This window comes from Gossypium arboreum, chromosome 9, assembly GCF_025698485.1.
Source record: "Gossypium arboreum isolate Shixiya-1 chromosome 9, ASM2569848v2, whole genome shotgun sequence".
Taxonomy (NCBI): domain Eukaryota; kingdom Viridiplantae; phylum Streptophyta; class Magnoliopsida; order Malvales; family Malvaceae; genus Gossypium; species Gossypium arboreum.
Genome location: NC_069078.1, coordinates 65,437,738 through 65,509,113, shown reverse-complemented (window position 1 = coordinate 65,509,113; position 71,376 = coordinate 65,437,738). Strand labels below are relative to the sequence as shown.

The 71,376-nt window shown below is 34.4% G+C and overlaps 6 protein-coding genes and 6 non-coding genes across 14 annotated transcripts in view; 4 read left to right on the top strand and 8 right to left on the bottom strand.

The window, feature by feature from the left end:
* Positions 1-19,564: 19,564 nt before the first annotated feature.
* Positions 19,565-29,810, top strand: LOC108454926 (alpha,alpha-trehalose-phosphate synthase [UDP-forming] 1-like). The gene is made up of 19 exons (XM_017753560.2): positions 19,565-22,757; positions 23,567-23,704; positions 23,793-23,951; positions 24,068-24,165; positions 24,277-24,665; positions 25,213-25,327; positions 25,481-25,582; positions 25,712-25,862; positions 26,203-26,291; positions 26,481-26,529; positions 26,636-26,736; positions 26,831-27,018; positions 27,229-27,346; positions 27,481-27,657; positions 27,731-27,853; positions 27,940-28,027; positions 28,116-28,246; positions 28,324-28,422; positions 28,560-29,810. Exons 1-19 carry the CDS (start codon positions 22,676-22,678, stop codon positions 28,914-28,916), a joined length of 2,754 nt encoding a protein of 917 aa, XP_017609049.1. The 5' UTR covers positions 19,565-22,675; the 3' UTR covers positions 28,917-29,810.
* LOC108455485 (pentatricopeptide repeat-containing protein At5g46460, mitochondrial-like) lies at positions 20,482-22,045 on the top strand. Its single transcript, XM_053018605.1, has 6 exons — positions 20,482-20,589; positions 20,673-20,777; positions 20,856-20,920; positions 21,031-21,241; positions 21,538-21,699; positions 21,830-22,045. The coding sequence occupies exons 1-6, from the start codon at positions 20,482-20,484 to the stop codon at positions 22,043-22,045; spliced, it is 867 nt and encodes a 288-aa protein (XP_052874565.1).
* Positions 29,714-30,436, top strand: LOC108455484 (AT-hook motif nuclear-localized protein 17-like). The gene has a single exon (XM_017754036.1). The coding sequence runs from the start codon at positions 29,714-29,716 to the stop codon at positions 30,434-30,436; it is 723 nt and encodes a 240-aa protein (XP_017609525.1).
* A 2,120-nt stretch (positions 30,437-32,556) lies between these two features.
* LOC108454145 (60S ribosomal protein L32-1-like) lies at positions 32,557-35,175 on the bottom strand. 3 transcript variants are annotated; one of them, XM_017752486.2, is made up of 4 exons: positions 35,030-35,175; positions 34,778-34,892; positions 32,930-33,111; positions 32,557-32,832 (listed from the first exon to the last, which is right to left on the bottom strand). In XM_017752486.2, the coding sequence occupies exons 2-4, from the start codon at positions 34,865-34,867 to the stop codon at positions 32,703-32,705; spliced, it is 402 nt and encodes a 133-aa protein (XP_017607975.1). In that variant the 5' UTR covers positions 34,868-34,892; positions 35,030-35,175; the 3' UTR covers positions 32,557-32,702. The 3 variants fall into 3 exon arrangements, with proteins under 3 accessions (XP_017607975.1, XP_017607976.1, XP_052875529.1); XM_017752487.2 differs by having other exon boundaries at positions 34,778-34,889; positions 35,030-35,174; XM_053019569.1 differs by having other exon boundaries at positions 34,778-34,909; positions 35,030-35,120.
* LOC128281329 (small nucleolar RNA F1/F2/snoR5a) lies at positions 33,290-33,441 on the bottom strand. The gene has a single exon (XR_008271541.1). It is a non-coding gene; the product is annotated as a small nucleolar RNA F1/F2/snoR5a (small nucleolar RNA).
* Positions 33,576-33,661, bottom strand: LOC128281321 (small nucleolar RNA Z196/R39/R59 family). Its single transcript, XR_008271533.1, has one exon. It is a non-coding gene; the product is annotated as a small nucleolar RNA Z196/R39/R59 family (small nucleolar RNA).
* LOC128281320 (small nucleolar RNA Z195/SNORD33/SNORD32 family) lies at positions 33,741-33,817 on the bottom strand. Its single transcript, XR_008271532.1, has one exon. It is a non-coding gene; the product is annotated as a small nucleolar RNA Z195/SNORD33/SNORD32 family (small nucleolar RNA).
* LOC128281334 (small nucleolar RNA U31b) lies at positions 33,878-33,963 on the bottom strand. Its single transcript, XR_008271546.1, has one exon. It is a non-coding gene; the product is annotated as a small nucleolar RNA U31b (small nucleolar RNA).
* On the bottom strand, positions 34,113-34,198 carry LOC128281333 (small nucleolar RNA U31b). Its single transcript, XR_008271545.1, has one exon. It is a non-coding gene; the product is annotated as a small nucleolar RNA U31b (small nucleolar RNA).
* Positions 34,397-34,490, bottom strand: LOC128281332 (small nucleolar RNA U31b). Its single transcript, XR_008271544.1, has one exon. It is a non-coding gene; the product is annotated as a small nucleolar RNA U31b (small nucleolar RNA).
* Positions 35,176-67,226: 32,051 nt separating the features above from the next.
* On the top strand, positions 67,227-70,103 carry LOC108457436 (cold-regulated 413 inner membrane protein 2, chloroplastic-like). Its single transcript, XM_017756499.2, has 6 exons — positions 67,227-67,775; positions 67,868-67,987; positions 68,065-68,160; positions 68,685-68,749; positions 69,001-69,070; positions 69,674-70,103. Exons 1-6 carry the CDS (start codon positions 67,615-67,617, stop codon positions 69,837-69,839), a joined length of 678 nt encoding a protein of 225 aa, XP_017611988.1. The 5' UTR covers positions 67,227-67,614; the 3' UTR covers positions 69,840-70,103.
* A 610-nt stretch (positions 70,104-70,713) lies between these two features.
* LOC108457435 (uncharacterized) overlaps positions 70,714-71,376 on the bottom strand; it is a 3,177-nt gene continuing 2,514 nt past the window's right edge. The window contains exon 4 of the mRNA XM_017756498.2: positions 70,714-71,325. Coding sequence (XP_017611987.1) covers positions 71,094-71,325 — 232 coding nt within the window. The 3' untranslated portion in view covers positions 70,714-71,093. The remainder of the gene's footprint in view (positions 71,326-71,376) is intronic.

Sequence of the window (71,376 nt, the reverse complement as noted above, 5' to 3'; positions counted from 1 at the left end):
CATGCCACATCGAAGCGTTCAAAACATTTTATATTGTTGATCCAGAAAAACCTACTTAGTGTTTTAAAAGATAATTTCATTATAGGTTAAAGTGAATGGAAGTCAGGCACCGTAGGAAACCGAAAAGAGGTGGTGAGTCCATCTGACTTAAGTACCAAGCTCCTTTCGGATCCAATCCTAGACATGCATACCGCCATTGCCACACCTTAACGTCATGGATATTTCTAGGAAACTGATTTGATTAAGTCATTTTTAGGAAAGGTGATTAATTTTAGAAAATACTTTCATTGCGGAAGGTTGTTTTTGTCGTGTTATTTTGAAATCAATTGTTGTTTTTGAAAACGCGCCCTAAAGCTATCCAATTTCAACAGTTAAAATAAGTAATACCTATCTTAGTAATACATATTAAAACCATCAAAAATAATTAAGCGGCTTTATTACATTTAAAAACCCAAAACTTCAAACGTAAATAAAAGGATGTCCAGTTCACCAGAAGAAAATCAAACTTTCAGAATGAGTGGCCACTCAAATTCCCTCACGACTCCAAGCCCACTATGGTTGGGGATTTCTGCGTGGATGAAAATAAAAGGGTGAGTTTGGGGAAACTCAAAGTGTAAGGAAAACCCATTCAAAGTCCAAGTCACTCAAGCCTATTGGGCCTAAGCCCATTCAGTAATAATGATGGTATTGGACCAAAGCCCTTTTCAGATTATAATAAACCGGGCCTTAGCCCTTATTCAGATAATGTATGGCCCATAGGCCCATTTCAAAATACATGCAACATCAATAACATATGCAAGCCCATTTGGGAGACTACTCAACCCACCAACCACTACACTCCACCGTACCAGCCATACACTCCATGTGGGAATAGCTCAACCCACCTCGCCTAACACTCCACAGCTTGCGACCTTGTTTGCTCGCTTATCAATAATTGAGGCAAAGCCTCCAAGACGTGGACAAGCCACTTTCAAGACTTCCTCCGTCAATATCCCAATCCCATGCATCGATAATAACAACATGGCATGCAAGAAATAACAACAATCAAACATGCATTTAGGTCAATTTAACCCTAGGGTATTTCAAGAATTTATCTACTAGGGGTAAAATTGTAAATTTTCCACTTTTAAAGGTATTTCAGAATTTATCTATTTTAGGGTTTTTCATGCATATTCCTACTTTTCACGTACTAATGTAATCACGCATCGAGGGTTTTATCAATTGGGCCCGCTGGCCCATCATTCCAATTTTGGCTTATTAAGCCTAAAAATATCGAGGGTACGTAAATCATGCACTTTGCAGTCCAAATTTTGCAGCTTACCAAAAAAATTAATCGATTTACCTCACGAGCATTCGCACACTCGCAAATCTACAAAATACCGATTTTCGAAATTTTGGCTTTTCGACTTTTGCCGATCCAGACTAAGAAAGAGGGTGTTAGTTACACACATGCTTGCGACGATATCGATTGAGATCCACACACGAACCGCCTACAATTGGATTACTAACACGTTAATCTAACTATTCAAATACAAACTACGTATTAACCCCTTACAATATTCAGCCAACCACACCTACAGATCATAGTAAGCTTATAAGAAATCAATAAGCAACTCATTAACAAATTTTTGTCAATGTTTACCACATAATCATAATTTCACTGCAAGCTGTCTGCCGAGCAACAGTCACTAAATCATTTATAACTAGAGCTACGAAACTCCAAATCAAGTGCCGTTAATTTTCCCTGAATATAGACACATATATCTTATATCCATAAAATTTTAAGAATTTTTGGTTTGGCCAATCAATACCAGATTTTTCTTCAAGTTTCCCATGTTTCACTGTTTGACTAATCTGACCACTCTTCATTACGAATCAAATTTCTCGTTGTACAGAATTCAAAATATGTTCTCGTTTATTTCATTTGAAACTAGACTCATTAATATTTAATTACATAATTTATTCAGCTTCTAATTCATCTCCCACAATTTATGGTGATTTTCCAAAGTCACGTTACTGCTGCTGTCCCAAGCAGATTTATTACCAAACACTCTTTCACACATAACTTGCATGCATGTTTTTTTTAAACATGTATATCACCAATCAATCATCACATATCTATGATTTTACTTAAGTATAATCTCCATTTCATCATTTTAAAGCACAACAGATTAGCCGATTTTTCCCCTTAGTATCTAAGCACATGCATGCTCATTTGTTTGGCTCAACTTCACATATCTTCCATTTTTCATCAAAAGAACATGAAACAACAACCATTTCCTTCATTTTAATTCATGACCAAATGCTCACAACACAACCAAAAACCAAAATATGCTTCAAGAGTTAAGGTAGAATCAAGAAGAACTCATGAACATTAAGATAGAAGCAAACTACCATGAACTTACCTTCAATTTTCTTCCCCAAGTGACCGAACATTCAAGAGCTTTCTCCTCTCCTTTCTCTTCTCTAACTTTCAGCTATGATGAATAAAGATGGACAAAACTTTGTTCTTTTCACCCCTTTTTCTTTTAATAAAACTTCATATTTCATCCATTTAATTCTTTAATACAAAAGACATGAAATTCTTATCATGAAACATTTACCTAACTCATTATCATGAAACATTTACCTAACCCATTATCATGGAACATTTACCTAACCTATTATCAATTTGTATCAATTTGTACCATAAATTATGGATATCAAGTGTACATTTTGTCTACAACAACATGATGGCTGGCCACTTCATGTAAAATGGGAGGTTTGTCATGCAAATCCTCCTATTTTGCACTCCTATTTATTTGGTCACTTCAATTTAGCCTATAGTGTTTTTAAACATTTTTACATAGGTCCTATTTTGTAATTTCACTCACAAATGACAAAAATTAAAGCATGAAATTTTGCCAACATTCACAGAATTCCCGAAAATTGGGGCGTTACACCAGATATATTGCAGCTGAGCTGCTAGATAATAGGCGTAAACACCTCTCAAAACACTTCCTCTAATATATATATCATCCCCAACCCAAAACAGATACAGTAAATGCAGAATCAGACTTACAGAATAACCATGCTTACATGCTTAATTACACATAAAGATTTATGAAACAGATCAGTCGGATATGATAATAGCATGCTCAGAACACAATATCAGTCATACAAATCATACAAGTTAAAGTCTAAGTACCCCTTATCGATTCCACGGTAGGCTCACAGTTGTTTGGGATGACCAATGCTGTAACAGCTTGGTTTTAGCTAAATCAGAACAGTGGTTTTAGAACCATAAATCCGATGTCAAAAATTTATTTTTAACATTATTTTATGTGTTTACAGCATGACAGCATGTATGTGTGAAAGTTTCATAAAGAAATTTTACTGTTTGAATAGTTAATTCGATAAAAATGACGTAATCGTGTAAAATAAAAAAGTTGCATACTATTTTTTTAAAGTGCTTAATTACTATGATTTATTAAATTAAAATTCCTTATGATAATATTAGACCATTGGTATTTTTAATGGACGTTAATGGACATGCATTATAAATTTCTATGTTGATTCATTAAGGGTGAAAAACACCATTTTTATGCATATTAGGGTTCGGCACACTCCAAGCTTGATTAAGGTATGATTTTGGCTTGGTTTTTGATGATTTCTATGTTTTTGTAATCGTTGCAGTTCAATCTAGCTAGCCCGTACCTTTAATTTTGAAACTGCTAAAGATTTTGAGAGTTTCCACTATTGAATCTATGTGTTCTTTGATGTTTAATGTTGGAATATGAAGGCTAGATAATAGTTTTACTTGTTCTGTTAAGTGATTTTTGACAAAAATGTCAAAAAGGGATTAAATTATGAAATGTGTAAATTGTATGGTTGAAATGTGAAATAAATGAAAGTTTTGGGCTTCTAGGGACCTATATATAATTCGGCCAAGCATAGGTTTTGTTGAATTGTGTGAATTTTGTGTATTTGTGAAATAGAGACTAAATTGATTAAATGTGAAAGTTTAGGGGCTAAGTGTAAAAATGCCCAAATGTGTATTTTTGGATTAATTGAATGAGTATATGAATATATAAGTTAATTTTAAATTCATATAGCTCAAGAAAGAAAGAATTCGGCTTTAGATATGGGAAAAAGCAAGGTTATAGAATAGTCAACCTGATCCGTCAATTCTGAATACGAGATAAGTTCGTATGTGATGATTTCATTATAATTTTATATTAAATGCTATGATATTGTCTAAAATGTGGTTATGAGGTTTTCGTTAGTGTATGAATTGTAAATACGATCTACGAATACATTTGACGATGGAATCGATAAATCAGAAATCTCAATTGAACCTTAGGAATAGATTTGGATACCCGTGTCATGTTATTAAATGAAAAGTAGAGTTGGCTTCAGGCCATGATATTAGCACTTCGGATGCGAGTTATACCGATTTGGCTTCGGGCCATGATAATAGTTCTTCAGATAAGTTACATTGATTTGGCTACGGGGCCATGGTATGGGTACTTATTGTAAAAACTCCTGAGTATCTGATTTCTATTCCAAATGGTTCAATGGGTAAACAAATGATGTGGTTGAGAAAGAGGTTATTACAAGGTGATAGAGGTATGTACAGAACCTATTTGAGTATTAAATAGTGAAAGTTCGATGAGATTATACTTGATCATGTTTTAAGACATGAGAAAGGTTTGTAGTTAATGTGTAATTGGTTTATTTGCATTTATTCGATGAATTAAGTTATTCACATACGAGCTTACTAAGCTATGAAGCTTACATCGTGTTATTTTTCTATGTTTTACAGTGAAGCGAAGCTAGCTTAGATCTGGGGATCATTAGAGGCTTCATCGCACTATCGAACATCTATTTGGTACTTTTGAGTTGTGTATATATGGTATATGGCATGTATAGGCTAGATGTGATATTTTAGTTGTGTTTATAGCCATGAGATTTGGCTTGTAAATGTATATGTTTTGGTTTGTATATGTAGCCATGAGTGTTGGCTTATTTTGGTATGTTTTGGTATGAATGTAGTTATGGTTTTACAGTTGTTCAAATGATTAATTGATTTGTGGAGTATAAATGCTTGAGTAAGGCCTTGATGAGGTATGATTTTAGATATTGTGTTGGTTATTTATAGGGTAAGTTATGTATGTGTGAATTATGGTAAGTGAACCATATTGTTTGATATTGTTTTGGCATGTATTTGGCTAAGTAAATGGTAGTGATTTGAGATTTGGAATAGATGGATTTATAATGGTATGAATTGTGCATGAATTGGGATTGATTTGGCTGCCTTTTGTGTATGGAAATAGTACATTTTGCCTTGTGTAGGTATATTGAAGTTGGGGTGGCAAATTGGCCTTGCAAATGGCCTATTTTTGTCCACATGGGCAGAGACACGAGCGTGTGTCTCAGTCGAGTGTGACACACGATCATGGTACACGGCCGTGTGTCCCCTGATGATGCTTTAGAAATCAATTCAGTGAGTTACATGGCCTAGACATATAAGCATGTGGTCGGTTGTGTGGCCAAGTTAGTATATCCTTCAGTTTTCACACGGCCTGGCACACGGGCGTTTCTTCGGTCGTGTTATACAAGTCAGTATGTATTCCCTATTTCCACTTGGCTTAAGACACGGGCATGTTTGGAGCCGTGTGAGGCACACAGCCTGTTCACACGGGCGTGTGACCCCTGTATGGTTGAACTTTTTTTATATTTCCAAAATTTTCATATGTTATCGGTTTGGTCCATGAACCACTTCAAAAGTATGTTTAAGGCCTCGTAGACCCATATAAGGGACAATGTGATTGTGTTGAATGATTTATGAGAATGAATGCTTTATGTTTGATAAATGTATTCTATATGTTGTGAATTGATCGGTAATACCTGGTAACCCTACTCTAGCGACGGATACGGGTTAGGGGTGTTACACGTGCAACCCTTGGAAATATTTCAATTACACAGGCTCGCAAACCCATGTGGCTAGCCCGTATGGATTACACGGCCTGGCCGAGATACCACACACCCCTGTGACGTGCCCGTATGGGCCCACACAACCATGTGGCCTACACGTCCAATTTGGCGTAACCCGTGTAGCCCACATAGCCACACCCTGGCCATCACATGGTCGTGTCTTGCGCACGACCTGGCCTTCGTCGATTGCACAGCCTACCACATGTCCTACCACATAGCCGTGTGGCATCGATAGAGGGATTTTTGACTTTCGTCGAATCCTATTTTGCTATGTTTCGGGTACACACCTAGTACTATTTTGTAGTGAAAATACCCCCGAGTTTCTTGAAACCTAAAATTGATCCATTAAAACCCAAATCAGTTACTTAATTCAACACTTAATCGTAATTTTAACGAGATAGACAAACCTTTATCCCTAACAAATCCTTACCTACAACCGAACGATGGCAATCCCATGTACATCAACACCGTTTGGAAGAACTTCAGCCCCTTAGTCCTTCCCTAACATAAAACAACCCCCTTCAATAACAATTTACTAACCAACATAAAAAATCATGTTATCCATACTTACCAGAATACTCGAAGAACACTGACAGAAACAAGACCCTGCGAGCAACACATAAAAGAGACGAAAAAGAATAACGGAGAAGGAGAAACTAGCAAAAAGGGGAAATCGGCAGAGATGTGGAAAAGGAATGGAACGTTAGAATTGGGGATGAAAATCGAAAAAATTCAAAAAGGGAAAAATAAAATTCATATTTGATAACCCCTAAATCCCTTAATTTATCTCCACTATCCCACTACTCAGAATTCTAATTTCATCCAAACTCTCCCACAGAATCAAACAAAAACAAATACCCATGCTCACGCCAGGATTCGAACACAGGACCTCCACACAACACACAAACTCCCTTACCACTCAAACCAGCAGGCCCATTCTAATATGGTACTACAGGCAACTTAATATAAGCCCATTGAATAGAGATAGGGTTTAATTCCAAAAATAACAAAAATTATTGAAGCTGCTTGAACTTGAGACCTCTCACACACACCCAGAACACTTAACCATTAAAGCAGATACACAGTTGTGTCAATTAATTACAGAAACAGAAATATAAGATTTGGGGCGTTAAATCTCTAGTGGCTCGTACATCAAGTTTAGAACCCCCTATTCACACATCTCCTCCTTTATTGTAGTCTAATTCTATATTTTTCCTTTATCAAATTTCACATCTCTGCTTACGATCCCTTTCTTGGTGAAGGGATTATAGATTCTATATCATTTTTTAACACTGGAATATCTAAAAAATATCTTGGGTTACAATCTACTGTCTAATTTGTTTCTTTCCTCTCCTAGAACAACAAAATAGGTGCAACCAAATACTCTTAATTGTGAAACAGAAGGTTTAAAATCATATCGGGCCTCGAATGGTGTCTTCCCTTCAACAGCTTTCATGGGTAGTTTATTTAGCAAGTAAACAACAGTGTTTACTACCTCTGCCCAAAAATCATTTGACAATTTACTTTCAAACAACAAGCAGCGAGCCATACTCATTATAGCTTTATTTTTTCTTTCACTTCCTCAATTCTGTTGTAGAATGTACACATTACTTGATTACTGATGGACATGAGACTCTTCGTAGAATTTTTCAAATTTCTCTAGGGTGTATTCTACTCCGTTATATGATCTTACCATTTTGAGCTTGCACTCACTTTGGTTCTCAACCATGAACTTAAATTTTAAAATTTTAGCTACCTCGGACTTGTTTTTCATAATGTGCACCCAACAGAACCTTGTATTGCCATCAATAAACAACACAAATTTCCTACTTCCATTTAGCGAACTTGTTTTCATGGGTCCGCAAATGTCATATAAACTAAATGTAATTTTTTAGTAGCTCACCATGCTGTGTTTGCAAGAAATGGAGACCTTGCCCATTTTCCAAGCTGACATTACTCAGATGCATCTTTATGATCAACCATATTTGATAAATTTTCAACCAAGTTATTCTTGGACATTTGACTTAAGAATTTGTAGTCAACATGTCATATTCTTCTATGCCATAACTTGGTTTCATCTAGCGAACTAGTATAAGCTACCAAAGTTGCTAAGTTCCAGTTGACAACAAAGCTTCAATAAACCATTTTGTTGAAATGAGCTTGTATCCACTTAGATCAAAGATTAAGCATTTGTTGTCTTTGAATACCACTGAATATTTTTTTTTCTCAAGCAAGTGACCTATACTCAGTAAATTTTTATTCATGTCAAGAACTAAAAGAACACATGTGACAAGTTTAGTACTTGATGGAATTTTAATCAAAACATTTTCTTTTCTACTGCTTCGATGTACTAGTCATTTCCAAATTTCACCTTAAAGTAAAACATTTTTCCAATGCTTTTGAAGGTGCTCGCATCTACATTCATATGGCTTGTACAACCATTGTCAACCAACCAGTTTTTTTTCTTTCCTTATTGGAGGGTTCGCAAGATACTGTGAACTGGGTTTTACAGGAGGGTTCGTAGAATTTCGCAAACTGTGTTTCACATGAGACTGTAAACATTAATACTTCTTGACTTGCTTATGCAGTCTATGTCTGAGTGTTTTGTTGTTGTGTGTTTCCCTTATTCTTGCACATTGTTTCTTCATGGCCTAAACCAACATAATTTCTCAGGATGACTCAGTTTCTTATAGGTGGATTTTTTTCTTTCCATTTTCTTTCTTTAACTTCTCTTTTTTATCTGACTAGCTCTTTTTTTTCTTTTGGACTTGAGGAGCTCGCAGCTTCTCTGTTTCTGGCTTGAAAAGCTCCTTCGACATGCCCTTCTTCTCTGCTTGTCCTTCTTTGTTCTAAAGCATATAGAGCATTGAATAGCTCTGAAAGTGAGATGGTTGATAGCCTCAGATTTTTCTGTGAGGATATCTTTTATTCGTATCTCTTAACAAGTATGGTAATCACCTTTTCAACTACTCAACTATCTGCAAACTGGTCCACTAACAGCCTTATCTGTTTCACTACTACCATGATTCTATCTGAATATTGCTTCACAGTCTCAACTTCCTTAACCTTAAGGTTTTTAAAATCTCGTTTGAGATTTATCATCTACTACTGTCTTGCTTTCTGCAAACCCGGGAACTCTTAAGCTTATCCTAAATTTTTTTAAGAGTATCACATTAAAAACACTGTGTAGGCAAGATATCGTCTTGTGTTTTTTGGCAAATTCCTCGTTGTGTTGTTTTATTTGAGCCAGTGTAGGATTTGGTCTTAATACCGGTCATTCTATTTCAAGTTTAAAGGCTTGGAGATATATTTTCATTTTTACTACTCAAATTTGATAGTTTTGTTCCTAAGAAAATAAAGGTGGTGATATAAAGCTTGTTGAAGACATTTTTATGAAAATTGTTGGGTTTTTGACAAAGATGAATGAAGGTTAATAGAAGCCTGAGCAACAATGCTATATGTTTTCTAGAGAAAAAAAACAGAATCGGGCTTGAAGAGTAAAAATGAAAACAAAGAAAAGAGAGAGTTTTTTTAGGATGAAATTCAATGATTTCATTAACCACTTGAAATAAAGACATTGAGCCATTACATATACCAGTTCATGAGCTGGTCAAAAAAGTCACTAACATCACCTAATCATCACCTACTACAACTAAATACATTAAAACTTGAAAAATGAAACTTGTACACTTTAACAAAGTTGATTTATCAACTCAAACACTACCTAATCACATTAAACACATCACCAACTAAGTTCAAAACTTGCTATTACAACAAGCATATGTGTTGTAGCATGTTTGCATGCACTTCATCTGAAAATATTACAGCAGCTTAATCTTCAACTTCATCCACATGACTTGAGTTGCATGGTCTGCTCCTTAACTACTTCAACACTCTTCCTTGCCTTCATTGCTACAGATTCCAATTTTGGCTCTTAAATCTTCAAATCTTGACACACTAAGGGGCTTAGTCAAAATATTAGCAAGTTGTTCTTCAGAACTACAATGAATCAGCTTCACTTCTCGATATTGTTCCATCTACCTAACAAAGTGAAACTTAATCTTGAAGTACTTTGTTCTTCCATGGAACACTGGATTCTTTGCAATTGCAACAGCAGATTGATTGTCACAATTGATCTCTATTGCTTCCCTTTGGTGTTGATTTAAATCAACCATGATTTTTCTTAGCCAAAAGGCATGCTTAACAGTTCCTACAGCTGCCACATATTCTCCCTCTGCTGTTGATTAAGCAACAACAAATTGTTTCTTTGAGCTCCAACAAAAAAAGCTGAACCAAGGGTAAAAACATACCCTGAGGTACTCTCCATGTCATCTATCGATCCAGCCCAATCACTATCAGCATAACCAACAAGTTTCATACTTCCAACCTTGGTACACTTGATTCCAAAGGTCTGTGTACCTTTGATGTATCTAAGAACCCTTTTTTTTGTAGCTTGTAGATTCTCATTGCAGCAATCCATGAATCTAGATCGCAAATTCATAGCAAACATAATGTCTGGTCTAGTGGCAGTCAGATATAGCAAACAACCTACCAAGATCCTATAGATAGTTTCACTAACCTGCTCAAAGTCACCATAGCTCGATAGTTTCTCTCCAATGGCAACTAGTGTGCTCGTTGCCTTGTAGTTTTGTATGGAGAATTTGCTCAGAATTTTAAAGACAAAAGTCTTCTAACTTATAAAGATTCCATACTATGTTTGAGTCACTTCCACACCAAGGAAGTAAGACATTTGTCCCAAATCAGACATCTCAAACACTTGTTACATTTTGCATTTGAAGTCTGTCAGCATTGATTGATCTTCTCCTGTTACTAGTAAGTCATCAACATATAGAGACACTATCAGTTGCGTTTCACAACCTTGCTTCTTCACATACAAGGTAGGTTCACTGATGCTTGTTTCAAATCCAAAGCTAGCTAGGTAGCCATCGATCCTGCTATACCAAGTTCTTGGCGCCTGTTTCAAGCCATACAAGGCTTTTTTCAGTTTGTACACCTTTTCCTTTTTACCAGCCATTTTAAAACCTGAGGTTGTTCAACATAAATCTCTTCTTCAAGAAGACCGTTGAGGAATGCTGGCTTCACATCTAGCTGATGGATTTTCCATTGCATCTGTGTAGCTAAAGCAATTAGCCATATTATGGTGTCAAGCCTAGCCACTGGTGCAAAGGATTTAAAGTAGTCAATGCCATATTTTTGGCTGAATCCTTTTACAACCAACCTTGCTTTCAGCTTGTTCAAGCTTCCATCAGCATTATGTTTGGCTCGAAACACCCACTTCACTCCAGTGACCTTTTTGTTTGCTAGTCTCTCAACTAGCTGCCAGGTCTGATTTTTCTCAATCATACTGATTTCATCAGCCATTGTCTGTTTCTAGCCTTGTTAAGCTTCAGCCTCTTCAAAGTAGCTTGGTTCAACTACAGCCACTTGAGCTCTTTCATAAATATCAGCCAATGGTCTAGTGCCCCTGACTTGTCCATCATCAATGTCCATTTCAAGACCATTTTGATCAGGTTCAGTCTGATCTATCACAAAATCTCTAGAGACTGCCTCTGGTTCATTCTTCTCCCAATTCAAACTTGATTTCTCATCGAACACTACATCTCTACTCACAAACACTTTGTTGCATGAAGGATCTAGGATTTTGTAGCCCTTCTTCGCACTATTATAGCCCACCAGAATACCAGGTTGAGATTTCTTAGCCAACTTGTCCATTTTGATAGCAGGAACATGTGCATAACAAATGCAGCCAAAGACCCTCAAGTGAGCTAGTGATGGTTTGAACACAAACCAAGCTTTAAATAGAGTTTTCTGAACTAAAGCCTTGGTTGGGAACCTATTTTTGAGGTAAACAGCAGTGTTAACTGCCTCAGCCCACAAGGTTTAGGAAAATTCCTCTTAAACAACAGGTATCTGGCTATATCCATCAGGCTTCTGTTCTTCCTTTCATTACACCATTCTGTTGAGGCATGTAGGTGTTGGTGAGCTGGTGCTTGATGCCAGCTTCATCACAAAAATCCTAAAACTTTACTGAGGTGTACTCAATCCCATTTTCAGACCTCAATATCTTTAGCTTGCAACTTGTTTCTATCTTAGCTGTAGCCTTAAACTTCCAAAACAATTAGGCTAATTCATACCTATGCTTCAATAAGTAGATCCAATAATACCTCGAGTAGTCACTAATGAAAAGGATAAAATACCTACTGCCATTCAAAGACAGTGTCTTCATGGGGCCACACACATCAGTGTGCAAAAGTTGCAGTTTTTCAGAAGCTCTCCAAGCTTTGTTTGAAAGGAATGGAAGTCTGACTTGCTTTCCTAGCTGGCATACTTCACAAGCCTCCTCTTTCTCAACTGAATCAGCAAAGTTTTCAACCAGGTCTTCTTTGGTTAGCTGAGCCATTGATCTGTAGTTAACATGGCCAAGCCTTTTTGCCATGGCTTGGATTCATCTAAAACAGCTGTGTAGACACTATCTAAGTCTTTGTTCCAGTCAACAACAAAGCTTTTGTTAGCCTTGGTTACTAACATGAGTTTGGATCCACTTGGATCACTAATCTGGCATTCATTTCCTTTAAACACCACTGAATAGCCCTTCTCTAGCAACTGAGCTATACTGAGCAGGTTTCTATCAATTTCAGGCACCAATAGGATATTTGAAACAAGTTTGGTATCTGTAAGAGTGCCTATTAGCACATTGGAAACACAAAAATTTACACAATTTTTCTTACCCTTTTTAATTTAAATTCATGTGAATTCGGTTAAATTCTTGTCGAAAAATAATTAATTTTTATAAAATAATTAGAGTGTACTTAAAATATTAACATGTTGAAATTTAGTTAATTTTATAATTATTTTTGATAAATTTTGGTTATTTTCGACAGATTTGTACAAATGGCGAAAAATAGCTCGACAAACACTGCTAGAAGCTCAAAACCGAGAAGCAATTTGAAGTATCGAGGTGAATTAATTTCCAGCCTAAGACTGTCCAATTACGTGTATTAATTCATAATATAATTAATTTTAATTTATACCCAATTTAAATTGGGCTAAATAAATTATTATTAATTAATTATGGAAAAAGTGGTCCAGTTGAACCGAACCGATTGAACTAAATCGGCCAAGGATTGGGCAACCCAAAACCGTCCATACGCTGACCCAAATCAGCTTATTAATTAAGCTTGCAAAGAAGCCCTTGAAGACTTGTCAAAGTTGCATTCAAGCCCCTCCACAATTGGTGGCTTTATGGATTTGCCCCAAGCCATATTTAACAAAGTTGAAGCCATCAACTTTGCCACATAGATGACCGGCCAAGGGGTGGCTCTTTGGCTACTATTTTTAGCAATTTTTTGCTGCCACATTCAGCTATAAAAACCCCCCTTGGCTGATCATTCAAAGTACACCTCAATCCATTCACATCTCTTCTCTTCTCTCTCACTTTCTCCTCTCATTTTCCCTTTCAAAATCCCTTACTCTTGTGCCGATTTCTCCCCTTGGGAAAGCGGTATTCTTCAGACATTTTAGAGTAACAATTGAATTTTCATAGAAGCCTTGATTGGCGAGAACAACGAAGAAGGAAGAACAGAGCAACCTAGTCAAGCCACGAAAAAACACCAAACTTGATTCTTGTTCCCTATTTCTTTAATTTTTGTTGTTGTTATGATAAACATATCTATGAATATTTATGTTGTTGGAATGGTAAATTTAATCAGCTTAGCTTGAATTTAATTCGTGTTGGTTTGATTTCATTTCATCTACTTAAATTATTAAAATTGTGTTTATGTTGTTATAGGCCTCGGTGAAATGCTTGATTAAGTAAAATCATGCCTAAGTTATTCTTGCATTATAATTCTGAGGTAGCTAATGAATTAATTATTTAAACTGATTGAAATTGTAATTAATTGACACAATACTTAATCAGTGCATGTTTATTCTTCTAAGGTAGTTGAAGGTTAAATTAGCAATGTATCTGGCGATACACTTGCCTTGCATAACTTGCAAGCTTTTGTGATTAAATTGTTTCAATGTAAGAATACCTTGTTACCTCACGTAGTCTTTTATATGCTCTTTAGATTTTATTAATCGTTTGAATTGACATAGGGATATGCAAGAGATTAGTTCAATTTAACGAGTATGTATGTGCCATAACATGTTTGCTTATTAAAACATGTTTAATCGGTTGAATTAACATAAGGGATATGTTAAGAGATGAATGGATTTGTGTAGGTGATTATGTTCATAAGTTAGCAAATTACCGAGTTGTAATGAATTTATTCGTAACAGCATAAGCATGAGCTTAATAATTCTAAGTTAAAGAAATGTAATTAAATCAACACAATTATTTCATCTTGATTAAATCATATTTTGAAATCGTGCATTAGAACTTTTATTTTTATTTAGCTTAAAATCTTATTTTTCTTAATCACCCTTTGCAAAAAAAAATATTTTTTTCACCAAAGTGTTTTAAATTGCATTCATATATAATCCTCTTCACAGTCCTTGGGGGTACGATAACTCGACATTTACTTGTCATTTTATTACTTGTTGCGATTGTGTAAACTTTCACATTTCCGTCATTCCACACATCTCATTTGCCTTATGCTTTGATGAAGTGTCCATTTCCAACTTTCACCTTAGTTTTGAAGCTTCTGTCAATTGACTTGAAGATAGAAGCATTAGGAGTCATGTGGTTTGTGCAACCACTGTCAATTAGCCATCCATTAGTAGCTTTCTTTTGGAAGATGAGCAAGAGACTGCAAAAACTTGTTCTTCTTGATCACTGAATTCTTCTGCTACTTGAGCTTTAGCTCTTGACTATTGAGATTTTTTTTGTCTCTACTTACCTTTATTTCTGCAGACTTTCTTAGCATGGCCCATCTTTTTGCAAAATTTGAACTGCACATCAGGCCTAAACCAACAAACTTCACCTGGATGACTTAGCCTTCTGCATGTGGGCAGGGTGGATATCTTCTTGCACCATCTACTCTAGGCTTGTTTGACTAGGTCTTCTTTCCTTTGTAGTCAGAGAAGCTCGAGGCAGGTTTGCTCTTGGCTTGAAAGGTAATTTGTTGATGCTCCTCCAGTCTGCTGGCTCTCCTTTGCTCTTGAGCATAAAGAGTATTGATCATCTCTGTCAATGAGATACTGGTCAGGTCCCTCAAGTCTTCAAGGGATGATATCTTTGCCTCATACCTTTCAGGCAAGGTTGAGATCACCTTCTCCACAATTCTTGCTTCATTGAATTATTCTCCAAGTAGTCTGATGCTGTTCACTACAGCCATAATTTTGTCTAAGTATTGATTTACTGTTTCTTCTTCCTTCATCTTCAAGTTTTCAAAATCCCTTCTCAAATTCAGTAGTTGTTGCTGTCTTGTTCTTTCAGTCCCTTAGAACTCCTCCTTCAGCTTACTAAGCCTGTTTTGGTGACTCACAAGCCATGATTCTTGTGAAAATCACATCAGACACACTGTTTTGGATGCATAACATAGCCTTGTGTCTTTTGATGCTTTCATCTGCATGCTGCCTTATCTGAGCCACTATTGGATTTACTCTTAGAGATGTTGGCTCCACACTGAGTTGACAACCTCTCAAAAATTGAATGCCTGCAAGTAGGTCTTCATTTTAACTACCCATATATGGTAGCCATCTCCATTGAAGACTGGTGGTTCAGCTGATGAAAAACTTGAGGAAGACATGGTTTTAAGGAATGAAAAATCTAATACCAATTGTTGGGTTTTCGACAAAGATGAATGAAGGTTAACAGAAGCTTGAGCAATAATGCTATATGTTTTCTAGAGAAAATAAACAGAACCGGGCTTGAAGAGCAAAAATGAAAACAAAGAAAAGAGAGAGTTTTTTTAGGATTAAATTCAATGATTTTATTAATCACTTGAAATAAAGGCATTGAGCCATTACATATACCAGTTCATGAGCTGGTCAAAAAAGTCACTATCATCACCTAATCATCACCTACTACTACTAAATACATTGAAACTTGAAAAATGAAACTTGTACACTTTAACAAAGTTGATTTATCAACTCAAACACTATCTAATCACATTAAATACATCACCAACTAAGTTCAAAACAAACTAGATTACATGACATCAACTGAACTAAGAAAAACTTGCTATTACAGCAAGCATACGTGTTGTAGCATGTTTGCATGCACTTCATCCAGAAATATTATAGCAGCTTAATCTTCAACTTCATCCATATGACTTGAGCTGCATGGTCTGCTTCTTAGCTACTTCATGTGCTGCATGGAGGCCAACTTCAATATAGACCCTCTAAGTGGGTCTAAATACCAATTGTTGGATTTTTTATGGAGAAAGATTAGCTTATGATCAACTATTTCATTTAAGAAAAAACGGAAACAATGTTTATAAGAACAAGTTAGCTTAAATAAACTAAAAATTATAATAATATAATAAGCTCGTAGTTGTAGGTTTGTCTGAAGGAGCTCGCACCTTTAAATACTCCGTAAGTTTGGTGAGCTCGCATATTTGAAAATCTCAAAGCAGATTTTGAGAGTTCACAATCTTACGATCAGGGTTCGCCAATGTATGGATGTGTTGGGTTTTTTGACAAAGATGAATGGAGGTTAATAGAAGCTTGAGCAACAATGCTATATGTTTGATGGAGAAAATAAACAGAATCAGACTTGGACAGCAAAAATGAAACACAAAGAAAAGAGAGTATTTTAATGAAATTCAATGATTTCATTAACTACCTGAAATAAAAGCATTGAGCCATTACATATACCAGTTCATGAGCTGGTCAAAATGTCACATTACCTAAACATCACCTACTACTACTAAATACATTGAAACTTGAAAAATGAAACTTGTACACTTTAACAAAGCTGATTTATCAGCTCAAACACTACCTAATCACATTAGATACATCACCAACTAAGTTTAAAACAAACTAGATTACATGACATCAACTAAACTAAAAAAAACTTGCTATTACAGCCAGCATACGTGTTGTAGCATGTTTGCATGCACTTCATCTGGAAATATTACAGCAGCTTAATCTTTTTATAGCTGCACGTCTTTCATCCGAAAATATTACAGCAGTTTGATCTTCAACTTCATCCACATGACTTGAGCTGCATGGTCTGCTCCTTAGCTGCTTCATGTGCTGCATGCAGGCCAACTTCAACACTTCTCCTTGGCTTGCATGCTACAGACTCCAATTTTGGCTCTTAAATCTTTAAATCTTGACACACTAAGGGGCTTAGTCAAAATATCAACAAGTTGTTCTTTAGAACTGCAATGAATCAGCTTCACTTCTCGATCTTGTTCCATCTCCTTAACAAAGTGAAACTTAATCTTAAAGTAATTTGTTCTTCCATGGAACACTGGATTCTTTACAATTGCAGCAGCAAATTGATTGTAATGATTGATCTTTGTTGCTTCCCTTTGGGGTTGATTTAAATTATCCATGATTTTCCTTAACCAAATGGCTTGGTTAACAGCTCTTGCAGCTACCACATACTCTGCTTCAACAGTTGACTGAGCAACAACATTTTGCTTTTTCGAACTCCAGCAAAAAATGGCTGAACCAAGAATAAAAATATACCCTGAGGTACTCTTCATATCATCTATCGAACCATCCTAATCACTATCAACATAACCAAGCAACTTTATGCTTTCAGCCTTGGTAAACTTTAAACCAAAATCAGTGTACCTTTGATGTATTTGAGAACTCTTTTTGCAGCTTGCAAGTGTTTCTCATTGCAGCAATACATGAATCTTGATAGCAGACTTACAACAAACATGATGTCTGGTCTAGTGGCAGTTAGATATAGCAAACATCCAACCAAACTCCTATAGGTTGATTCACTAACCTGCTCAAAGTCACCTTTATTTGATAGCTTCTCTCCAACAGCAACTGGTGTGCTTGTTGCTTTACAATTTTACATGGAGAATTTGCTCAGAATCTTTGAAGCAAAAGCCTTCTAACTTAGAAAGATTCCATGATAAGTTTGTGACACTTTCATGCCAATGAAGTAAGTCATTTTTCCCAAATTAGACATTTCAAACATTTGTTCCATCTTGGCTTTAAAATCAGCCAGCATTGTATGATCTCCTCCTGTTACCAGTAGATCATCAACATACAAGTACACAATGAGCTCCGTTTCCTCATCATTCTTCTTTACATACAGGGTAGGCTCACTAATGCTTCTTTAAAACCCAAAGTTAGCTAGGTAGCTGTTAATCCTTGCATACCAGGCTCTTGGTGCTTGTTTCAAGCCATACAAGGCTTTCTTTAGTTTGTACACCTTGTGCTCTTCACCAATAACTTTAAAACCATCAGACTGCTCAACATAGATTTCTTCATCAAGAAAACCATTGACGAATGTTGATTTTACATCAAGATGATGAATTTTCCACTGCATTTGTGCTGCTAAGGCAACTAGCGGCCTTATGGTGTCAAGCCTAGCCACTGGTGCAAAGGTTTCAAAGTAGTCAATGCCATACTTTTGGCTGAACCTTTTTACAACCAGCCTTGCTTTCAGTTTGTTTGAGCTTCCATCAGTATTATGCTTGGCTCGAAACACCCATTTCACCCTAATGACCTTCCTGTTTCCTGGTCTCTCAACTAGCTGTCAGGTTTGATTCTTCTCAATCATACTGATTTTATCAACTATAGCCTGTTTGCAGCCTTGTTGAGCTTCAGCCTCTTCAAAACAGCTTGGTTCAACTGCAGCACCTGAACTCTTTTATAAATCTCAGCCAATGGTCTAGTGCCCCTGACTGGTTCATCATCAATGTCTATTTCAGAACCATTTTGATCAGCTTCAGTCTGATCTGTCACAAGATATTAAGCAGCAGCATCTGGTTCATTCTTGTCCCAATTCCAGGCTGATTTCTCATCGAATACAATATCTCTACTCACAAGTACTTTTTTGGATGAAGGATCCAAGATCCTATAGCCCTTGTTGATACTGCTATAGCCCATTAGGATACCAGGTTGAGCTTTCTTGGCCAACATGTCTCTTTTGACAATAGGAACATGTGCATAACAGATACAGCCAAAGACCCTCAGGTGAGCCAGTGATGGTTTGAACCCAAACCAGGCCTTAAATGGAGTTTTATGAGCTAAAGCTTTGGCTGGGAGCCTATTTTGGAGGTATACAGCAGTGTTAACTACCTCGGCCTATAAGGTTTTGGGCAAATTCTTCTTAAACAACAGGCATCTGGCCATATCCATCAGGCTTCTGTTCTTTCTTTCACTAACACCGTTCTGATGAGGTGTGTAGGTGTTGGTGAGCTGGTTTGTGATGCCTGCTTCATCACAAAAAGATTGAAACTGAGCTAAGGTGTATTTAGTTCCATTATCAAACCTCAGAGTCTTGAGCTTGCATCCTGATTCTGTTTCTGTTGTAGCCTTGAACTTTCAAAACACTGAGGCAACTTCATACTTATGCTGGATGAAGTAAACCCAGCAATGCCTTAAGTAATCATCAATGAATAAGATGAAATATCTACTGCCATTTAAAGACAGTGTCTTCATGAGGCCACGCATATGAGTGTGCATAAGTTGCAGTCTTTTAGAAGCTCTTCAAGCTTTATTTGAAGGGAATGGAAGTCTGACTTGCTTTCCTAATTGGAAAACTTCACAAACTTCTTCTTTCTCAACTGAATTAGCAAAGTTTTCAACCAGGTCTTCTTTAGTTAGCTGAGCCATTGATTTGTAGTTGGCATGACCAAATCTCTTGTGCCATAGCTTGGATTCATCTGAAGCAACTGTGTAGGCACTGTCTAAGCCTTTGTTCCAATCCACAACAAAGCTTTTGTCAGCCATGGTTACTAGCATGAGCTTGGATCCATTTGGATCACTGATTAAGCACTCATTGCCTTTGAACACCATAGAATAGCCCTTTTGTAGCAACTAAGCTATATTGAACAGGTTTCTATCAATTTCAGGCACCATTAAAATAAGTTTAGTACCTATAGGAGTGTCAATAAGCACATCTCCTTTGCTTTCAGCTTTGATGAAATGTCCATTTCCAACCTTCATCCTTGTTTTGAAGCTTCTGTCAATATTTCATGTGCTACATGCAAGCAACTTCAACAGGATAATTACTTTGCAACAGTTTCTAGTAATGAAAACTCACGCACCCCCAATGGTAAACTTTTTACTCTACGATCACCTATAGAACCAAAGATTGGATGACACTGGTGAGGTTTTAAACAAAATCTCATTCTCTGGGGTACATTTATACACCATGATATTCGATGGGTGTGCGCTGAATCATCGGCTTGATGATGCAATTCAACTGTTGGAGAAAATTCCGGTGAGAGATATGGGTTCGTGGAATTCAATGATTTAAAGGTGTTTGAATTGCAGGGATTTAATTCGGCCAAGAAGCTTTTTGATGAAATGCCTGGCCGGAATGTTGTTTCTTGGATGACAATGATAAGCGGGTACTTGCAGTTTCGGGAAATTGAAGTGGCTGAGAGGTGGCTTTTTTAGATGCCTTTGAAGGATGTTGTGGCTTGGAATTCAATGATTTATGGGTATTTGAAGTTTCAGAGAGTTGATGAGGGGGTTAATTTGCTTTTGAAGATGCCACATTGGAATGTAATTTCATGCACTTCAACGATTGACTGATTGATTGGATTATAATGGAAGAACTTATGAAGCTTTATTTTTTTTGTGAAAAGATGGTGGGTTCTGGTGTTAAGCTGAGTTCAAACACGCTTTCTTGCGTGTTGAAAGCTTTTGCAAATGTGATGGCCTTGCATTTGGGTGTTCAAACTAGTAGCCGGGTTAAGTTGGGGTTTTCTTTTGATGAATTCATATGCGCGTAGCTTTGAACTTTTTATGTGAACTGCTAGCAAATGCAGGACGCTTGCGCAGTTTTCAGTGAGAAACGTTATGGGAATTTGGTAATATGGACATCTTCTAGCTGGTTATGGCCTGAACCATAAGCATGAATCTGCGTTGATAATTTTTGGAGACATGATATGAATGGTTGTCCCCCAAATCAATCATCTTTCACTAGTGCTTTGAATTGAGCAGCGGATTAGAGGCTCTAGACAAGGCCAAAGAGACCCTTGCCATGGTCTTCATGCGAAGTCTGGACTCTGAAGTATTTGTTGGTAATTCTCTAGTTGTATTGTATACTTTACGTGGGAATAATAATGATGCTGGGGTTGCTTTTTATAATGTCGGTGAGAAAAATGTTGCCTTGTGGAACTCCGTTATTGTGGATGTGCACAGCATGGTCAAGGTATGTTGGTTCTCACACTCTTTATCCAAATGATACGTGATGAAGTTGATCCGACCGAGATTACGTTCACATGGTTGCTTTCTGCTTGCAGCCATTCCGGAATGTTGCAAACAGCCTGATGCTTTTTTTAGTATATTGGTCTATATAAATTCACTGCGATAAAGCTTCAGCACTATGTTTGTATGGTTGATGCCCTGGGTACATGTGGGGCATTGGAATAAGCAGAGGAGCTAATAAAAAAATATGCAGGTAAAACCAAATTCTATGATATGGATAGCTTTGCTTAGTGCTTGTAGGATGCATTTAACTTAGGAGCGGCTGAAAGAGGTGCAAAATCGATCCTTTATCTTGAACTGAATTGCAGTGCTTCTTATGTTTTGTTGCCGAATATATATGCTTCTGCTGGTGAGCGGAGTGATGTCTCAAGAATGAGAATAAGGATGAAACAAGGAGGGATTGTGAGACAACTGGGTTACTTTGAGGGGAGTGCAACGTGAGTCTGTTTCTGCAGATAGGTCTCACCCTCTTAGTGGGAAAATATATCAAACGCTGGATTGGTTGGGAGGGAAGTTGAAGGTGTTTGGGTAGGTTCCAGATGAGAGGTTTGCCCTGCATGATGTGGAGGATGAGCAGAAGCAAGAGATGCTGCCGTATCACAGGAAGAGGCTTGCTGATGCATTCAGATTGGTGACTACTGCAGAGAGCAGCACAATAACAGTGTTTAAGAATCTTCGTGCATGTGCCAATTATCACAGTGCCATTATGATCATAGCAAAGATCGCTGGGTATGAAATCATTGTATAAGATTCTACACTATGCTCTTGTGGGGATTATTAGTAGCAAGTTTTCGAAGATTGCCATACTAAGAACATTTTGATCTTTCAAAACAACCTTGTTATTAGCTGATTCAGAAAAGATATTCGGGGTATTCTTGAGACCATTAAATGCAAGGAAACTATCCCCCTTTATTGCAGCCAATCTGTCCAGTTCTGGCAACGCTTCCATTAGTTTCACTGAAGTTAAAGCTGCGAGTTTTTTTTTCATTTCTATCCCCCTTTGATGTACCTTTCAGTCTAAGAAGAGGTAAATCAGGCCAAAAATCAATGTAGAAAGAAAGTACTGGAGTGTGAAGGGCTAGATATGCAAGGAATTGAAGGTTTGGGTCACAAAAGAGGGAGAGATGAGTTGAATGTCATGAACATGAAGTGGTGAATGCAAGGAAGCTTGATTGGGGTTCAAATATTGCCTTGGTTGGAGCTGTTGCTATCTGTGTTTCTCGAACTCAAATTTGAGTGTCCGATACGGGTTTATTTAATTATTTCAAAATTTTCGTATATTTTGAAAATCCTTGGAAGACCATACCCTCTTACACGAATGTCAACCACAAATAAATACTAAAAGAAAAATGACAAGTGAAAAAGATATAGATTGCCAATGCTGCTGCCGCTGCTGTGGATTTCAGGGAAGCAATTAGGCTTCAAGGTTGCAGCAGTAAGATGGAACAAGCGTGAAACTGGTCAGTCTCTCTATTAGTATGAATCTGTGAAATCATCCATATTATGCTTCACTTCTTTGTACTGATTAGAAAGTCAAGCATGAAATTTAGGAGTAAAGGGATATAAATTTAAATGAATACTAGTTGTTTGATATCTGAATTCTTGGGTTAAACTATGTTAAACATGACTATGGAAATATGATCATATTCTGGCCTTGATTCTTCCATTGCTATGATTTGTAAATCAATACTAATTTGCTATTGAGATTGCTAATTAAGCTTCAATTATTTACTCTCCGTTCAGAAAATTATAGTAGGCATGTTAGTTCACTAATGCAAACTAAAACTGATGCAAACTAAAACTGGGCTGGGATTCTAATTGTAACATTACTCCACAAAGACAAACAAAATTATGACCCTAAAACAACTAAATTTTAATTAAATTAATTTTAGTAATTTATCTGTCTAGAATTTTTTTTTTTTTTAAATGGGGAAATGGTTATGGATGAAAATCTGTTAGGATGATGAATCTATATATATGTATGATTCTATGTATAGAGAATATAATTTCTTTTCAGTTTTCCTTTGAGTTCTCTTATATTTAGCCCACACATCATTGAAACCCTCCCAAAATATCCACATTCCTTGCCAACTTTCTTGACTCCTCTCTCTCAATCACCTTCTCATATTCCAATTAATTTCATCCAAGATATCAGCATTTTGCATTACAAGAACAATCTGGTAATTTTAGATGGACCGTTTTTGCTTTCTTGGTAAATTATTCATTTTCTTTTTTGATTTCTCATTGATTTTCTTGGTTTTTCTTTAAGCTTTGTTGCAAACTAACAGGATGCCAGGGAACAAATATAGCTCTAGTAATCTCCCTGGTACACCAAGAACAAGATTGGAAAGGCTTCTTAGAGAAAGGGAGTTAAAGAGATTCAGCAGGGATTTTAATGAAGGGGAAGGTGAGTTATCAGCAGTCCAAGATTCTTTTTCACCTTGAGTCTTCAACTTCTTGGTTAAATGATGAAGAATCTTTACAACCCGTTTCAGGTGCTAGGACTTCACATGATGGAGGCGCAAGGAAAGATTTTCAGTCTTCCAAACAACGTTTGTTGGTGGTTGCTAATAGGCTGCCAGTTGCCGCAGTTAAGAATGGGGATTCTTGGCAACTTGAGATGAGCGCTGGAGGCTTAGTTAGCGCACTTCTTGGTAAAGTGATCACTTCAATTCCTTATTAATTCATGTTCTTTTTTCATTTTTCGCTTTTCGGAATTGGTTTTTTCAGTTGTTATAATGTTTGCAACGTTTTTAATCTTGTTATGAAGGTGTGACGGAATTTGACACCAGATGGATTGGTTGGGCTGGCATAAATGTCCCTGATGAAAGTGGACAAAAGACATTAACTGAAGCTTTAGCTGCAAAGGTCAGACTAGAAAAAAATGATGTTCTTAATTGTTGTTAAAGAAATGCAATTTCATAATCTTGGAAAAGTTAGTAGGGTTATATGTTTAGCTTTGTGCTTTAATTAATGCAGAACTGCATCCCGGTGTTTATTGAAGAAGAAATTGCTCATCAATATTATAATGGATATTGTAACAACACATTATGGCCATTGTTTCACTATCTTGGACTTCCGCAAGAAGACCACCTTGCAACTACTCGAAACTTTAAATCTCAGTTCGAAGCTTATACGAAAGCGAACAAGTGTTTTGCCGATGTGGTTAGCAAACATTACGAGGAAGGGGATGCGGTTTGGTGCCATGATTACCACCTAATGTTTCTTCCAAAATACCTAAAAGAACGGAACAGTGACATGAAAGTTGGTTGGTTTCTGCATACCCCATTTCCTTCTTCCGAAATCCATCGGATGCTGCCATCTCGGTCAGAGCTGCTGAAGTCTGTTCTTTCTGCTGATTTAGTAGGGTAAGTTCATTCGCTTTAGGCATTGTTATTTGTGTGTAGATTCAATGATCTTGTTTTTCTTTCAATGTTTATGTGTCGGTAGGTTTCTTGGATATATGAATTGAGCTTAGTTTGCATGTCGGACGAAGGTATTCGAATTTCCACTAACTCTAGGATTAAAAATGTACTTCAGGTTCAACACTGTAGGGAGTTTAAACATTCGTCAGGTTTTATCACTACCATTAATGACTGGCGTGAATCTAATAAACAAACCTAAGATTAGAACGACGGTTAACGTCAAACCTAAGTTTCTTTCGTTCTACTTCCTTATACCCAATGTGATACAAACTGTTATAGTCATTCCGCCTGGACACTACTGTTTTGACATGCTTGTGAGTTGTGCAACATCATGAATTTTTTGTTTGAACTGGTGCGAAACTGCAATGTTGGTTTTAAGGGACTCTGGTATCACTTTGAACATGTTTCTTTCTGTCAAATCATATAATGTTAAACTTCCGAAGGCCATTACTGTAGCATTGTTTTAATTTCCGGTTTGTTGATCTTCCAGTTTCCACACATATGACTATGCAAGGCATTTTGTCAGTGCTTGCACTCGTATTCTCGGGCTGGAGGGCACACCTGAAGGAGTAGAGGATCAAGGAAAGTTGACCCGTGTAGCAGTAGTATGTCTTCACTGATCTCTTTCATCTTTTATCATCTAAGAATCTTCAGATTGCCAATTTAATTTGTTCTTTTGCATGGACCTTTTAACATTTTAAACCATTTATTCCTCATCTCATCTACCTTTTTTGTTGCTTGGGATCTTGAAAATACAGTTTCCAGTAGGGATTGATCCTGATCGATTCATTCAAGCTCTTGAACTACCTCAAGTAAAAGATATCGTGAAAGAACTGAAACAGAGGTTTACAGGTTATAAGGTAGGAATTGGATTCTTTTCTCCCTTAATTGGTATCAGTTATGTTTGTGTAGCATCTCGTATCTTTGATTTAAGGGAAGCAACAAGATGTTTTTGAGTTACTTATGGGTTGATGTTTAATAATGGTAAGGTATTGTTGGGCGTTGATCGGCTTGATATGATCAAGGGAATACCGCAGAAGATTTTGGCATTTGAAAAGTTTCTCGAGGAAAATCCCGATTGGCGTCATAAGGTGGTTCTCCTGCAAATTGCTGTCCCTACCAGGACACATGTTCTCAAGTGTATGTTCATAAATACTTTTCTTCTTTCTTTCTGGTTACCTGAAAGAATGTGTCAATTTTTGCAATGAGAACCACCACGGCATTAAACGGATTAACATTATCATACTAATACTCTAGCATCTCAAGATGCAATACTCTGGTGTTGGTTTTCCTTCTTATTATGCCATACTGACTTTTTTGACAATCAATTGTTGCATATAAAAATAGAACATGCAGTGCTATCTTTATCTTCAGCAGACATTTTGTTTTCTGATAATTTGTGGTTTTCTCAAGCCTGTTTCAACCCTCCCCTTGTACTGACTCCTCAAAACCTTACATGTTTACTTTCTTGATATCATAGATAAACAACTTACAAGCCAAGTCCATGAGATTGTTGGCCGCATTAATGGAAGATTCGGATCGTTTTCTTCTGTACCAATACATCATCTGGTTTGTCTATACCTTATTATCTTTTATCCATCACTATTTATGATAAAAGTGTGAACTAACTTGGTTGAAAGTATTATTTATGAGTGGATAGGCAGTTTGTGTGCTTTTTGATGTTTATGCATATATATATATATAGGTGAATAGATGCAATACAAAGAATACGATTAATCAGCAATGACTGTTTTGCAGGATTGCACCCTTGATTTTCACACATTATGCGCGATATATGCTATTACCGGTACCTACTTTTGTGTTATAAACACATACCCAAGTCACTATTTTTGTTTGAAATGATGACTTGATTTATGCCTGTCTGAACCGTTGGCAATTAACAAATTATGCAGATGTAGCTCTTGTGACATCTTTGAGGGATGGAATGAACCTTGTCAGCTATGAGTTTGTTGCCTGCCAAGCAGCCAACAAAGGGGTCCTTATACTAAGTGAGGTACTTACGTCTGATTTGGATTATACATTTGTTCAGGGCTTTTCTGGATGTGTAAACTTCAAAGCTTAGATTTTCATAAGAACGAATTTTCTAGTTTGCTGGAGCTGCTCAGTCTCTTGGTGCCGGAGCCATTCTGGTTAATCCATGGAATGTCGCCGAAGTTGCTTCTTCCATTAGTTATGCTTTGAATATGTCGGCTGATGAAAGAGAAAAACGACACCACCATAACTTCTTGCATGTGACTACGCACACATCTCAAGGATGGGCCGAAACGTTTGTAAGGTGGTGATCATAGCTTAATACTCGTATTTTCTTCAATGAAAACTCATGAGATGGAGAAACTAGTGCTTATAATGTTGAAGATAAAAAAATAGCCATTCTTGCAACCTTTTCCCTTCTTTTCTTTCTTCAAATAAAAAAGACAGGACCCCAAAATTTTTCTTTTTGACATCTTGGAATTTTATTGTAAACCCTGAAGTTTTCCTTTTGTAGTGAACTTAATGAAACCATTGTTGAAGCTCAATTGAGGTCAAGACAAATTCCACCACCACTCCCGATTGAAGCTGCTGTTGATCGTTATGCATGTTCGAATAACCGATTACTCATACTGGTATGCTAATTTTCATCTTCACTTCTTTCTTTATTTGACAATATCGGAAAGGCACTGCTCTGAACATTATAGGACAAGAGAAAACCGCTCATAACGTGCATTTTCATTTTCATAATCACTCTTCCATGTTACAGGGATTCGATGCAACTTTAACTGAACCACTGGATGCCCTTTGGAGGAAGGGCAATCAAATTAAAGAATTGAAGCACAAGATACGTTCAGATTTGCGGGAACCTCTGAGAAAGCTTTGTGATGATCCGAAGACAACAGTTCTTGTCCTCAGTGGAAGCAATAGAAGTGCCCTGGATAATGTAAACCCTTGGTTTCAACTCGCTGCATTTTTTCTTTAAAATGAAATCCCTGAACTCGTAATTTGCAATGCAGAACTTTGGTGATTTTAACCTGTGGTTGGCGGCCGAAAATGGGATATTTTTACGAGCTACAACGGGAGAATGGATGATGACTATGCCTGAAAATACAAGTATGGACTGGGTGGATAGTGTCAAGGTACATAACATTAGTTCCATCAAGCTCATAATCCAGTATGAAATGCTTCTGGCTCTTGACTTTCTGATGCTTGTTTGTCATTTCAGCGTGTATTCGAATATTTTACCCAAAGAACTCCTCGATCTCATTTCGAGCTCCGGGAAACTTCGCTCATATGGGATTATAGATATTCAGGTCCTTAACTAGACTTCTGTTTAGCGCAAACAATCGCTTAAATTTTTATCGATATATCTTCTGAACAACTAAACCAAAAAAATTGTAGATGCCGAGTTTGGAAGACTTCAAGCGAGAGATCTATTGATGCATCTTTGGACTGGTCCGATCTCTAACTTATCTCTCGATATTGTCCAAGGTAGTCAGTCCATTGAGGTTAGATCCGTCGGTGTGACGAAGGTATGCTTTCATGGTACTATTCGCTCTTCTTCTATTCAATCAGGACCACAAGTTGTCTCATATCATGCTTTATATAGGGTGCCGCAATCGATCGAATCCTCGGAGAAATAGTTCATAACAAAGGCATGAAGGAACCCATCGATTATGTCCTATGTATGGGGCACTTTCTCGCTAAGGTGCGTTTCTTAGAGCCTACTTTTATCTGTTTTCCTTTCTTATGAAGCATTCCTATACGAGGAATTACGAGTTCCGAAAACCGATGGTCGAAAATATGATTAACTTGAAACTAAATGATTTTCTGCAATTGGTTCAGGATGAAGACATTTTTTCGTATTTTGAGCTGATGCTTCCTTCAGAAACCCCGACTTCATCATCATCCCAAGTACCAACCCCATTCGGGACACCCACCGCCGGATCGAGTGCAGCTCCCCTTAAGAAACAACATTCGCTGTCACCAGGGAAGAAGAGCTCTTTCATAGGCGAGAGTATGTTGGATCCGATGATGGGAGCCGATCGAATGTCGTTGCTAGAGGGTTCTTCGCTGATCAATCTTCAGGCTGAGAATTATTTTTCTTGCTCTGTTGCGAGGAAAAGGTCGAAGTCACGCTATCTCCTTCGATCATCCGATGAAGTTTTGGAACTCTTGAGAGGGATGGCAAATCATTGTTGATTTACGGAGATTGTATCATGCTTATCGTTACTGTAAACTGCAGCGATAAATTTTGAATTTGATCAATTTTGTGGCAGAGGCAAAGTTTAAAAGAAAGATTAATTTTGTTTAGTAAAAATTCTTTTTGAAAAAATATTTTTGCAAACTAAATTTTACTCGAATCCAGTTAAACAGCAGCCTCCACTAGTAATCGACGGTTTCTCAGTTGCTCAGAAATTGGATCTTTCCACATCTTGAATCCGGCCCCTCCAAATCCTGTCCACCGCATCCAAGTACCGGGCGCCGTACGCGTCAGGATATCCGGCCAAGCATTTGGCGGTGCAATCCAGTGCGACGGCGCAGTAAGCATCCTCAAATGGAGTCGGGAGCCCTTGGCTGTTGTCGATGTACCCGATCTTCTCCAACGCGTCGAGTATTATATCGGAAATCTCACCGGCGGTGATTTCGGCTCGCACGGTACGAAGGAGCACTGCTTTTTTTCAACTGAGGCCTGGGCTCCAATGGCGGGAAAGTTTCAATTTCTTTACCTCCATATCGTCGGGTGAGTACCTGACAAGGAATTCAATAATGCAACCGCAGATACATAATTCAAAACCCTAAACTTTCGACTGTGTTTTTGAATTTTGAAGAGAAAAATTAAATATCATTATTCAACGATTTTTCGTACTGCATTTTTCAAAATTCTAATCCAACTAAAATACCAAAACCTAATTACAATATTCCCCCAACCCCAAACTACATATATTTAATAGACACACCTAAATTTTAACATCTAGCACCTTTTTTTTTTCTCGTCAATGGCGGATTATAGAGAATACATCCCTTCCTTACAACCTCATATCTCCGATCATTCATCTGAGCACAACCCTCCTCCAAGCGTCCAAGCATGCGGAGGAAGCTCAGAGATACTCCAAGACAATACTACAAGGAAACCTAGAGGTAGGCCTCCAGGTTCTAAAAATAAACCCAAAACTCCCATTGTTATAACCAGAGATAACGATTCAGCTATAAAGCCAGCGGTTCTCCAAATCCCCGCTGGTTTTGACGTTATTGAAAATATCATCAATTTTGCCCGTATATACCATGTCAATGCTAGTATAATCAGTGCTACCGGCTCTGTTTCAGACGTCATTCTCCGATATCCTTCTCCTCAAGGGACGCCATATTGTTTTGCCGGAACCTTTAAGATACTCTCCTTGTCTGGCTCATTCTTTGCTGATCATAGTACTACACTGACACCATGCTCTTCTTTTAAGATAATTCTTTCAGGAGAACAAATCCAATTCTTAGGAGGGATAGTAGTCGGGAGACTAATGACAGCAACGCCAGTGACCGTGGCAGTGGTTACTTTTGCAAACCCTTCGTTTCATAAGCTTCCGTATGAAGGAGATAACAAAGATAATCATCACAAAACAATGCTTTGTAACATTGATGGTGCCACCCAATGTTACACTCCATATTCCTTGGGCTTCTCCCTAAAAAACGAATTGACATATATGAAAAACTTAACTCCTTCGTGATTTTACATCATCATCGTCCTCTTTTAAGCTAATTTTCACTGTTTTGGATTCTGTTCTTTTTTTACTGAGTCCATTTTTATTAACATTCATCTTATAATATTTTATTTATTTTGAGGAAATTTAATGTTGATTAATATTTAGTTCCTTCTACATGTATGCTCCTCGTTTTGGTGTTTTTCTTTTTGGTAGAAAAGTTCTGGTCTAAATATTATTAAACCATGAAGCGAAACATGGATATAAGAATACGACCCTAGATTTTTAAACTATATAAGGGAAGAAAAGCTCTTTCATAGGCGAGAGTTAGTGGATTCGATGACAGTAGATGTTGAGTGGTGATGAAAATTGGTGGATCTTATATTGTAAATAAACAAAAAATATATATTTTTAAACTAATTTAGAAAAGTTTTTTAAAATTTAGTCAAAATAAAATAAAATAAAAAGTACAATAACAATAATGAAATTTTAATTATCTAATTTAAGTAATTATCTTAGCAATTAAATTAACAAAATTTAATAAATAGATTAAAATTAAAATAAGAAAGAAAAGGAACGTGACTTTCCTTTTATAAATAGGCATACAAATCAACAGATTATTTAATTATCTAATCATAACTTTACTAACAAGTGGTTGATAGGTTGCGATTATTTCAGTACCATATATACACTAATTTCAGAATGGTATCGGAAGAAGTTTCTTGCGCTTGATAGTTGAGCGCTTGTTGCAAAGGGGCGAATTTGGGCTTCTATAAGGTATGAAAAACTCAATGATTTCTGTTATTATTGTGGATGTATTGATCATACAGTAAAGTACTGTCGATTAAAACAATTGAGTACGGGGGATGTGAGATCTAATTTGACTTTTGGTCCGCATATTAGAGTTGTGCCACTAAATGGTAAAGCTTTGAGATCTGAGGGATGAGATTCTAATTCTTCCGAGTTCAATAAAAAGTTGGGGGAGAAAATTTATGTGCTCTAACAAAGATGTGGATATGGCTCTTTTACAGAAGATGGAAAATAAGGGAATCTACAATATTGATTTTAGTGGGGATTATGGGGATATGTCAACTAGAGGGTAGGATAGAGAAAGGTTTGGTTGGGAAAGGGCATGTATGAAGGGAGTGTGGGAATGGGCAGTGTGGAATTGGGTAGTGAAGAAGCTAGGTATAAAGGTAAGGTTGGTTTGTTGGAGGGTTGAGTTATAGAGAAATGGTGCATGATTCTTTCGAGAATGTGAATCCCTATATTCTTCCTACTCTAGCAGATTATTGGTGCACGAAATCTACTACTTTTGGTGAGAATAGTAAGATTGTGATTCAAATGAGAGATTTGATTTGCAATTAATATGTTGAGCCGTTGGAGGATGAGGTGGGTAGCCATGGGAAGGTGGGTAATAATGGTAGGATGGATACTGAGAGGTTTGGGTTGGATTCGAGCTTTAAAGCGGTTGAGGAAGCCATGTCGAATAAATTTAAAATGTTGAATCTTAAAATAAGTTTTAATTGCTTGAAGGAGGTCTCGGTTACTAAAAAATTAAAATTGGATGTGTAGGATTCTGGCAAGCAATCTAATCTAAGTGCAAATTGGTTCCAACTCAAAAACGTAGTTAAGAAGAAAATCAGTACAAAAGGTAGGGGTAGACCTAGGAAATCCAAGGAGCTGAAGCTGTCTGAAGTACCCATCTTGGAAAAGGATTTTTGTGATTCTGAAGGTTGTGGTGTCTGGCCTGAAACAGACATATGATTGCTTTATCTTGGAACAGTCGGGGGTGGGGTCATACAGAACGGTTCAAACTCTTAGGGAGATAAAGAAGAAATTTGACCCTGATTTTGTTTTCTTGATGGAAACTAAAATAGGAGAGGTAAAGTGAACAGTTTAAGGAGAATATTTAGATATGATGAGGCCTGGTATGTGGAACCAGAGGGTTTGAATGGAGACTTAAGTTTGTGATGGAAAGAGGATTGGATTGTAAATATTTTGGAGAGTTGTCAGAATTTCATTGATCGTAGAGCTGTGAATAGTAACGCGAGAGAGGGGTAAGATGAAAGAGTTGAGGAAGATGAAGTGCTTCAAAGACATGATTACTGATTGTTTAGAGTGATATTCCTGTTAAAGGGCAAATGTTTAATCACAATTGAAAATATTTTATCTTATCACTCAACCTCGAAAATACTTAAGTGATTATGCAAAAGAAAATTATAAATAATAATCTTTCAATAACAAGCTAATTTTGCAATGGTAATGGTGTACAAGATCCCAAGTTCCATGTTCATTCATCCTCTTGGCTGCGCAACCTCGCAAGCTTGTTAGTAACCACAACATCAAGCTGGACTGCTCGTTCAACGATCTCTTTTCTCTTCTTTGTTGAAACATCATGTGCAATCTCTGCACAGTATGTCCTGAGAAAAAACAACCGACAAGAACAAATTAACAAAACAACGAGTTACAGATACAGCAAATGATTGAATCACTCGTTTTCGGTTTTTTAATATTTACCTGTTGTGCATCATCAACAATTCGAGCTCTCCAACATTGTGTACAACAAATTTCTTAAAGCCATTAGGTAGATAGTGACGTGTCTTCTTGTCTGAACCATAGCCGATATTAGGCATCAAAGTGCAGCCCTTGAACTTTCTTCTTACACGAGAATCAATACCCTTTGGTCTTCGCCAGTTTGTCTGTCTCATTCCACAAAAATGTCGGATAATATTTGTTATGAGTATGTTTGATTCATACAATCTATTTGGATAGTCCTTGGAGGACATATCCAATATTCCAGTCCAGGTACGATACAGAAAAAAGCTTCAAAACCAAATACTAAACAGAAAAATGAAGACTCGGAATAACATAAGATTAAAATGTGACCAGGGATTTAGTAACAGAAAGCTTATGAAAAACAAAAGCTAACTGTGTCGCAAGACCTGTTCAACAACTTTGTATCTGCCCGTAAAAACGAAACACCCAGCTACAAATAGATAAAAGCTGGACGTCAGATACCAAGGGCAAGAACTTACCAGACAAGGCAAAAACAAATGAAAATCGAAGGAGTTCGTATAATCAGACACGAGACAAGCATGAAATACATGAATGCTTGACGTACTATATCAATGTTACCATAAAGTAAACATTTTTAGAGAATATGTGCAATCTCAGTCGAAAGATGGTGATTATTTATATAATCATCACAGGTAGATCAGGTCTGATGATTCATTTCCATCATAGATTGCAGAAAATTCCCGCCCAAAAAGAACACTAAAAACAGTTAAAATCACTGAAAATTGACCACAATTTCTCAAGAAAAACATGCAAGAGATCAGATGGTAGTGCATGTTGGTATTCATCATTCAAATGCAGAAATGATGGATAAACATCATCATGTCTCATTGCATACTTTAAAGAATAAAATCTTCTAATAAATAAATAAAATATTTTTTTGATAAAAATGGATCAGATTATAAGTTGATAGATCTCTTCATCTTCCACTAAGAAATGGAAGTAAGACTGGGTGTCAAACAACAATCATCATATCCCTTTTGAAGATCTTTTACAACAAAAGATAAGAACAAAAAATGATAAAAATAAATAAAAGATCTTTATAGGAACCCTAATGGATAATCGATAAAACAATTCTGAGGACAAGGATAAAAATAAATAAAAAGATCGGTCATTTGATAAATATGAATCAGATAAAAAGTTGATTAATCTCTTCATCTTCCATTAACAAATGGAAGTAAGACTGGGTGTCAAACAACAATCATCATGTCCCTTCTGTAAATCTCTTACAATGAAATTAAGAAAAAATACTTAATAAAATCCCTAATGGAAAATGGATCAAAAATTTGGGGTTTGGGTATGAAGATCTTATCTTCATAATTCATATGTAAATCCACACAAACTATATTCAAGAAAAACAGAAAGAAGTATCTATTAATCAAAACCTTGTAAACAAATAAATCTGGAAATGAATCAGATAAGAATGTCAATCACCAACTTTGCACATGAAGACATTGAATATATGCAAAGTAAGACTGGGGCGACAATAAATATCATCATCTTCACTTCTCTCCCAAATAAACAAAGCTCAGAATAGCATAATGAAAGAGAGAAAAAAAAAAAGGAAAGGTTTAATCATGTTAACAGTCCTTGTACTCTTCGGGATTTTGAAATTCAATCCCTGTACTTGTCTGTCCAATTGGTAACAACAATGGGTTTCATATAAATTTGATTCCAGAAATTAAAAAAATAGAAAGAGACTAAATTTCAAGTCAAACGAGTACAGGGACTGTGGATTTATAATAGACCAAAACAAAATTTTGAATGAAACATATTTTAAAATTTTGATACCTTGACGGAGATTTTGCGATCGCTCTGGGGTCTCTTAAACTTCTTGACCCTCTTCTTCACGATCTTCCTACTTAGAAGCGGCACTGCCATTTCTTCTTTACCTTCTTCTCACCTACTTTATCAATAACAAAGCCGGAGTAAAAAAAAACCAAAGTGTTATTTAAGTTGCTGAAATAGTAAAAGATAATGAATGCATGATATGAAGAACCAAAGAGGAAAAAAGAAGAAAAGAAAGGATATAAGAGGGCTTACTGGCAAAATTAGGGTTTTGGATTGGCCGCCCTACATTTGCTGGGAAGGGGTTGCGGCAGATTATATAGAGATGCTAAAAGTGAAGTCTTTTCTAGGGTTTTTTACAGATTTAGGGTTTCCCTCGATTTCGAGAAATTTAAATATATCAACGGTGGAGATTAGTCATTTGCTTTATTCATTTGTAAGTACTGGATTTGGGTTGTTCGCATAGGGTTCATGGGCGGGACAAGGTCCCATTTTTAAAAAAATTCAAAGTTAGACTTATGAATGGGCGAAGGTTGTGGTGGGATGAAATTTTTTATCTTATAATTATTGTAATTAATTTTATTGTTATTGTTATTTTTAATTTTATTGGAGATAAACTATTACCCATGTAAAAATTATTACTCGTGTAAAAGTATTTTTAGGGTTCCTTTAAATGTACAGTGCGTTTTAACTGTAGTTAGTATAAAATTAACGGTGACGATGAGATTAAATATTATAACGTGAGATAAAAAAAAGCTAACACAGTGTACTAGAAGTATGCGTCCATCCAAATGGACCCTTAATCTATCCAAATTAACTTTTTTTCTATTTAAAAAATAGAAGTATTAATGGGGTGGATCGTGGTATATTATGCATAGTTGTTTAAGTTTGATTTAATTTTTATCTAACCCTTCATATTTGTAAATGATTAAATTAAGTTTATTTTTCTAAACTAGTTTTCTTGTTTAAACTGTTTCAAATTTCGAGTAAAACCTTCAAGTTTAAATAGATAACTCAACTTGAAGAGGTATATTTAAAAAATTTATTAAATTTAATTATAAAATATATTAATATAAATATAAATCATTTATATTTGTTATTATTAAACGGTAAAATAAATTAGGTTTGTATTGAAAAGTCGTCTAAGGTCAACCTAAAGTAGCCTAAGTTGATCGGTTCATGAACACCTCTAGTTGTGGGCTATAGGTTCATGCTTAAATAAGATATTTGTATTGGTAAAAGTACCATAGATGTCTCTATATTATAAATTAAATTGCATTTTGCCTCTTATACTAAAAAATATATATATAAATTAGTCACTTTATGTTAGATCAAATAGCAAACTAATCTTTTTTGTTAAAAATTTCATTAATTTTTACTGTTAAAAATTGACGTGGTTGATAAAATAATAGATAGTTACACATGATATGCCATTTGTATTTCATACTAAATTACATGGACCAGTTAACAGTAAAAATGGATAAATTTTTTAATAGAATGACTAGTTTATCCATTTTTTAAGTAGAATGAACAAAATACAATCCAACTCTTAGTGCAAGAGCCTTGATGACACTTTTACTTATCTCTATTAATAAACAACTTGAATTTGATTTAAAAAATGAATTATAACTCGGTTTTTTTTTAATAAAAATTGATATATCTAGTGAATTGGGAAAAAAAATCATTATGACAAGATATTTGGGTTTATGAGCTTACCCTCTATGAATCCTACCTTCAAATGCAAGCTATCGTCTTTTCTTTCTTTGGATACTGTAACTACATAGATACATTATTTATATACAAGTATGTGTTTAATAAGTGTCAAACATGGATACTTTAAAAAAATAGAAAGCCCAAGCACGTATTTTGTTGTGCATTGCCCCTTAATATCACTTACAAATAGGTCAAAGGTTATTTGTCTACTGATTGAAATGCATTTATGTTGCTTAGTTTTAAATTTATCCATAATTCTTCTTAACCCTTGAATAGGAGAATAAATGCGCTTCAAATTTTATATCTTGATCTTTTGATAATTATTCCTTATGTTACTCGGACTCCAAAGGTAAATATTGGATATAAGTGTGTGTCTGAAATGAGCATGCTCAATTTTTTCCCACATTTTTCATGTATTTGGAGTGTCTTTAGACGACCATATATACATAGATATGAATCATTTTGGATCCATGTAATTTTAGATTTGACTATTGTTGAAATAATTACGGATTTAAATCATTCAGGTTTGTTAGTTAAGTCATTTTGTATTATTCATTAAGATAATTAAGAATCAAGTCGTTGAATTTCACATTATTCATTTTAGGGTCTGTTTGTTTGCCAGTAAAATATTTTCCGGAAAATGATTTCTAAAAAATGATTTATTTTTCTGGAAAATGATTTACTGAAAATATTTTCTGGTGTTTGGATGAAGCTGTGCAAAATATTTTCTGTTATTTGGCAGATTTCCAGAAAATATTTTCCGTAAAAGTTATTTTTACATATATTAATAAATTTATATACATATTAATAAATTTTTATATTTTAAACTGTTTTTATATATATTGCAATGATTTATTTATAAATAAATAAATTAAATTAAATATATAATAATACTCAATTATTAAGCTACAATATTAACCTTCATAAATTGAAAACAACCAAAGTCGATAAATTATTTGTAGTTGTGTTAAAAAATAAAAACAATGATTGAATAATTATAAATTAGCTTCCAAACCACAATTAATACTAGAAATTAATAATATTATCCAAATGCATAATTAGTAGTACACCACATAATAACAACATTGTCCAAGTGCATAACTAAATATTACACCACATAAAAGTATCAATATCTTCAACCTTGAGAAAATTTTTAAAGCTAAATTTTTTTATGCTTATTATTTTTAACTAAAAAAGCTTTGGCCTCGAATTCATGACTCACTAGATAATCAAACACATAACACAAGAAGTCATCATGAAATCCTTCTTCCTCCATCGACATCACTTGTTCGTAAAGCTGTGGTGTCTTATCCGCAGTAAATTGTTCCAAAGCATTAGCAATTTTGCCAAGTTGTTCACCCACAAATTTAACTTGTTCATCAACGACACTTTCTTGAACATTTTTTCTTTTACGTTTGGATGTGCGGATGAAGATACATTTGTTCTTACCTCTTCATCCTCTTCATTGTAGCGATCTAGAGGCCTTTGAATCTTGGTTACCATCATCCAAATCTATGTCAACAAATGTTAAAGAAAACTCCCTGTTGCCATATCTTTGCCAACAACCAAAGCCATTTCATCATAATGATCAATGCTTTTATTTAAAAATGGTTCATACTTCTTGTGTGCCTGTTGGATATTATACACAATTAGAATAACAAGTATAAAACAATATAAATATACTTAACATATATATACATATATTACCATCACTGCTGCATCATATGTCGCTCTATCACATGTGATCATTTTCATGTCATCATCCCATCCAAAACCACTTTCACCTCGAATTTTGCATATAATTTGCCATTGGTTTTTTACAGTCCTCAAATGATTTTCCACATGCTTCAGATCGCATTGGATGGAATCTTTCGAAATAGCCCGACAACTCGTTTAATAGAAACTGTTTTGAAAGTTTTAAAAGGCTTATTTCCTTTCTGGGCCTCCTCTGCTAGAATTTCAAGAAAAACATGTTCCATCGGTTTTGTCCACCTGAATTGCTTGGAGGTCCATTCTTTGTTGCCCTTACCCATTCTACATTAATAATTGTCATTGTCAATCATTTCGATATCCAACAAGCTTAAAACATAATAAATTCAATATCTAACAAGCTTAACATAATCAATATCTAACAAATTCAAGACATAATAATTTCAAAATCCAACAAACTAAAATTTTAATATCATTATCCAACAAACATTAACAAAAAAAGAACAATTTTAATACTAAAACATACATAACATAGAAACAACAAACCTAAGCCCTAAACCTACCTAATATTTCTAGTCATATAATCAGTCCACATAGTTTGAGCAATTTCGTCTCTCTTAGCGAGACCATTCTCTTGCTTCTTCTCTTCTTCTCGCTCAGTAAGAGTTGGTATTATCAAATCGACTCGGACTCCTCGTATAATCCTTGATTAAGTAAATCATTAGGATCAACTCCCATGATATGATTATGAATGATACAACAAACCAAAACTATATCTACTTGAGTTTGAAAATTCTAAAATGGTTCAGCATCTAATACACGAAGCCGTTTCTTCAAAATCCCAAAAACACGTTCAATAGTGATTCGCAATGATGAATGTCAAAGATTAAAGAGTTCCTTTGCATTTTCAAGCCCTTGAGCACTAAACTCTTTTAAATGCTATCGGACCCCACGATATAGGGTAATAAATCCATTTCGAATGCCATATCCAGCATCAGCAAGATAATATTTGCCTACAATTTTACAAAACATAATTAATACTAATAAATTACTATTTGGTATTTAATGATAATTATTACCTTCTGGAATTCTTAATCCTCTTAGGCGTGAAAGTGCATCACTTAAAATACGAGAATCATGTGCACTACCTTCCCAACCAGCTAGAACATAGGAAAAATTCAAATCAAATGTAATGGCATCCAATACATTTTGTGTCGTCCCCCTTTTACGGCTACGAAATCTTCCTTCAATGCTAGGTGGAGCGGATGCACGAACATGAGTTCCATCTAATACTCCAATACAATCTTTAAAATAAGGATAAAACCTTCGATTGTTTCTGATTTCACTAGGAGTTGACTCATCAGGTGATCTAATAACTAGTTTATACAATTTCAAAATAGCTCTCAACACAATCCTAAAGTAACGGTGAACTGTCTCAGTTGATCTATAATATCTAGATCCAATCACTCGAAACCTTACATTATGACCAATTATATGAAAAAATATCAGTACTTGCTCCCTAATATTCACAGATTTAGTTGATTGTAATAAATTATTCCTACTAAGAATATCACACAAATTAAAAAAGGCAATCGGTCTCATCCTTATCATATTAATACAATGTTGGTCACCACTATATAAAATACTATTAATATAATTTTCTCTTTCATAATCTCGATTCACATGAGGGTGAGAAGTAATTTCGTTCCTAGTTTTTAATTTTTTAATCCAAAGAGCCCCAAAAGCTAAAACTGAAGCCACGACTGCAGCAATTATATTTTGATGTTGACTACGATCCATCTACACAAAACAATGCCACACAAATATTTGATCACTATAAAAAAGGTGCAAGCTTTTCATAAGATCACATATATGAATAAAGCTACCATGACTAAAGTGCATACATACATATATGAAAATTGATGTCTAATACACTAGTAGCTCATGAAGATATCCAAAAGTCAAGACTTTAAAGATATATATTCATTAAAATAATTATAACGACTGAAATTATTTTTATTAATTAAAAAGTTGAAAAAAACCTTTAATAATGTCGAATTTTATTAAATCTATGTTAGTATAGATTATTTTAGGTTAAATTATGGTTACTATTTATTTATTATATTTAAATTTATGAATTAAGAATTAATATTTATATTTTAATTTGATATTATTTTATTATTTTATTTTATAATATCATTAATTCATGCTAAATGTTATTTTATTTTATTATTTTTATCGATACTAATACAACTAGAATTCATGCTGCCCCAATAAAGAACTAGAAATCAACTAGCATACACCCAATATCAGTCTCTGATCAATACACGAGAGTTCTCAATACCATAGTGAATATGAAAATCTCAACACAAAAAAATCAAAGAAAAGCTGGAAATAAATAGTTAGAGAAAGATGATTCAATCTGCTAGCATTCTAATTGCACACCTCTCAAACAGAATGAACCCTATAAATAGAGCCAATAGCAAGAGAATTACTCAAGTCGATTTACTCAAGCATTACAAGGACAATTAGCACATATTTTGCCAAAGCAGTTTACACATACCTTATTGTAGCTATCCACACATGCTTTGCAAAGACAATGCATAAATAATTTACAGTTACACATGATTACCCTGCATAGTAATCTGATTCACAAAGAAAATTTCACAGTAATCTAATTCACAGCACATACCATCGAATCGGCAGCAAAAAAATCTAACAAAAATTCCATTCAAAAACAGATGAATTACCTGAAACAACAACAGAATCTTGACGAACAGCAACAAGAAGGTGAATCTGAAGAAACATCAAAAGAAAAAAAACCAGTTAAAATTTCAGGCATAAAATCAGCTAAAGAAACAAATAAGGCATAAAATTTCAGGCTTGACTCCGGACACAGGCTAATTACAGCAAATGATATATTGTAGTATCCTACCAAATGATATTTTATTCGTAGTTTATTAAATTTCATTATATTGTAGTATCCATCTATCCCAATTCAAAAAACACAGGTCAACATTGGCAAAGGTAAAAAATATTGACAGAAAAACACACAAGTGGTATGGAGAAGAGTCAAATTTGTTGAACATCAGTGTCATTTTCTAAGGTGGTCCAATGGAGTTTTGTTCTCTCACGTGGAGAAAATAAGGTTTGTTAAGTCACAATAAAGTATAATATAAACAGGCATGCAATTTCTCGCATAACCAAAGTGATAAAGAGTAGAAACTTCAGTTGCTCATACAAATGCAAAGAGAATTGAAGGATGTCGTCAACGTTATATCTACCTGCTCTTGCTTGAACCAGGAAGCTTTATTAGTGATTCAATGCCAGCTATATGAATAAAATCATAAGTAAGTGGGTATGTTGAGAAAGGTTCACACCTGCAAATAGCAATTGAGCTCATCAGATAACCACAAGTGTTTTCCCTATAAGACTAAGCACATCACAGCACAGTATATAGTTTTCAAAGTTAAACATTGCACAGTACAAAACCATTGCTACAATTGAATAATCCCACAAACAAAGAGGAATCAATAAGGCAAGCAACCACAACAATCATTTAAGGAGAAGGTTAAGGATTACACAAGTATCTAGTTTGAAAGTTAAACACTGCACAGTACATTGCTACAATTGAATAATTGCACATCCAACTAAATTACCTAAATCCAAGCAAGTACAGTTTTCAAAGCAGGTTCGATCAAACAGGGAATAAGCAGTAGAAGTTTGCTTTGGGCATAAAGGAGTCAACATGGTATTTCCATGGGGAAGATTGTCACAGATAGTAGATGACAAAACAAAGGCTATTTCGTATAAAAAGAAATAGTGGATCAAGGCTGTAATGACCCGAAATTCACGGGCACCGAAAAAGTGAGTTATAGGGCCTCCGTCTTAGTGAAATAAGTTCAAAAATAATCATTAAAAATATTTATGAGCCTAGTAGCGTGTCTAATTAGGATTTAATTAGGTGAAATTAGCTTAATTTAGAAAAATTAGCAAAAAGAACTAAATTGAAAAAGGGGTAAAAGTTTAATTCTAAAGCAATAGAAAATAAAAGGATTAAAATGGCAATTAAGCCATTGACTACAAATGAGGCGACATAAGATTTTATTTAGGTTTTATATATTATAATGATTATTATTATGGTTTTATATTAAATTATTATAATTATTAATTAACATTATGGTTTTATATTAGATTATTATTATTATTAGCATTATTATTAAATAAATTAAATAGTAGATAATTGTATGGTAATAAAAATATACATATGTAAAAATTACATTGGTACATTTGTAATTTAAATACTTAATTACTTATAATTTAAGTAAAAAGGTATTTGTTAAATAAATAATTAAATTATTAAAATTATGAGATTTTTGTTTGAGAAACAAATTAAATAATGACAATGGTAATAAAATCATTGGTACAAATGTAAAAATAAATATGTATCCAATTGTAATATTAGTATTTGTTATGAAAATAGATATTTATTAAATTAATCAAATATAAAATATAACATAAAAGAAATAAAACAAATGAAACGCAAAAAAAAAAAAGAAGAAAGAAAGTTACAGAGAGCATTCGAAACAGGGGAAAGAAGAGAAGAAAAAGAAAGAAAAAGGGAAAATAGGGTTTTTGAAGCTTGGAGTTAATTTGGTAAGTCAATTAAGTCCTTTTTAGTTAATTTTGATGTTTTAGAAGCTTTAAAACAAGATTTTGATAAAATTAAGTTGATAGTTCAAGAGTTCATATGTTTCCAAATATGGTTCATGTTGGATAAATTATGGAATTAGGGATTTAATTGAATGAATTCTAAGTTAGAATTGATTAAGGGATTAAATTGTAAACTAGGCTATAAGTTTTATGTTGTAGGGACTAAATTGAAGAAACTTCGAAATTAGGGAAATATGCAGGAAATTTTATAGTTAAATATAAGTTTAGACAAAATTTGAATAGAAAAAGAGAGTGAATTGGATTAAGAAATTAATTAAGTTTAGTTAGGATTAAATTGGGAAGAAGGTAGGAATTGTTTAGAAATTTAATTATTAAATTAATGCTGTAATTAATAATGTAAATTGTTATTATTTTTTTTTTCGTAGCTAACAAGGAAAACGAGGCATCGACATCCAAAGGAAAAGAAAAGATCGTTGAGGAGTAAACTCGTGTTTCGGGTTTGTATTACTATAACTCAAACTATTTATTAAATGTATATTGAAATTATAGTAAATATGAGTATGTGTGAAATTTAATTTGTATATGAATTAAGATAATAGATGTTTGAATTGTTTGAGTATTGAAAATTTTTGTGGAAATGAAATTGAAATTAGAAAAGTAAAATAATACCCTAGTAACATGTTGGACTAGATTTGATACAAATGGCATGCCATTGGATTTGTGATGTGATGAGGAGATTTGTAGTTCGGCCGAGAAGATGTTTCTGTTATTATATACTTCGGTTTATCCGAAGAGGCATTTAATGCCTTATTGGTGTGTTTGGGAGGATATATTATACCGGTGTGTTATGGAGGATTTACAATATTCCGGGTGTGTTTGGGTTGGATATTCTGGTGTGTTTGGATGGAATCCGCGTATCTGTCAAAGTCCGGGCCTTGTTAATAGGGTAAATAATTGAAATGAAATTTTGAAAATGAGATTATTTGTTTTAGCACTATTGAAAAGTATGAGAAAGAATATATGAACTAAATTATGAATTGAGTTCGTATGAAAAAAATTATGAATTTAAGATTTATGAAGTAATATAATTATATATATAATTAGTTTAAATAAATAATAAATTTATGGTTGATGTTTGAAATTTATTAATGTTAAATAGTCTTGATTTATAGTAATACCACTGAGTATGGAATATTCAGCGTACGGTTGTTTCCGTCATGCAGTTATTAGAGTTTCGGATTCGGTCTAGCATCCAAAACAAACCCGACTCAACAAAACGATTTTGGTGATGTATTTCTTCCTTTTGTTAAGTGGCATGTACTAGGTAGTTGCATATAAATTATGTGTATACATTAAGTTAAATGATTTTGGTTGTATATAAATGATTATAATGTTTTGGATTATGAATATGATATAAAGTTGTGAAATGGTAGGTTTGGTATTAAATAGTTGAAACGAAATAAATATTATTAACTATACATATATACTAACATGTTATATTGCTTAAACTAAGGTATTAAATTATTATTTTAATATAAATTGGATGTAATTGAGTATACTTAATCATTGGTTGGAGTATTGATATTGGTTTGTTTTTGGGTTTAAAGTTTGCAGGGGGTTTTATGTAAAAATAAGCAGAAATGCTGTCGAAATTTAAATATATATATATAAATTAAATTACAAAAAAAAAATTCGGAGAATTTGAACAAGTTTCGTTTCACTTTTAATTTACGTTTTGGTTTCGAGCGTCTATTATTAGGACTTAACTATTATATTATACTATGAATATTATTATTTATTTGTGAATTATTTTGTAAGTTGTCTAATATGTCTAGTAATACCTCGTAACCCTATTCCAGCGACGGTTTAGGGTTAAAGGGGTGTTACAAAGGCTCAAGGTAAGTACCTAGGTTGAATAGAAGAAACCATCTTAATAACTAAAATTGACGATTCAACTGATTGGACCATCTATGATCCTTTTTAACAAATAAATAGTTTTGTTTTCTTAGGTGAAACATCCAGTAGAAAGTCAAGGGAAAGTAGTAAAGGAGGTGGTTCATCGGCTGGAGACCAAAGGTGGAAGGGAAATTATTCCCAAACCAATAATGCTTTGGAGACTAAAGCTGATGCTTGGCAGAATGCTGAGTTGCACAAACTTAACAAACGGTATTCACAAAGAACACATACTCCTTACTGCTTGAAAACTATTTTGCTGAATCCTATGATGGATTGGTTGAAGTACAGAAAGAATTGGAGAAGAAAATAAAGAGGAGCCATCAAGTTTACCAATTGAAAATATCAAGAATTGATGATATCGTAGGTGGAGCAAGAGCTCAAGTTGATGACAAAAGAAGAAATGATGAATTGAATATCAAAGAAAAAGCAAAGCAAATAAGAGCTACGGGAGTTGTTCCTTTTACATGTTTATGTTTCTGAATTACATCCAAATAGGAAAAGACTTTTGTAAATCAACAACAAGATAATGTAACTTCAATTTCATACCTATTCCTTTTAGAGAAGAAGATAAAAAGATTATCCAATGTTCAATCTTTCGAGTTACTTCAAATTTGATTAATTTGGATATTCGATGTAAACTATTAATGCATTTTATTTTCTGATAAATATGAATCACAAAAAGACTCAGCAATGTAAGAACCATAAACATGCATTTCCATTCATTTAACAACTTTTTATCATTATAAATAGCTACATCTACGTCCTCCCATACTTTTGATTCTAATAGTATGGCACAATATTTCAGCATGTCTAGAAACCATAGTTGCATGCATAAAGTCTTCTTAAAAAAACCCCCCAAAAAACCATACAATTTGTGGATTAACATAGCTCAATTAGAAAAAATAGGGTTCATTGTCGACAAAAACCTTTTAAGGTCATTGCGAATGAGTTTTAGTATCACTACGTAGCATACATTTTGAGCATTACACTCTTCGAATAACACGACACTGATGAAATCTTCCTTGAACTTTAAAGTATTGGTTAGGTCCAAAATAATACTTTAGGTATTTGTGAAATTTAACAACATTCATATATATTAATATTTGTTTTTAAGGTAAGTACCTAGGTTGAAGGTGGCGACTGCTTGCTCGATGCGAATGAATAGCCTACTTTCTTTTGTACCCAGGAGAATAGGAATTTTCCAACTAACCTTCAGAGATGGGAATCAACTTGCCTGCTTCTACGCGTTTTCCTTAAGCGCTAGTTCTGCTTTCACTGGATTCTTTGACCCCAGGAGAGGCAACTCAATAGGAGCTGCTATAGAATACGAATCTGGCTTTGCTGCTTTCAAGCTTGACTTTCTTCTTTCTGGCGTGACTGCTTCTTGTACTTCAAATCTTACCAAAATAAAACCCCTGAAAATCCCCCCCAAAAAATGGTAACTAAAAAAGATAAACCATTGGATTTGAGAAAGGGTAGAGCTTTACCTTAAGCCAAGACCCGAAAAAAAAGCTTTATGCAGGAAGAGGAAAATGCCTGCGAAAGAGAGAGAGAGAGATTGCATGAGAAAGAGAGAAAGAGAAGGAGAAAGGAAACGAAATACCAGCAGCAAGAGAAAAAATTGAATAGCAGAAAGAGAAGGGGCCTTACCTAGATGAAGGAGAAGCACGGGAAAATGTCTTACAGAAATTGAAACGGTAAGACATTTTCCCAAAATGTAAGGGATTTTACGCGTGATTTGGAAAATGTTTTCCAAATGGAAAAGGTTTTCAGGCTACCAAACACTGGAAAATGAGGAAAATATTTTCCGGAAAATGAAATACAACCAAACAAACACACCCTTAGATTTAAATGATTTTAGATTTGAATATTTATTTTAAGTTTAAATTTTTTTTTATTTGGATGTTTTCGTGTTTGATTTTTATGATTTAAGGTCTATTTTGTTTCACTGAAAATGGTTTCCAGAAAATAATTTATGAAAAATTACTTATTTTCCTAGAAAAGTTAATATTTTCTGGTTTTGGATGAATCTGTGTAAAATGTTTTTTGTTGTTTGACAAATTTCTTTAAAATATTTCATAAAAGTTGTTTCCAATGAAACAAACATACATTTGAGATTGTCTTATATTTTCATTGTTTAATTGTTTCATTGTTTAATTGAGTTTATTTTATATCTATAAATTTATATTTTACATTATTTTTGCATATATTAAAATATTTTGTTAAATTTAAGTTTATTACAAGGTCATTTTTAGTTACATAAATACTAAGTGAATATTTTTATTTAAAAATATGACATCAACAAAATTGACAAAAAATTAACAATATCAACAATTGGACTTGATTTTCAAATATGAAAAGTAAATTATAACGACACGAATTTTACGGTTATCGAAAATGTATTTTCGGTCTCCGATTCTGAAAAATAAATTCGTAAATATTTATTAAAATTATTTATGAAGTTAATCGAGTGGTTAATTAGGTTTTAATTAAGTGAATTTAGCTTAAATTAAGGTTAATTAGGTATAATGATTAAATTGAATAAAGTGTGAAAGCTTAATTATAAATTAAAGAAAAGATAAAGGGACTAAATACGAAATCTACCAAGTTCCATAAATGAGGCGGAAATATGATAAAATCTTAGATTTTTTTATGTTTTAAATATATTATTTAATTATAAAATATATTAAATTATATTATATTATATTATATTATTATGTAATATTTAACTAAATATTAACAGATTATAGTAAAAACATGTGTAACACTAGTATACATTTTTGTAAAATATATATATTTATTATATAAGTATATTATTAAATTATATTATTATAATATTATTATAAAATAAATGAAACAAATGAAATAAAAAGAAATAAAGAAATAGAAAAGAAACAAAGTAACAGAATATGAAAGGAAAACAGAGAAGAAAAGAAGGAAAGAAAGAAAGAAAGGCAAATTAGGGATTTCAAGGCTTGAAGTTTAATTGGTGAGCTAATTTAAGTCCTTTTCTCATAATTTTTGAGTTTTTAGAAACCTAGAACAAAATATGTCATGGTTTATATTGAAAATTTGTTAGTTGATAGATTTTTAGACATAAGTTATGTTGAATTAATTGATGAATTAGGGATTAAACTAATTGAATTTCAAGTTAAAAGTTAATAAAGGATTGAATTGTAAAATAAATCATAAGTTTTGAATAGTAGGGACTAAATTGAAATAATTTCGAAATTAAGGATTTATGGTGAAATTAGAGATTTGACATTAGTCTAAAGTGGAAATAGAATGAAAATATTAAGCTAAATGTGAAGAATAAAAGTTAGTCTCGGTTTAGGGGCTAAATTGGAATTTAGATAAAAGTTGAATAAAAATTAAAATATTCAATGTGAAATTGAATGGTAGTGTATTAATAATTTTTAATTGTTTTAATTTCCGTAGCTAACATTGTGACGAAAACCTTGGCCAAGAAAGGACAAGGCAAAGACAACGAGGGTTAGCTCGGAAATTACGGTTTGTATTTCTATAATCCGAACTTAATATTTAATTGTTGAAATTATTATTTAACATGTATGGTAAGTGCATCGAGATGATTAATTGAATTGGAGTGTATATTGGTTGAAATTGAAAAGTGAATTTAATTATTAATTGTTGTATTTTGATTAAATATTATAGTAAGTAATTTAGATGAGAATTATTTGTATTGTGTTTTACAATTGAAATGGATTGATTTGGTATGTGATAAATTTATTGAATTTATATGGATATATGTGATTGATGTGGAAATTGAATATTGAATGTATGTTATATTGAAAATTAAATTGATTGAGAATATGATGAAATAAATATGAATATGTGATTAATGTGGAATTTGGAATATTTGTTACTGAAAAGTGAATTGAATTGTATTGAATTATGAATTTATGTGATTAATTAAAATGTATATTGATTGGAAAAATTGAAAGTAGATTGAATACCCTATTAACTATATCAGACTAATCGGATATAGTTGGCATGCCATAGAATTGGAAGCGTTCAATGATACTTCAACCTTGAGTCGATGAGGCACTATAAGTGTCGTACTATTACTGTTACTGTTCCGGATTAATTTCGATGAAGTACTCTGTATCGTACTATTACTGTTACTGTTTACTTTGGCTTGGCCGATGAGGCACTATGTGCCGTACTGTACTAGTGTGATGGTTGGATCCGTGTATCCGTCAGTGTCTGAGTCATGTTAATAAGGGTAAATAAAAGTAATGAATGACTGGCTGTTATTGAATAATTGATTGTTACTGAATAACTGATTGCTACTGAGTAAATGATTGTTGCTGAACAACTAATTGCTACTGAATGATTGAATGTTACTAAATGAAACTGATAAATTGAATGACACTGAAAAATATTGACTGATATTGAGCTTGGATTATACGAGTTACTGAATGAAATATAATAGTTGAATATTATTTACTGAAATTGAATAGTGAACAGAAGTATTAGTGAGACATATGAATGGAAAATATTATTGTTTTAAATAATTTGTGAATTTATTTTGAAAAGCTAATCGGGTTAATATATGATAAAGATTGAATGAGTTATAAAGAATTTATCCATGAAATGAATAATTGAATATTTATGATCATTATATGATTTTAAGTGTATGTTATGTTATTAAGTGTTCAGATTATAGAAATACCATTGAGTTCATACTCAGCGTACGGTTTGTTTCCTTGCGCAGGATAAGTTAAAGTCAGATCGTTGAATCAGCATCCCAGACTGATCCCAAACTGTAAGTGGAGAAATATGTTTATTATTGGTAATGACATGTACGTAGGATGTCAAAAGTGGTCATTTTGGAAAGCTATTGTAAATGTTGTTATAAATGATAATGGTTGAGTCTATAACTTAATTAAGTTTGGTATGAAATATGCAAATTCGGGTATAAGTAGGGGTGAGCGTTCGATCAAATCAAATCGAATCGAATGAAAAATTTTTAAGTTAATCGAGTTGACGAATCATATTTTATCATCCTAATTTGATTTGAAATTTTCTCAAATCAAGTCGAGTGAGATGGAATTTGAATCGAATATATTTGTTCGAGTTAAATTTTAAAAAATAATTTTGGGTCCTTATAACTACTGTCACCCATCGTAATAAAATTTGTCAACAGTAATCAATTTTTTTATTACCTTTCATCACCTCATAATTTATTTATTAATCTTTTATATACGGGTTAGCTTCTTTGCTTACTTAGTTGTTTCAATTATTTTCATATTCTTGTCACTATGTATTTTAGAATTAAAAATATATTAAATGTAAAAATGTGATTTTTTAATAAAAGTTATTTTAAAGATAAAATGTGAAATTGATACCAATATAAAATTTTAACACGAATATTTTATGGCACCATTAATAATTTAATTTTAATATAAATATTCAATATGACTAAACAATTCAATAATATCAATAATATAAAATGTGAAATTTAATTTAATAATATAAATAGTAGATATAAATAAAATTATTACTATTTATGTTTAGGGATTTTTTTTGGATAATTTTGATTTTTTATTTGGGAGTAAAGAGTGAGAAGTAAAAGTTTAGGGGAAAAATAAAAAGTTTTGCAGAGTAAAAGTTTGAGGGAAAGTAAATAGGGGGAGTAAAATTTTGAAGGGAAAATATTTAAAATAATAGGAGGGATAGGTTTGGGGTAGATGAGGGGTGAGATGGGAAGGAAGTAAAAGTTTTGGGGGGAAAGTGGGAGGGAGTAAAAATTTAGGGGAAAATAAAAAATTTTAAGGATTTTTGGGAGTAAAATTTTGAGAAAAAGTAAATGAGAGAGTAAAATTTTGGTGGGAAATGGATTTTGGGTAGATGGGGGGGTTAGGATAGGAGGGGAGTAAAAGTTTTGGAGGAAAAGTGGGAAGGAGTAAAAGTTTTGAGGGAAAAATAAAAAGGTTTGGGGGTTTGGGGTAAAAATGTAAAATATTATAGTTTGATATTAGAACTATTCGAATTATCCTAATTATTCGAATTCGAAAACTCAACTCGATTCGAACTCGAAATTCGAAAAAATTCGAGTTAACTCAAATAACTCGATTCGTTTAACTCGAATTTTTTTTTTTTTAATTTTCGAGTTGAATCGAATTTTGCACACCCCTAGGTATAAGCATAAACAAGCTTAATTAGTGTTTTATTGCAATGATGGTTGATATAAATTGTGGTACCAATGAGGGTACATTGGTTCGATGTTTATTTTGGTTAAATTAATATGCTTTAGATGTGTTAGATTTTAATTTGAGTAAGTTAAAAGATTAGAAATTATGTTGCTTGTGGTTTAAAATTGTAGGGTTGGTAACCTTGAGGTATAAGGCTTATTTTGAGTCCACACAGCCTGGCGCACGGGCGTGTGACCAAATCGTGTAAGACACACACGTGCATGTTGTTAGGCTGTGTGTTCCCTGCACCTTAAGTGTTGTAAAACAGAATGTCTAGGTATTGCCACACGGGCAGAGACACGGGCGTGTGTCTCAGCTGTGTGAGGCACATGTCCAAAGCACACGAGTATGTGCCCTGGCCGTGTGAAAACTGCACTAGGTTCAAATTAAAAATAAATCCACACGGACGTGTCTCATAGACCACACGGGCATGTGGGTACTGTTCGATAAGAAAATTTTGAAATTTTGAGAAAAAATCGTAGTGATTCTAAATTAGTCCCGAATTGATTTTACTGTTCCTAGACGATATGTTAAATTTAGGGTAAGTGTAAACAATTATTTTAATTAATGTCCGTGATTGAACTGTATTAATTGGTAATGCCCCGTAATCCTGTTCTGGGGATGGATAATGGTTAGGGGGTGTTACATAAATGGGCTAAATTCTTGAAAATAGAAATACAAAAATTTGTAGAGTACATAAACTTATGATATATTTTAACCTTTATACTACAAACATTTATTATTAGTATATTTATAATTATAGTAGATGACACTAAGATGGAGGCTGAAGACCGAGAGAAAACAACTGAAGGGCGAATCGATAGTCAACATTCAAAAAGAGTAATGGATACTACCCAAGAAGGTGACATAGTTATCGTTATGGAAACTGGTCTAGCCCCAGGCAAACTAAGGTTATGGAAAGATCGCTTCATGGGTACAGGCTTACTAACCGATGATAAAACAGAAACACCATTTAAAGAAGTCGAAGAAGATGATCTAGATTTACTAGAATGTGATATTAAGAAAACATCAGTAAACGACATACCAGCAATTGAATTCTCCAAACGAATTACTCAACTACTTATAAAAGATATAGAACATACGGTGGTAATTAAACTATTAGGAAGAAACATTGGATATACAACTTTACAAAACAAAATACATTTTCATTGGCAACCGAGCCAACCATTTCGGTTAATGGATATCGAAAAGGGTTACTATCTGGCTAAATTCCGAAACCCAGGAGATTATGAAAGAGTATTAAGCCAAGGGCTGTGGATAGTCTATGGACAGTACCTAACTGTTCAACCCTGGAGCATTGATTTTAATCTCTCGCAACCATATCCGAATATGGTCATGGCCTGGATACGATTTCCAGGATTGCCTAGACATATGTACAAAAGAAAAATATGATGGGAAATAGGAGGAATGATAGGAAGGGTCATAAAATTAGATTTCAATACTGACAATGGAGTCCGGGGAAGATTTGCAAGAATGACAGTTTATGTTACCTTGGAAAAGCTTTCATATCGCAAGTCCTAATTAATGTCGTTCTACATAGAATTGAATATGAATACCTTCTCACGGTGTGTTTTTCCTGCGGTCATTATAGACATTCACAAGAAATATGTCCAAGGTCAATGAATGAGCAGCAAGGGGCCAAAAGAAGCATCGCTGGAACAGAAAGAGGACAGGAAAATGAATCTGCAACAGAGAAAAATAACCCCGAAAATAGTTTTGACGTCTATGGGCCATGGATGCTAGTTGAAAAAAGGAGTCGACGATGGTCAAAAGAAAGACAGAGTAACAACGACGCAATCAGAGAAAAGAAATAAGAAAACACTAGGTTCCAACCATTGAAAACCCCAAATGACGAGATGGGCTCATATGAGAGTAAGCCCACTAAGAAATCATCCTAACCCAACAAGGGGTGGGGTTTGTGGTGCACCCATTAGCTGCCAAACTAGGATCATCGTTCACTAGCATTAGCAAAGATCTAGTAAGGCAAACACAGCATGTTCAGGCCTAAACAAGCAGAACCAATCCAAAGAGACAAGGCCGCCACATTCCCTTCAGAGAGTAAAAATGGTATCAATCTAAAGAAGCAAGGCTACTCAGGCTTGACACAAATTGAATCAAAATCAAGAAAGGGGAAATAAACGGATGAAGAGTGTAACACCCCGATTTTTGGGGCCTAGAAGAGTTGGGATTTGAGGCTGGGATTCGGATAGAAGGAAACTTGAATAATTAGGAAGTCCTAAATATTACCATTTAAGAAAAAAAATTGAATTACTACTAGAAAATTTTTACTATATTTATTATTACGGATATTTTAAATTTTTACGAAATTTTAATTAGTATTATGAGATAAAATTATTATTATTAGAAAATATTACTGCATGTATGTTTGAAAATTTTATGAAAATTATTATTATTTATGTATTATTGATATTTGAAATTTTATTATTAGATATATTTATAAAATTATTATTATAATTATTATTAGATAGGAAAAAAAATAAAAAAAATATATATTTATAAAAGTATTGTTGTTTTGGTGTTTAAGACTCTAGAAAAATTTTAATTTTATACTACCTTAGGGAATCTGGGCAGTAGGCCTTAACAATAATTTGGGCTGTGTCTTAGCATAAAGGAGCACTTAGCCCAATGGCTAAGCATGCTAGGAAGGTGTGGGAGGTGCCTGGGTTCAAGGTGCGGCGTGCGCAATTTGGGGTTTTTTTTAATATGCAGATCGCAGCTAGAATAAGGGTTAAGAGGAGTTGCGAGTATAATTTAACACAAAGAGCGCCTTGGCGTAGTGGCAGCAGCGCGTTAAAGAGACTCAGTGGTCACGAGTTCGAAGGCAGCGAAACTTGTTTTATTTTTTTTAAGGAGCCCGTGACTGAAGCGGATAAGGTTTATAAGTAAATGAAGTCGAAATATAACAAAAGCGAGGGTGTGTGGCAGCGGCAAGCAGGGTGGCTGAGCCCTCGACTAGAGCAAAACAAATCAAATAACACCACTAAATCCTTTTAATTTAGTCGACAGACACCCTTTGAAATGACCAGAATTAGATCTACTCTATTTTTCCGGCAAAGGTAAGAACTTTAGTGCCTAAGGTGTTAAGGGCCAAATATGGTAAGGGTTTGATGTGTTAAGTTGTTATGGATTCATAGTTTAACGTGTTAGTAACTGATTGCAGGTAACTCGTGTGTGGAACTCGTCAACGTTTCGTCGAAAAACAGGTGTGTAAACGACACCCACTCATAGACTAGATCGGCAAAAGCCGAAATGCCGGAAAGCCAGCATTTTGTGAACTTGTGAGCGTGCGAGTGCTCGTGAGATGGTTGTTTGTTAGTTTTGGTAATCTAAAGTGGTATGATTGCAGAGTGCGCAATTTCGTGCATTCGGTATATTTAGGTTTAATGGGCCGAAAACGGGTTAATGGGCCAACGGACCCAATTCAGTAAAGATGCTCGGTAAGTGTTTCTGTTGATGCGTTAACGGTTGTAGGATGTATGTAAACCCTAAAATAGTGAATTTTACTAAAATACCCCTAAGTATGAAAATTACAATTTTATCCCTAGGTGCAAAATGACCGTTATACCCCTAAGGTTAATTTTGACTGAAATGTATGATATTCTGATTCTGTTTGTTGTATGCCATGACATGTATATCTGTTGCGTGGGATCTGGGTTATGTTATGGAGGAAGAACCCTTCGGTGGTCATGCCACATATTACGATATAAGCAACTTTCTTTGTGGATTATAGTTAGTCATGACAAGGGTGCTAACACTGTAAGTGTAGGGATGGCGTGGGTGATTTATTCCCCAAAGGAAGTGTAGGGATGGATGGAGGCAAGTGCAGGGTTGGATGGGGTTATCATGCATTAATCATATGAGACTGTTTTGTTATGGGCCAACTGTATTGAAGCGGGACCAACTATGTTAATATGGGCAAGACCCAGATATCTCGACTTGTAATAGGGCTACTACCAGATTGATCTTGATATGGGCTAGGCCCAATATACTCGATCTTGTAAGGGCTATGGCCCAGATTAATATTGATATGGGCTAAGGCCCGATTAACATCGATTTGAATAGGGCTTAGGCCCAAAAAGCTTGAACTGATTTGGGTTCGGTTGGGATACTTTACACATCGAGTTTTCCAAACTCACCCCTTTCTTCCATCCTTGCGGTGAGCCCTAGTTGGTGGACTTGGAGTGGGCGGGGTTCGAGTGGCCACGAAGATTAAGTTTCTGTTTTCTTTAAAATAAGTTTCGCATTTATTATTTTGATTATTTTTATTCTGGTTTAAGTTGTAATAAGGCCGCTCTTTTTATTATTTTTAATATTTTGGGTTATTAAATTGGTTAGCTCTAGGGCGCGTTTTATAAAAGTTACTTATTTTCAAAATATCACGATTCCCGAGCAAAGCTTTCGCAATGTAAATGTTTTTAAAGGAAATAAATATTTTAAATAGACTTAAACTTAATTTGTTGTTCATGGACAAGTAATATGCTTTAAGTGTGGTAATGGATGTGTACATGTCTAGGATTGGATCCATGAAGAGTTTGGTACTTAAGCAGTCCAATAGACTCACCTCCTCTTTTCTGGCTTCCTACCTGGTGCACAGCTTCCATTCACTTTAATCTATAACAAAAATATTCTTTTCAAAGATTTTTAATTAAAACATGAGTTTTACAATAACGCTCCAATGAGTTTTACATCAAGAAGGGTTTTCAATGAAAACATGGTTTTCGAAAAACACTTCAATATGACACGCCGAATTCGGCCGTAACGTCTGGGCCGAGTTTGGGGTGTTATATTTAGTGGTATCAGAGCCCGGTTGCAACAATTCGGTTGTAGATCGGGTCCAAAAAGGTTTTCAAAACTTTAAGCCCAAAGAGGGTATTTTTGGAAAAAAATCTGACTTTTGAAAACAAATTTTCTGGTTAAAGGAGATAAATTTTCAAACTTGGTTTCTTTAAATCAAATGTTTGAGAAATAGATTTTAAAGGCCTAAATCTTTTGCGTTTGTCTGAAATCTGATAAGATGGCACACTAAATCCCCAGCACCAAGTCTAATGTTGATATGGATACTGAGGATAAGCAAAGTCTGCCAACTTTGGGTAGCGATAACTCGGAGATTGGGACTGAGGCACTAGCCGAGTTAGTAAGGAAAGTGGTAGAAGAAGTATTGGAGACCAAGGTTAAGGAAATTAGGGAAATGTTTCTAGCGGGGTGCTTGAAGTGTAAAAAGAGGAAGGATTCTAGTTCTCAGAAGACCGAGCTTCGTTCTGTGAAACATGTTAAGAAACGACCAAACTTTCCAGCCTGCAAGAATTGCAACGGGCGTCATACGGGTGAATGCCTTAGGAAGACAGGAGCATGCTTTAGATGTGGGTCCAAGGAGCATCGAGCTCGGGATTGCCAAGTTTATCCTATTTAAGTGTGTGTTACGAATTAAATGCGTGCTTGATAGATGTTTCTTTACTTTGGTAATTAGATGTTTGGGGTCGTACTAAGAATTATTATTTTTTAGAGTGCGCAGCAGAAGCATAGTAGGTTGACTGGAGTTATACGGTTAGTTGGTAGTTTGAAATTTCGAGGACAAAATTTCTTTAAGGGGAGTAGAATTGTAACACCCCGATTTTTGGGGCCTAGAAGAGTTGGGCTTTGAGGCTGGGATTCGGATAGAAGGAAACCTGAATAATTAGGAAGTTTTAAATATTACCGTTTAAGATAAAAAAAATTTGAATTACTACTAGAAAATTTTTATTATATTTATTATTACGGATATTTTAAATTTTTACGATATATTAATTAGTATTATGAGATAAAATTATTATTATTAGAAAAATATTCTGCATGTATGTTTGAAAATTTTTATGAAAATTATTATTATTTATGTATTATTGATATTTGAAATTTTTATTATTAGATATATTTATAAAATTATTATTGTAATTATTATTATTAGATAGGAAAAAAATAAAAATATATATATTTATAAAAGTATTGTTGTTTTGGTGTTTACGACTCTAGAAAAATTTTAATTTTATGCTACCTTAGGAAATCTGGGCAGTAGGCCTTAATAATAATCTGGGCTGCGTTTTAGCATAAAGGGGCACTTGGCCCAGTGGTTAAGCACACTAGGAAGGTGTGGGATGTGCCTAGGTTCAAGGTGCAGTGTGCCCAATTTGGTTTTTTTTAATATGCAGATTGCAACTAGAATAAGGGTTAAGAGGAGTTGCAGTATAATTTAACACAAAGCGCTTTGGTGCGATGGCAGCCAGCTAAGGAGACTCAGCGATCCGCGAGTTTGAAGGCGAAGCAAAAACTTGTTTTATTTTTTAAGGAGCCGTGGTGAAGCGGATAAGGTTTATAAATAAATGCAATGAAATATAACAAAAGCGAGGTGTGTCGCAATGCAAGCGTGGTGGTGAGTGTTCGAAGGTTGAAGGTTCGAGTGGCGTAGAAGACCGAAATTCGCTTTTATTTATAAGTGGATTGGAGCTTTAGTAGGTAACCTTTAAGATTAAATGTGACGGTATATTGTTAAAAGCAAATTTATGTCCCGATGGCCAAGACATCTTTGGGCATCCTGGAGGTCCTGTGTTCAAGCGGCGTTATGCAGGAGAGGTCCCTATTTTTTCTTTATGCGTGCGTGGGAAGGGCCAGATGAGATTGAAATGCTACCAGCAATGGGAGGAGTCGGTGGCGGTGGATCGCTTTTAGCGATGGAGAGTTTGAATTAAATTCAAACTTTGAATTTGGCCATGAATTAAGGAGATAAGGAAACAATTAAAATTGGAAAATGATTTTATTTTATTCTAATTTTATCTTATTTCTTTTGCTTATATTATTTTCTATTTTTCCCAAAAGCTGAACAATTTTCTCCTTTTCTATTTTCTTTCCTCGAAGCCAAATTCTTTTTAAAACAACTTTTTATTCTCAAATATTGGTTGCCGATTACTCCTTTGGTTAAAACCATATCTCCTTTCCTTTTAATCTTTCAAAAGACCGAACCTCTAATCTTACATCTCTTCCTCTACTGATTGTCTCTTCGATAGTGAACTTATCGTTACCTATTTTTTCTTTTAGATCGCAATAGCCATATTCTAGGATAGATCCAAAAGCCGAAAAGCCTCATATTTTAGTGATTCGGGAATTAATATCTAGTTCTATTCTCTACTCGCATTCTAAGATTGGATTCACTATGGATCTGAGATTGGGGAAGTGTTTGAAACGCTCTTGACAAGTACATCATTGGTGGTAAGTACTCGGAATCTTATTTTCATTCTTTATTTCGGGATTTAAAGAAAAGCCGAAAACCCTATATGCAAAGGGTGCCTGTCGACTAAACTAAAAGGGTTTAGTGGTGTTATTTGATTTGTTTTGCTCTAGTGTGGATTAAAGGCTACTAGTCGAGGGCTTGGATATTTGGAACGACCAGAATTAGATCTATTCCATTTTTTCGGCAAAGGTAAGAACTTTAGTGCCTAAGGTGTTAAGGGCCAAATATGGTAAGGGTTTGATGTGTTAAGTTGTTATGGATTCATAGTTTAACGTGTTAGTAACTGATTGTAGGCAACTCGTGTGTGGAACTCGTCAACGTTTCATCGAAAAACAGGTGTGTAAACGACACCCACTCATAGACTAGATCGGCAAAAGCCGAAAAGCTGAAATGCCGGAAAGCCAGCATTTTGTGAACTTGCGAGCGTGCGAGCTCTCGTGAGATGGTTGTTTGTTAGTTTTGGTAATCTAAAGTGGTATGATTGCAGAATGCGCAATTTTGTGCACTTCGGTATATTTGGGCTTAATGGGCCGAAAACGGGTTAATGGGCCAACGGGCCCAATTCAGTAAAGACGCTCGGTAAGTGTTTCTATTGATGCGTTAACGGTTGTAGGATGTATGTAAACCCTAAAATAGTGAATTTTACTAAAATACCCCTAAGTATGAAAATTACCATTTTACCCTTAGGTGTAAAATGACCGTTATACCCCTAAGGTTAATTTTGACTGAAATGTATGATATTCTGATTCTGTTTGTTGTATGCCATGACACGTATATCTGTTGCATGGGATCTGGGTTATGTTATGGAGGAAGAACCCCTTCTGGTAGCTGTGCCACATATTCTGGTATAAGCAGTTTTGCTGCGGATTATAGTTAGTCATTAACCAAGCTAACACTTGTAAGTGTAGGGATGGCGTGGGTGATTTATTCCCCACAGGAAGTGTAGGGATGAACGGAGGCAAGTGTAGGGTTGGATGGGGTTATCATGCATTAATCATATGAGACAGTTTTGTTATGGGCCAACTGTATTGAAGCGGGCCCAACTATGTTAATATGGGCAGGACCCAGTATATCTCGACTTGTAATAGGGCTACGGCCCAGATTGATACTGATATGGGCTAGGCCCAATATACTCTGATACTGTAAGGGACTATGGCCCAGATTAATATTGATATGGGCTAAGGCCCAATTAACACTGATTTCTGAATAGGGCTTAGGCCCAGTAAAGCTTGAACTGATTTGGGCTTTGGTTGGGATACTTTACACATTGAGTTTTCCAAACTCACCCCTTTCTTCCATCCTTGCGGGTAAGCCCTAGTTGGTGGACTTGGAGTCAAGGGGTTCGAGTGGCCACGAAGATTAAGTTTCTTTTTCTTTAAAATAAGTTTCGCATTTATTATTTTGATTATTTTTATTCGGTTTAAGTTGTAATAAGCCGCTCTTTTTATTATTTTTAATATTTTGGGTTATTAAATTGGTTAGCTCTAGGGCGCGTTTTATAAAAGTTACTTATTTTCAAAATATCACGATTACCGAGCAAAGCTTTCGCAACGTAAATGTTTTTAAAGGAAATAAATATTTTAAATGGACTTAAACTTAATTTGTTGTTCGTGGACAAGTAATATGCTTTAAGTGTGGCAATGGTGTGCATGTCTAGGATTGGATCCATGAAGAGCTTGGTACTTAAGCAGCCCAATAGACTCACCTCCTTTTTTCTGGCTTCCTACCTGGTGCACAGCTTCCATTCACTTTAATCTTTAATGAAGATATTCTTTAAACACTAAGAAAGACTTTAGATAAAACATGACTTTTCTAGTAACGCTTCAATGTGACACGCCGGATTCGGTCGTTACGTCTGGGCCGGGTTTGGGGTGTTACAAAGAGTCACAAACAATTTTTATCTTGATGACACAACATTCAAGAGGAAATTCAGAGGTGGATGTGATAGGGGTCAAAGCAAATGGCATAATGACAGAAAGGCCGATAACGGGGAAAACTCCTAATCTACAACCTACAGAAAATTCAGGGACCCAACACAATTTACAATTTATCGATGAAAGATTAGTGGAGATTGCGGTGACCCCTTCTGTTGGAATTTTAGACTCTGCCAAGCACTCAATAGTGGTTTTTAAAGAGCCTGGCACTCTTGGGGGTAAACAAGAAGAGCGACTTACTCATCCATGGGGCGAAGAAATAGTTCCTCCACCGCGCGAATCAATAGTGGGAAAATAAATAGAATCCTGAATGGCCAAAAAAGCTCAAGCGCATCAATCAGGACAAAGAAAGTCCTTTCAAAGCCACATCCCTAAAGTTTCACTGACATAATCCATTAATAATATGATGGAACTGTTACAGGAACAAGTCAAGCAAGGCCTTCTCAATAACGTTAATGAAGAATGAAAAAGGTGCAAAAAAAAGTCTGAACGGCACAAGGCAGTAAGATTAGACCAGGTATACTCTCTCTAATCTAAGATGATGAATTTTAATTTCAATTTATCAATTTTTATCTGAAATTGCCAACGATGCGCAAGTGTCAAATTTCCTCGTATCTTTAGAGAGTATAATATGGAATTTCGACCAGATATCGTAGGCCTTCTAGAGCCAAAGGTAAATGGTAGTAAGGCATATGAAATAATTGTTAAGCTAAGCTTTCACCACTTACACTGAATTGAAGCGAAAAACTTTTCAGGGGAAATTTGGGTTGGTTGGAAAGACATAATCCAACTTGAAGTAAACACAACCTATCTGTCTTACGTTTGTCTACAGAAGTCCTGATTCTACTAAGAGAAAGAGTCTATGTAAGGCATTAAAAGAAACTGTACCACCTGATCGAACCCCATGGATGGCATAGGAGATTTTAATGCAATTCTCTCAATTGAAGACAAAAAAGGTGGTAACACTATAGGAAAAGGGTGTCCACTATTTGGAGAGTTCATTGAATCTAAAAATCTTCAAGACTTGGGATTCCAAAGACTCTAGTTTATTTGGCAATGGGGAGGAGTCTTCGAAAAGCTGGATCGCGTGATAGAAAATGAAGCTTGGTGCCAATCGTTTCCCCATTGTGCAATAACATATCTTACTCGAATTAAATTCAATCATAGGCCGTTGCTAGTAAACATTAAATCGGATTTCAAGCTCCCTAGAGGCCGACCCTTCAGATTTCTTGCCGGATGGGCACAACATCAAGATTTTTCTAATATAGTAAAAAATTCATGTAAATACGATGGAGACATGTACAGCTCCTTGAACCAGCTCACTGCAAGTCTTAAAGGCTGGAACAAAAATGTTTACGATCACATCGGATATCGTTAGCATAAATTAATAAAATCTTTAAATTCAACATAAATGAAACTTGAAAGATCATACTCATATTCACTAGCTCAAAAATAGCCATCAGAGAAGAATTAGAAAATGTTCTTAGTCATGAAGAATTATTGCAGAAACAAAAATCCAAGTGTGATTGGCTTAAGCTAGGGGATAGAAATACGAAATTCTTCCACAGCCGCACATTGCACAGAAGGAAGATTAATCGCATTACTACCTTTCGAAACATAAATGGCGAATGGCTATATGATCCGGACGACATAAAAGAGGAAACGATTAAATACTTTCAAAAATTATATGGCAAAAAACCCAATAGTTTAGGGACTTTATCCCCAAACTGCTTCTCCCTATTAGAAACCAAGGACGTTAATTTTCTTCAAAAAGAAGTCACGGATGAAGAAATTAAAAAAGCTCTTTTTGATATGGCCCCTCTAAAAGCACCTTGAAGTGATGGCTATCATGCATTTTTCTTCAAAAACCAATGGGATAACATAGGAGGAGCAATCTGTGCTTGGATTAAAGATGTTCTCAATGGGCGTCCCATTAACTAAGAGCTTAATAACACATTAATCGTCCTAATTCCGAAGGTTGCTCAACCAGAATAAATATATCAATTCAGGCCAATAAGTCTTTGTAACGTCTTTTACAAATTAGTCATGAAAATAATAGCTAACAGATTCAAAATAGTCTTCCCTAAAATTATTTCTCAAGAACAAGCTAGTGTCATCGCTGGATGAAACATTACTGATAACATCATCATCGCTCAAGAGGTCATTCACTCAATGAGAGGAAAAAAAAATAGATGACAATCAAAATTGACTTGGAAAAAGCTTATGATAGAGTTCGTTAGGACTACATTGGCAAGTCAATCCAAGCAGCTGGAATTCCAGATTACCTACGGAAAATTATTATGTCAGCCATCACGACAACTACTATGCAAGTCCTATGAAATGGAGTGCCCACTGAAAAATTCAAACCTGCAAGGGGAGTACGACAAGAATGCCCATTATCGCCATATTTATTTGTCCTTTGCATGGAATGGCTAGGACATAGCCTTAAATCCTCCATCTCTTCGAAAATCTAGATCCCTACTTAATTATCCAGAACTGGACCCAACTTATCACACTTATTCTTCACAGATGATTTAGTGATTTTCTAAAAGGTAGATATCAAACATGGCATGCTACTAAAGAATATTCTTGATCAGTTCTGCAGTTTTTCAGGACACTGTGTCAACTCAAGGAAAACCAACGTTTTTTTTTTCAAGAGGAGTAGTAGAGGACTTAAGTGATAGGACCTGTAACGCCTCTAACCCGAATCCGTCACTAGAATAGAGTTACGAAGCATTACCGGAGTTACCGATTTATTTATTAGATATTTTATTTCATCTAACGTTCATATTTGGAACCAATTAAAATCAATCATATTGTCCCTTAAACATACTTATTTTTCTCGACATGTTTTACTTGAATTTATTATTCGTCTCAATATATTTAATTTTCTTGTATCAAAGATAATCACATATTGACATATCATGATAAATATCATTCTTTAGCCATTTCTTCATAAACATAAATCGTAATTCATTATATCGATATTTCTTGCATTTAAAAATAAAATTCTTGCAATTTAATTCTTATTTCCAGCTGTTATTCTGATACAAATTGATAACAACCCATGTATTCTATAAAATATCGAATTTTTCATAATTTCAACACTTTTCAATTTAATCCTTAAAACATGTTTTTCCCGATCTTGAACTAAATTAATAATTTTATTCAATTTTGCAATTTTAAATAATAAAATAATCCACTTCATGCAAATTGGTCATTTCTAACACTTTTATAAAATTACCCATAAAGTTTTACTTTTATTCAATTTAGTCCCTAAGCCTAAAACATGCAAATTAGCTATGCTAGTTGAATATTCTTACATATTTACCTTCTCCTCCTCTCCATTCCACATCCTTAATTTATATAATATGCTTATAAGTAACATTATCTATAATTTCACTATTTCTTATATGTATATTCAAAGTTGTCCATTTGAGTCATAGTCACTAAATTATTTATATCTTGAGCTACAGAACTCCAAATTAAGATCCGTTAATTATACCTGAAACTAGGCTCACATGTATTCTCACCATAAAATTTTCAGAATTTTTGGTTTATTCAATTAGTACAGTTTATTCATTAAATTCTCCCCTATTTTTCTATTTGATAGTTCTAACCACTCTTCACTAAAGTTTAATTATCTCTTTAAACAGAATTCAAATGATGATATCATTTGTTTCTTATAAAATAGACTCATTAAGGAATCTAAACATATAAATTATGTCCCCAAATTATTTTTTATAATTTTTAATGATTTTTCCAACTCATAATAGGGGATCTCAAAATCATTTTGAATCAGTCTCACAAAAATATAAATATCTTAGAATACAGAATTTCTTTACTTTCTCTATTTTTTTATTTGAAAATAGACTCAATAATCTTTAATTCCATATCTCACTCAACTTCTAATTCAATTTCTACCATTTTTGGTGATTTTTCAAAATTAGCCTATTGATGCTGTCCAAAACTACTTTAGTGCAACATATTGATTACCAAGTTTATAACACTCTTATTTCCATTCTCTACCATATTTCCCATTATTTTCTCTCATTTTCCTTCAATAATATATCAAGAACATGGATCCTTATATAAGAAAACTCTACCTTAACATCATTTTCATACTTTTGATATTACCTTACATGAGAAACTCTACTTAAAATATATTAAAATCTTAAAATTCTTACATTGTCCCATTGATTTTAATATTTAACTTGATTTTTCTCTCTCCTCCAGCTTTTATTTCTTGAATCCAACTTGATATTCCAACTCCCCTTAGTCTCCTTAACATTTTTCTATCTTGGTAGCTATGAAAATTCTTTTGATTTTTAGGTGAAAAGAGTGAATTTTTGGTGGAAGGATTAAATTGTAAAGAAAGCAAAACTTTCTTTCTTTTCTTTTCTTCTAATGTGAAATGCATGGAGAAAGATGGATGGTATATATATATTTTTTCCACACACACACACATATATATAGACTAAATAAAATAATAAAATAATAAAATAATAAAATAATAAAATATCTTATTAAAATATTAAATAAATAATAATTATCTAATTAAATAACTATAAAATATCACCAACATCATCATTACTTTCTAGATTTCTCTCTCTTTCAATTGACCATTTTGCCATTTGTGATCTTTTAAAATTCCATTCTTGAGTCATCACTTAATTTGGTAAAATTATAATTTAGTCCCTCATAATTCTTCACCTATTCAATTTGGTCCTTATTCATCAATTTTCCTTGGTTTCTAGATCATTCCACCCTTAAAATATCTTCACTATTGCTTCAAAATTTTCATATTTACACTTTAATCCCTCAAATTTTGAGTATTTATTCTTGGGCCACAAAACTTTTCTCACTTTTAGAATTTAGTCCTTTCTTGAATCAGTATGTCATAATATACTTCCCAATGACATAACTCAATTTTCCTCTTGTTGTCACTTTATTTCCTTATTTTACTGTATTAAGGATAATATCTTACTGTAAAAATTTTCAGGGTGTTACAGGACCAGTAGGATTTTGGGGTACCATAAAGTACAAGAACTGGGAAAATATTTAGGCATCCCTTTATTTCACAAAAAAAATCACTAAATCCACAGTACAATTTATAATTGAAAAGGTCCAGTGAAAATTATACAATTGGGATGCAAAGCAACTTTCCATGGCAGAGCGCTTTACCCTAGTTCAGTCAGTTCTCTTAATCATCCCCAATTACTTCATGCAATCCATGAAAATCCCAAAAGGGGTGTATGATGAAATTGAACGCATGACAAGATAATTCATCTGGGGTTCAAACACAAGAGGAATGAAGCTAGCAATTGTGGATTGGGGAACAATATGTCAGCTTCGAACAAGCGGTGGTCTTGGTCTAAGTTGATTGTAAGAACAAAATAAATCCTTTTTTGTTAAAACTAGAAATCAATCTCATCTCCAATCAGAATGCATTATGGACCTAAGTGTTACGATCAAAATATGGAATGAAAGAGGTAATTCCAGAGTGTATAGAAAAAAGGAATAATTCTGTATTATGGAAAGCGATTGGGAAGATTTGACCAATATTGAAAGATAATCTATGTTGGTTGGTTAAAAATAGAACGGAAATATATTGCTGGAAAGATAACTGGGTTTCTACTATTGGACCACTGAGCCAACAAGCTCAAAATCCGAACAGGCCAATCAACGATTGCTTGCTCAAAGACATGGTAACAATGAACGGGGTCTGGAACCTAGAAGCATTCAGAGAAAATTTAACAGAGAAAATCGTATAAAGAATCATTGATATACCTCCACTGCATCATTTGGCAGGACCAGATAAAATAAGATGGATGCCTGCCTCTAATGGGATATTCTCGATAAAAAATGCGTACCAAATGATAATCGAAAATTCATGGAATAATCGAGATACTAAGTGGAAGGAAATTTGGAAGTATCTAGGCCCTCAACGCATCCGATTCTTCCTATGGTTAGCTTGTAAGCAACGACTACTCACCAATCTAGAGCGAGCACGAATAAGACTTGACTACAATACCTCTTGCCCAGTATGTCAACATAACACAGAAGACGTTCTCCACGTTCTCAAAGATTGCCCGACAACTAAAGAAATTGGGTTAAATAATATCCCCCCAAACTGGCAAACACAATTATTCTCTAGTGATATTTTTGACTGGGTAGGGGAAAATTTAAAGTATAATGAATGGATTACATGAGCTAAAACCTTCTGGCCATCCCTTTTTGGTCTAGTCGCATGGCGTATATAGAAAAATAGGAATCTCTTTGTCTTTCAAGATATAACATGGAGCTTAGCTGAAACCATTAAGATCTCTGTTTGTTGGGCAAGACAGTATACTAACTCATATGTGAGGGACCTATCTCAGGATTTAAATGGACGAATTGAATAGGAACTAGGAGCAACAGTTGAGTAAAAGTTTTTTGATTTAGGCTTTGTTTTCCTTTTAATTTAGTTCATTTTTTACCCCAAAAAATATATTTATAATTATAATAAATAATAATTATTAAAATATTAATATTAAATATTTTCAATAATATATGAAGAATATTATTTAAAATTATTATTTTTAAAATTTATTATTAAAATAAAATTAAAATATTAAATAATTTATTAAAATAATAAATTTATATTAATTATATTAATAATTTATTATATGAATAAATATAAATAATCAAATATGTATGTTTAATAATAGTGAAAATATAATATTTTATATTAATATTTTAAATATTTTAAAAATAAAAATAAAATTTTATCAATATAATAATTTTAAACTTAATTTAAATTAATTTTTATATAAAATAAAATTACCTCAAGAGCTTTTTTCGGAAATTGATATAAAAAATATTTTCTATAAAACTTTTTAGGTGTGAAGAAACAACGCTTAATTGAATTTAAATTTTGACGAGTTGAAACAAGTTTGGAAGTTGGAGTTACAATTGCCAGGTCTAAGTGAAGCTTGAGAAATAAAAATTTGAGTCTCAGCTCATCAAAGTTTCTACAGAAAGATTTGGGCCTATGATCCAAGAAAATGAAAGGAAAAAACTTTAATGGAAGATTTGGCTTTTTGAGGGATTCAAAGGTAAATAGGGTCAAAGATCCAAGAGCTACGGTGCGAAACAATGAAGAAACACAAACGTAAACGTCCCGTCCAGATCCTACATCGAACCGCGAACCCTGAACCGTTCACGTGGCGCAATGCCTTTCGGTTGAACTAAAGTTCCAAATTCCAATGATATGATGGTTTAAGCACCGTTAAAAGATTCAATTCATATCGCCATTGATACGGATACAGTCGAGGTCACTTCATCACTGAGTGAAAAATGGTGACAATTTCAATCTCTCCAGTAGCGGCACAATCTCTTTACATTCGCAATGCACGAAATGTACCCTTTATTCCTCTTCGACACGCACCTTTTCGAGCTACTACGAAGCTTTGTACTCTCGCTCACTCTTCTGGGTCGATCAGTTTCAGTCCTCTAAGGTAAGTTTATTACTTGATTCGAATCGATTTGGGGGGAATTGAAGGGAAAATTTTTCGAGTTCCTTTAAACTTTTGAGTTTTTGAAATTGTAGATTTTCGATTAAGGATAAGGAAATAAAGAAGAAGAAGAAGAGTAGAGGATCGAGTGCGGTTTGCTACGCTGCTCCTCTCTCACGTCTTAATCTCCAGTGGATCTCCGCCATTTCTTCTGCGTATGTCTTTTGATTGATTGCCTTCTTGTTTTCATTTTTGGAAAAATAAATTTATTTTTTGAAGTTATTTTCAACAGGGTTTTATTTTTCACAAAAGGAACAGTGATTCGGAAACAATTTCTTGTTCCATTGATAGCAATTCAAGCTCCTACAAGTATCATTTCATGGATGAAGTAAGCAATATTGTCCTTACCCTTTGTGATTCTACTGTCATTGGGTTGAGTTTGGACTTGCTCATCGAGTCAGGTTTTAAAGTTATAGGATCATTTTAGTTCGGGTCAAATTCGGATTCGAATTAGTTTCATGTTCAAGTTCTTCTTTGTTCTGGTTATTCGGTCATTAAGGGTTTTAGTCACTTCAGATTCTGGTTCTTTCAGGTTATTTGGTTAAGTTATTTCGAGTTTCTGTCAAATTGGGTTATCCCAAGTTTGGGTTGAATTTTTATGTTCAAGTAAAAATTAACAAGTCTTTTATTCTACTTTTTTTTTTTCCTAATATCCTACATCTGGTAGTCTGGACTATTCCAAAGTCGAGCCAGTTAAAACTCCAAAATGGAGGCAAAGCTTTCTCAGCGCCTATTTTTTCTGTTCACTATACTCGAAAACCGAATAAATAACATAGAACTCCTTACCACTTAATCGAAGTACATAACTTTTTCCCTTAAAATCCTTGTGATTGATGGTTTTAAAATTTGCAGGGGTGAATATGGTATTTGGGCAGCATTCTTGGGACTGCTAGTTCGTCTCTTCTTCTTCATTCCAGGTAAATTCTTACGATCCCAGTAGAGACTTCTATTTCGAGTCAATTCACATTTTTGTTTGTTCAGGTTTGATTGTGTTGTAGCTCTATAAGTTGGATTGGTTTCATTGTGGCATGATCGAATCAGATTCAATTTTTCAGAATAATTTGGCCATTAAGCAAGGAACATGGATGCATTCAATCATGAAAGTTTTGACCATTTTTTTGTTTGCTAAAATAATTGGATGATAAATTAAATTTTTTTCTGTTTCTAGGTGAACTTGAGTTGCCATTTGTAGCATTACTCTTGGTGATTGTGGCCCCTCACCATGTAATGAACTTAAGGTTAGTGTTAATGTATTACTTTAGGCAAACTGATGCTATTATTCTTTCTTTTCGATACTTATGTTTGATGGAGTGTAAGTTTCACATAAGGGAATGTTTTCAACATGATTATTTTCATTTTTTAAAAAGATTTTTTCATATATTTTGAGGATCTTAGGATGGTCCTATCCATGTACGAAACTTACTCAAGTCTAAGTAACATAAACTATTCTTCTTCTTTTTTATGCTTATGTTTGATGGGGTTTATATATTTTTGATAGACCTGTCAATTCTAACCCAAACTTGAAAACCAACCCGATTAACCCAAATCCGACTCACCTTGATTTGCTCATAAGAAGTTAACAATCCAAACTATTCCAACCCGAACAAAAAATGTTCCAAACTCAGAATAACTCAAACATAACATGACTCAAACAAACAACCTGAAATGACTTGAAAACCTAGTTAGCAAACCCGAATGACCTGAGCATAAAATGATCCGATCCTAAAATGACTTGAAAATTTAAAGACTCGAATTGATCCAACCCAAATTGACCCAGTTCAAAACAAACCCCACCGTTGAGAGGTCTCAATTTTTTATTATCTGTGTTGTTTCATTTACAGGGGAACACAACAAGGCACTATCATTTCCTTGGTGATTGCAGCGTATTTGGCTTACCAGCATTTCTCAGGTGCTGCCAGCTTGAAGAGAGCATTTGACCAAGGTTCAATTATTGCCACTGTTGGCATTGTTTGCATCACTGTTGTCTCCTGCTTGCTTTTGATATGAATTTAATGAAGAATCAAGACGTCTTCCAAGTTATTGAAGACTCGTAGAAGGAGAGAGTCCTGTAAGAATAACATATTTTCCAGACCTATGTTCTTGTGTTAGCATGATAAGTCCATTTTATGCTGAGAAAAATAAGACTTCTAGATGAAAATTTATATATGTAGAATGTATGTTCCTTTCACTTTGCTATATGTTATCTTAGTGTCATATCAGTGTAAGATAGGAATAGTTGTTGAAATAATACAAGTTTAGTTTGCAGTGGAATGATTAGTGATTATAGTCTTTGGACACTTTATTGGCTCTTATTGTTTCATTGTTCTTCTTAATCATGTATGCCATTGACATTGCCAAAGCTCATTCTTGCTTCTGGATGCTTCTCTTTTAACTAATGCATCTATTAAACATTTTTTACTCATGTTATCCAAATTCGGGAGTTCATGTCCCATATGGATATATGTTTGACATGAATATGCTAAATCTTTTCTAAGTATTTTCATATATTCATAGAATTATACTTCATATCTCTATCTGAATATGTAGCAGTAGAAGTATTTTAGGAAAAATGAAAACCTGTATTACTCTGTGTCGGGTGTGTGTCCCATTCAAGTATGGTAAGTTTTTGCAAGTGTTTCTCTGCGTACAGAGGATCTTCGGAAGTCATATGACTTCATGTTTCTTGAAGTACTCATGTCTAACACCAATGTACGAAGTGGGTATAAGGATATGACCCTCCAAAGACATGGAAAACTTTAGAAAATTTTGAAGATACCCATGTACCCGATGCATACCGTATCCAACATTCACATTCAAATCCAAATATGTGAAAAAAATATTGCAATGCTGAGCTGATGAATAAGTATAATTTAGTATTGCATTTATAAATGAACGTATATACGTATGTATGTATTTATTAATGCACTAGCTACACCTGTGATGATTTCCAGTTTTCTTAAATAGCATTCCTAGATCTCAATAACTTATTGTTCTAACTGTAATTCTGATAAAGCAGCTATCATAACATATCTATGGATACAAGAACCTAAGATATTCTATGATGTTCTTCATTTTTTTCCCCATCCTTCAGCTTCTATGCATACATAGATCGAGAACTATAGCTATAGATCTTTAATGTTTCTAGGCCTCTGAGATAGACAACTCATTGTTGATCCTCAAAGATTGCTGGTAAGCTTATGAACTTTGCTAAGGAACAATGGAATTGCAATCTTATGTCTGAAAGTTTGATTCATTCTTTGCCTAGAGTTTGTTTGCAGTGATGAACGACCACACCAGACTTATCGTCGCGACGATTGGCCAAAATCGGAATGACACAGAGATGGCTGAGTTCGGGAGTCCGGTCGGTTCGAAACCCGTGTCTCCACCTGTTCCAGTAAATGTTGGCGGGGTCATGCCAAAGGGTGGAGCCATCGTGGTAGTACTTGGTGGAGACATGGTGGTTGGTGGTGTCGTGTTGGAGGGTGGACTCCCACTGTGTTCACATGTTGAGAAGAAAAAACAGTAAGCTACTCTTTTCTCTTAG

Bases quoted from the DNA above. Each gene is read 5' to 3' on its own strand.
- LOC108455485 (XM_053018605.1), top strand. From the start codon at position 20,482: ATGCCTTTGAAGGATGTTGTGGCTTGGAATTCAATGATTTATGGGTAT. The intron at 20,590-20,672 runs GTAATTTCATGC...TTTTGTGAAAAG, and splicing joins TGAAGATGCCACATTGGAAT to ATGGTGGGTTCTGGTGTTAA. The intron at 20,778-20,855 runs GTTAAGTTGGGG...TAGCAAATGCAG, and splicing joins GTGTTCAAACTAGTAGCCGG to GACGCTTGCGCAGTTTTCAG.
- LOC108454926 (XM_017753560.2), top strand. From the start codon at position 22,676: ATGCTGCTGCCGCTGCTGTGGATTTCAGGGAAGCAATTAGGCTTCAAG. The intron at 25,583-25,711 runs GTAGGAATTGGA...AATAATGGTAAG, and splicing joins AGAGGTTTACAGGTTATAAG to GTATTGTTGGGCGTTGATCG. The intron at 28,423-28,559 runs GTGCGTTTCTTA...CAATTGGTTCAG, and splicing joins TGGGGCACTTTCTCGCTAAG to GATGAAGACATTTTTTCGTA.
- LOC108455484 (XM_017754036.1), top strand. From the start codon at position 29,714: ATGGCGGATTATAGAGAATACATCCCTTCCTTACAACCTCATATCTCC.
- LOC108454145 (XM_017752486.2), bottom strand. From the start codon at position 34,867: ATGGCAGTGCCGCTTCTAAGTAGGAAGATCGTGAAGAAGAGGGTCAAG. The intron at 33,112-34,777 runs GTATCAAAATTT...GGAATGAGACAG, and splicing joins ATCGCAAAATCTCCGTCAAG to ACAAACTGGCGAAGACCAAA. The intron at 32,833-32,929 runs GTAAATATTAAA...GTTTTTTCTCAG, and splicing joins TTGTTGATGATGCACAACAG to GACATACTGTGCAGAGATTG.
- LOC108457436 (XM_017756499.2), top strand. From the start codon at position 67,615: ATGGTGACAATTTCAATCTCTCCAGTAGCGGCACAATCTCTTTACATT. The intron at 67,776-67,867 runs GTAAGTTTATTA...TTGAAATTGTAG, and splicing joins ATCAGTTTCAGTCCTCTAAG to ATTTTCGATTAAGGATAAGG. The intron at 67,988-68,064 runs GTATGTCTTTTG...TATTTTCAACAG, and splicing joins ATCTCCGCCATTTCTTCTGC to GGTTTTATTTTTCACAAAAG.